This window comes from Brienomyrus brachyistius, chromosome 3 (assembly GCF_023856365.1).
Source record: "Brienomyrus brachyistius isolate T26 chromosome 3, BBRACH_0.4, whole genome shotgun sequence".
Taxonomy (NCBI): Eukaryota; Metazoa; Chordata; class Actinopteri; order Osteoglossiformes; family Mormyridae; genus Brienomyrus; species Brienomyrus brachyistius.
Genome location: NC_064535.1, coordinates 31,945,256 through 32,017,344, shown reverse-complemented (window position 1 = coordinate 32,017,344; position 72,089 = coordinate 31,945,256). Strand labels below are relative to the sequence as shown.

General features: G+C 43.3%; 1 protein-coding gene across 2 annotated transcripts; it reads right to left on the bottom strand.

Annotated features, from left to right (window-relative positions):
- Nucleotides 1–21,603: 21,603 nt before the first annotated feature.
- Nucleotides 21,604–68,385, bottom strand: atxn10 (ataxin 10). 2 transcript variants are annotated; one of them, XM_049007105.1, is made up of 11 exons: nucleotides 68,246–68,385; nucleotides 67,655–67,846; nucleotides 64,124–64,209; nucleotides 54,609–54,708; nucleotides 50,997–51,164; nucleotides 47,999–48,079; nucleotides 46,187–46,346; nucleotides 44,952–45,060; nucleotides 44,399–44,568; nucleotides 37,750–37,813; nucleotides 21,604–21,881 (listed from the first exon to the last, which is right to left on the bottom strand). In XM_049007105.1, the coding sequence occupies exons 1-11, from the start codon at nucleotides 68,374–68,376 to the stop codon at nucleotides 21,697–21,699; spliced, it is 1,446 nt and encodes a 481-aa protein (XP_048863062.1). In that variant the 5' UTR covers nucleotides 68,377–68,385; the 3' UTR covers nucleotides 21,604–21,696. The 2 variants fall into 2 exon arrangements, with proteins under 2 accessions (XP_048863062.1, XP_048863063.1); XM_049007106.1 differs by having other exon boundaries at nucleotides 54,609–54,705.
- Between the last annotated feature and the right edge of the window lie 3,704 nt (nucleotides 68,386–72,089).

Here is a 72,089-nt window from a genome sequence, read left to right as displayed (position 1 = left end):
CAGAGCATTCCGCTATGTTCTGGAACAGGGTGGACACCTTTCCCAGCGAAGTGAGAGCAAAATGTTTGTTTGCTGAATGCCTGTAAGTGTGAGACTGTCGCGTGTGGATACGTGTGTTTGTCCATCTATCTTTTGTCTGCAACCACACGTCCTATTTAGGGTCATGGGGACCTGGAGTCTTTCCAAGAGGCTATGGGCACAAGGCAGGAAACAACCGAAGATGGGGCACCAACTCACACACCATTCACTCATACATGCACATCTATTGGCAATTTCATAACCTTGTTCAAATCCTTCAATTTATATCCAGCAGTCATTTAATAGGTCCTAAAAAAGACCCCCCCATCTCAAAGCATCCCCTAGAATCCTGCATCACAAAGAGTGTCCAAACAGACCTGGATCCTGCAGACTTATATAATCACCAGGATGCTTATGACTGAAATTAATAACCTGAAATTAACCTAATAAACTAAATGAAAGTAAACCAGATTGATATATGTTGTATGTATGATTTTTATTTACAATTCTAAAGTCACGATTAGTTTTGTCTACAGTCTACCCATGAGGTGTGGCAGTTCCTATCTGTTCAGTGTGCAAATGATAAAAATGATAAAATACCTCAGAGCAGCTATAAAATTATGATATATCATTATAATATCATAACTGGAAATTATGCTGTAATAGGACAGAATTTTAACCATCTCCATGGTTAATGTATTAAATACACATTACTTACACAGCTCTCACTATAAATCATGGTAATAAATAAACTAGTAATATAACTATTTATTACCATGCTATGTAAAATGATTATGTAAACACATGATTCAGCCATTTATTACCTAAAATGACCTAAAATAATGATGTTCAACATAATGCTCATGAGATCCAGCAAGACAGTTAAATGTAGGCTGATGAATGATCATGAAACTGATATTAAACAGATATTAAAGATATTCAGTTGGGGAAAATGTAGAGGATCACTTTCAGCATACTAACACTAAACTCATAATACTATCATCACTCATTAGTCAAAATGCATTAAACCTGTCTTACATAATGTAACTATATCCTCTCTGCTGTTTCAATTACTGTTGGAAGTTACAGTTACACTAGAAGCTATCCATAGACAGAGGCTGATGTTGCCCTCAATGTATTTGGTAACAGGGACAGGGGTTTTACTTAGTCTGTCTTGACAATCTGCTAAAGGTTTTCCCAGAATTCCCATTACAGTCCATACTGCCCTGTGTTACAAAATGTAATGTCTAACACCTTACAATCACAAAAACAATATGCTTTTAAAATCATATCTTGAATTTCTGGGTGTGATGTCAGGCCACCTAACCATGTGGGTGGAGACTTTGGTTTGCGGCATCAGTCATGGAGAACGTTTGATTAACATAGTGAAGCTGAACCTGATTAGGTGATGCCTACAGTATGGCTGAAGTGTATGGAGCCAGTTATCAATATCTGAGTGGCACCCACTGCAGCAGGTAAGCAGCTTATGGGTGAGTTGCAGTGGAAAAATTACAGCAAACCTCTACGAAGGGCAGACTTTTCAACAGAAAAGGGAGCAATCATCACTCCAGTAAACTCAGGGAACCACTACATGTGTCCTTTTCACATCTGGTGTCAGATCCTGTGACTGGAGGCAGAGTGGTGGTGGCACACAGAAGATGACCTTCAAGAATTCCCCCTGGAGTTTTATAGCCAGCTGTTTCCTGAGCTTCCATGTATCTTTTTTCCTCAAATAAATAAACAATGTGAGTCGGAGTGCATGTGGGCCGGAGATATGACCGAGCTACACATGTCCGCTCTTGGGTTTCCTCACAGCACAGGAAAGCCATAACCACAGGAGCCTGAGAGCCCCCAGTAAATGCCCCAGGACTTCAGAAGGACTGGCCACCTGCCTTTCTGCATACTTTCTTTCATCCTTCATTTCTTCCTTTCTTCCTTTGTTGCTTTATTTCATTTCATTCTTTTATCCTTCCTTCTTTTTTCTTAATTTCTTCATTCCCTCTTTCCTTCCATCCTTCCTTCCTGCTTAACTGCTGTGTACTACATCTTGTCACCAGGAGAAGAGATTTGCCCCAGTGCCCTAATGGCTTTGGCACTGCTTTTGGTGATGCAATCTACCCACCATATCGCCCCAGTGTAACTCTCATCTACTCTGGTCTCCCCATAGCTTCTGGTATGCTAGTCAGTTTTGTACAATTTCAAGCAGAACTGAATATGTACAGCAGACAGGAAGTCGTTCAGTTCTGTTTCTTTGACTTCTGATCATAAGTGTACAGCTTTCTGACACTCCATAAACAGGGCGCAGGAATCGCCCAGCATTTGATCACTACAAGAGAATGACCAAAACATCCACAGTATTTCCACCAGTTGGGTACTGGAGAACCCAGGCCACCAGAAGAAAGACTTTGATGGAGTGGCCGTGATCCAGCCTGAGCTTTGGATCTTCTATTCCTGAGGAACAGCTGCACTACCCATGGGGTTACATAAACATCTCATCTCAATAGTCATATCTGCAAAGGCCTATTATTTAGAGAAGCAACTAGTGTTGTGGTTGAGGTCATGGGCTCTTAACCTGACGGTTGCTAGTTTCACTCCCAGGCGGGACTCAGCTATAGAATTCTTAATGTGACTTGCTCCACTAAAATACCCAGCTGTATAAATGGGAAAAATTGCAAGTTTCTTTGGAATAAAAGCACCATCTAAGCAACTTAATGTATATTGGAATCCATCCATCTTCCAACCGCTTATCCAGCATGGGGCCATGGGGAGCCTGGAGCCTGTCCCAGGCAGCGCAGGGCACATGGCAGAGGACACCCTGAGCTGGAAGCCAAGCTACCACATGCACAAACATTCACACGCTATAAGTGACTTAAAGATACAGACTGGGCCAACCACCTCAGACAGAAACCCCAACAACATGGGGAGAACATACAAACACATGAAAAGGTATTAAAAACTCCACACATAAAAAGCACGGATGAGAATCAATCCCAAAACTCTAGAGGTATGCACTGACAATGCTAGCCACTGAGCCACCATGTCAGCATCACTCCCTTATATTCTGTTATACTTTCAGAAACAAAATATTTTGGATGCCCATTGAAAGGCCTTTTAACCACAATCCAGGGTTCTTAACTCTTATTCACCTGTGCTAACTGCTATGTGTGATTTTAATCTTTGCATAACCATTGAATTTAATATGTATTGTACTTTTCAAGACAGCCAAAGCTCTTTACATTGGGGGAACCACTTCATCAGCATCTCTGATGTGCACCCACCTGGCTGATGCAACAGCAGCTATTCTGCGCTAGTTAGGGTTGGGCGATATCGTATCCATATTATACTGTGCATGTGCAATAATCACCAGATGACCCAGCTTTCCTATTTGGTCTCACATTCAAGGACTGGCTTAGCATCAGGTGGATAACCTGAACAGAAGGTGGTATGGCTGCTGATATTGATATTGATATACAGCTTGGCAGACATCATCAGGTAGGAAAAGTCCAATCAATTCTATCCTTGGTCTGTGTCTCCTGTGAGCAATATGGTTGGAGTCCAGAAACTCTGCCCCCTTCTGATGAATCCCCAGGCATCCATTCAATTATGATTGTTTCTCAGACAAATTCAGCCAAAGCTACATATAATGATATTACTTAAATGCCATTCACATCCCTTTCTTAAATAGCGACCATTCTGAGACTTAGCAACAGGTTTCATGTAGATGTTCTGACCCTGTATAAACTGTTTCACCAACCAGATAGTCTAGTTCAGTGCTTCCCAACATTTTTGCTCCCTCCCAGCTCCCAGCCAATCAGGAACACCGAATACCTGGTACAGGTGTGCTGGGAGCTGAGAGGGAGCAAAAACGTGGACTGTCCGGGGTTCCCCAAGGATTGGGTTGGGAAACACTGGTCTAGTTTGCAGGGTGCTAGTCAACTCAGTAGGTGTTTGCCTTCAGCAAGCAGTGAAACAAAAAAAGAGGGAGAGGAGGAGGGAGACAGGAGAGATAGAACACTTGATCATGAAACCTTGCCTTACTGTGCAGAAGCCTACACCAACTAAGCTCTGGGCCATTATAGTTCATCACTGACTGACCAGGAATCAAGCACTGGTAAAAGGCAGCTGTATCTGTATAGTGATACATGCAGTAGGAGCAGAGATGAGAGAGATGTGCAGAAAAAGGTCGGAAGGAGCTGGAGTGAGCTGGGGGAGCATAGAGAAACCAGATCCAGTACTGTAGAGCATGGGGCCTGGGTCACATAGAAACGAATCAGGTCATGTGACCACTGCACGATCACACAGCATTATTTGTTTTGCTATTTGCCTTTTTAAAAACAAAAACCCTGGTGTGTGAGGAACTGCGCACCACGCAGGCGACAGACTATTGAACGCAGCTGTTGGCAGGAGCCCCAAGCACAGACAAAAAGCCTAGTGTTTTGTATTTTTTTGTATTTTATCTAGCCTATTTACGCATATAGATAACAAGTGAGTGTAACACGCAAGGCTTCAGAGACCTCCAGCACTGTGGGGGGAGGGGCAGCGTATAAACAGGAAAATAAGCTTTTCCCCTCTGAAGGGGGCCTTTGTGTTAGCAAAATCCTACTGGTTACTTTTCTCTTCAAATTGAGTGTAAGGAAGCAATTTCCTTTTTATGGAGAGATATAAGATAGCTTTGCCAGTTGCTGGGGGTGGGGGGGGGGTTGGTTTCAAGTCAGCCGCATAATGCCTCCGATCCCTTACAGAACCCACTTTGATGTGTTTGGCAGTTGTGGGGAGGGGCTAAGCCTTCAGCTGGCCTGGGGAGGAGCTGGGGTGTGGGGAACATGGATTTGCCCTTTGCAAACGACTGAGGGGGGGGAACTGCATGCCATATGGGATTTGCTCAGGGACATGGCCCCAGAGTCATGGGTAGATGGGTGCCCATTAGGATGGATGGTGAGAGACAGGCAGCACTGACGTACACCACCTGCACCAGGAGGTTTGGGGACCAGCGCTTGCACCTATATTTGGGATGTATGTTGTTTAAGTCATATCTGTTATGCAGCTTAATTAGTAAGTTAAATAAAATAGATTCATGTGAGTGAAAGAGACCATTACACAGAAATATATACTAAGCAATCCCACCAATCCGTGTACTGTCTGTGTGGTCCAAAGAGGCACTTCATCATCTCATAGCACAGTTGGGCAACTGCTTTCTAGTCGGCCTCTGTAGGTGGCATGACCAGGAACTGACAAGGATACCATGTCAGACCTGCAGCACAGAGCACAGAGACCATCGGTTCACCAAATCGTGCCTGAGTGATCATATCACTCCCAATCTGTACAAACTGCATTGGCTCCCAGTGTTTTATAGAATTCATTTTAAAACTTTAGTACTTACTTACAGAGCCTTACATGGACAAGCCCCTGAATCGTTATACAGCTTGTCGGGCTCATAAGTCTGGGCAACAGGGCCTTTTAGTCGTCCCACATCCTCGGCTAAAAACCCATGGGGATTGTGCTTTTCAGTCCGCGGCACCACGACTATGGACCAGCCTGCCTTACAGTCTGCGTGCTTTAAAAAAAAAAACTGAAAACATTTATTTTAAACAGGCTTTTAATCAGTGCCGAGAAGCTTGTTTTTATTTTTATTGGTAATGTCTGTGATTTATTCCATTTTGTATTGGACTGTTGTTCAGCGCTCTGTGACCTTTGTCTGAGAAAGGTGCTATGTAAATAAACTACTACTACTACCAAAACAGCTAATTGTTAAGCAAACTGTCCCACATCAAACTTGTGATCCGCTTTCAGAGGTTTTAGATCCCACTGCTATCGAAGCATATGTCTCTTCCGAATGAACACCTTAACTATATCCTCTAAAGGCTGCATCGATAATTTTAAGTCCTCTGAGATCCCAGGCCAAAAAATACTTATTACATGTTTCTGTATTTCTGGGTCATGGAGTATTAATAGATGTGAGCTGAGACTGGACTCCTTTGGTTCTTCGGAGAATCCTTGGGTACCGCTAGTTTGACTTTGCGTCGAATGAGCGGTTACAAGGGAAATGAGACACAAATGAGACACATTAGCTGCATTGTGAAAGAGCGTCAGTTACGGCACTACAGCCATGAGGCGTGTTTCCCTGAGAGTGATCCGGCTCGCAGGATCCTTCTTCCACACACCAGGCTCCTTCCTCTTCCTCCTACCTGCATGTTTGGCCCACAGGAATGAGGGTGGTGCAGAGGAGGCTGTTAATGTAGACGTGCCTTGGATCTCATACGAGGCCAGGTTTCTGATAGAGAGGCGAAGATCATACAGGCAGACAGAAGGTCGGAAGTGGATAAAGTCATCTAACTTTCCATCGGACCAAGCCGGACCTCCCTCTTAACCATGGCTGAACCCACTGTACTTTTTAGCCCTTCTGTCAAAAAGGAAACTTTTTAATTTCAGTTTTATAAATTTTGGCATAGCCTTAACTGAGATAAGCAGTTAGTAGATGACTGGACGGATAGATGTTTTGTAAGTTTGACGCAATGTCGTGTCCCTGTCTATTCCTTGTGGACCTCCATTTCACTATTTGTCCCCACCTGTTGCAGTCTCACCAACGCAATGTCCAGCCAAAGTCATGGTCAGATTGAATTGGATGATACTCTGCATGAGCCGTCCATGGGCCTCTGCTAACTGTTCCTACTAACTTCACTCGTGCAGCATTTCCACATCCACCGTACACTTTCCTACTGCCTGACATTGATCTCAGTTGCTATCACTTTCTGGTTTTTTCAATAGCTATTCAAATATTTAGTCATTTGTTAACTTAGATAAGTCATCTAAACACAAAAAAGAAGTGCTTCGGTGACCACAGGTAATATGCATGCTTGAGACATTTGAACAGTCAAGCAAACAATAAATGAATGCAGGAAGAATAACATACAAAGCCACATATTAGTTTTTAAAAATCCCTGATAAAAGCAAATGGTATTTAAACATGTATGGAAACAGCTGCCATTCTCCACAACACGTGGTTTGCAATTAATAGGTAGTTCACAGAATTACTCAAGCATTAATCATAATTATTTTCTCTTCCTATAACAGAGCAGGGAAAAGCCCAGATTTGAAGTGAACTTCAGACATCCATGTACAAAAGGATCCCCCCCCCAAACCTCAACACAGAGGCTTGGCTATGGGACAAAATCCAAATTGCTAAGTGGGTGTTGGTTGGACAAATCGAGCAACAGTGACTGTCACCATGGAAACTGACTTGTGTTTCCAGTTAGAAGCTCACATACCAGCAACTGGTGCGCTGATATCGAGGGCAATTAAAATTTTATATATGTATGCACTTAAATATTAGAAATTCCGTTAATTATAGGGGCTACGAGGGGCATAAATCTCTAAAATTGCAGGCTAGACGCAGAACCAAAACAAACCTTGTCATGCAGCAAATCAACACAAGTACAAGACACTTCTAATGGTCCAACTAAGCCACGGAAGAAGGTAAGGCCTAAGTCAGGGCTGGAGATGAAAATTTGGCCAAAGTAGCATTTCCCCCTGGCTGCAGGTTAACCATTTCTTGGGCAAACTGAAGAAGAGTAAGGATTTAGTACAAAATGTAAGTCGTCAGGCCACCTTTTCTGTGGGGTTTTTTCTGATCATCTCCTAAGCATTCTAATGGTGGTAACTTGGAGCTTAATATATTGAACGCTAATTAAAGATTATATATGGATTGCTCAGTGGGTAGCTCTGTGGTATCACACCTTTGGGATGTGGCTTTGACTTCCACTCCAGCTGAACATGGGTTCCGGTTTATAATCCAAGGGTGTCACTATATTTCTCTAAGCCCAAAGAAACTAATCGGTGTTTCTAATTGCCCTAGTGTGTGTGTCCCCCTTTGAAGGATAAGCTTCCTGTCCAAGGTTGTCAGTGGGTTATGTGCCAGACTCACTAGAATACCAAAGTGATAACAGAAAATGGATGAACGATTAATATTACTGTCATTATTTACTGAAGCATTTCAGAATAAACAGCCAGGTTTATTCTTGCCTGGAATTTGATAAATCAGCCCAATGTTTGCAGGTTGTAACTCTGGTCTCTCGGCTCGGTGCATTCAACTGGTTGAATGACTACAGGCTTTGGCTTCAGGCAGCTGTGAGTTTGCAAGCATAAATTATTCAAAGACCAACAAAGTTCAACAAGGAAACAAACGGCAATAAAACTTTAGGCACTACCAGGGTACTTTCTTGGAATTGCATTCCCATAAATCTAACATTTACTTTAGCAATGAGATGGTTTACTTGCCATTAATCCCACCTGATTTAAGAATAAAACATTCATTAAATAACCCTATACTTAAAACAATATGTAAGAAGAAAATGCTACTTGTTTTATTTCATTTCTGTGCATAATCTCCAACTGCCAGTACTTAACAGTAATAATGTTTTGTTGTGCTTTCTATTAGGTTTGTTACCAGTATTTATTATTAAACATGCTATTTGCCTTCAGAATCATTCTATCAAAAGTCTTTAAACACTCAAACAAACATTGGCCTAGGGGCAGAACATGAGGCCGAGGATCGGCTTGGGATGTGGGGACCAGGGGGTGTCAGCTTGTGGTTACTTCACCATGGCAATGCATGCTTCAAAAATCGGGAGAGTGGAATGCTTGACCAGCCCAGGTGACAGAAACAATGGCGTGTTGGACAAAGGGGACAGAGTGAAACATGTGAGCACAAACAAACACACACATTCCTATGCTCTGAGAGTAGACCGGCCGGGAGGCACCGGTCAGGGGGCTGGAATCTGGGCCTAAGGCCCCCTGTTGAGGCTCCTTTCTAAAAGTGTCAAAACTGTTCATGTATGCTCTGAAGGAAGCAACATCCTAAGCCAAGAGCCTCATCACCGTGTTTCTCTTTCCCATAATTCTCAGGTGTCACCTGTCACATCATACAAGCCCTCACTTATCTGCTTGGTTTATGGGCAAGATGGCAGAGTGGTGAATGGTCATTTAGTTTGGTCAGGTAAAGCATAAGCCTAACCGTAACCAGGGGTGTATATAGGGACTGGACCACAGGGACTGGACCACAGGGGCTCTGACTCCTGCTGAAAACTGACTGGCCCCCAGAGTGCCCCAACCCCTGTTAATCATCACTTCAAAAATGTATCACATAGCTGGGAAAGTAATTCTATTCATGCTAAATTAAGTCATTAAAGACTCACACTACTGTTATTTCATTGATTAAAAAGGCACGTGTGAGATGTTTATAAAAAAATCCAATAAGGGTAACCCCATGTTGTACTAATGTGTCATTCAAAAAGATCACAAGAACTTCTGAGATGGACAGGTGAAATATATTTCTGCAGTAGGTGCAGTAGGAACCACATGACTGATCCATGCTAGATATGTGAGGTGAAAGTAACAGGAACCCTGACAGCCCGCATTATTGTTTGATTGCTGTGAACTGGCTCCATTCTCAGACAGAGACTCAACACTCTGAGGCCTGCAGCCTTAGCTTTTTCCCCTCATACAGGGCTTTAAGAAGACCTATCAACACTTCAGGCTCTATATTCATGGATATCGCCGACAACTCACAGAAAATATGCAGACTCGTCATCGAATCATCGCTGTATTAACTCTCATTTCCTGTCTCATATCCCAAGCCACAGGAACTACCAGCTGGATCTATTCAGTGGGTGGAGCAGCATTGATGAATGGTTAGTGGCCAGCATCCATTTTGGTAATCTGAATGGAGGTAGAGTTTCTCCAGCTCCAGACGATAACCTATTAATCTGGATGATTCGATGGTTGTTCATCAATAATTGTATTCCCCCCCTTCAGAAAATACCAGTTACTCCCAAACCATTTTGCAAATCTTTTTATTTTCTATTTTCCACTTTCTCTTTTATTTTCAGACGACTTGCGCTCTGTGGTAGCAAAGGAAGTAAACGGTAGCTGTAAAACACACTTGGTCTTTTGAAAACATTAACCATAAAAGTATTGCATGGAATTCTTTTGTAATTTTTCAGGAACATTGCAGGAATGACAAATTGGAAGAGAACCAAATTTGAGACAAATCGCCTTAAAACTGAAGCAGTGCTGCATAGCGCTAGCAAAAAAAGGAGTATTTTCATACATTTAATCCTGTTAGTGAGATACAGGCACTCACCAGGTTAAGATCATCCAGTTTATGGACAACTCACACTTACGATCGGACTGCCATAAAGTCTATTATATTAAAAATTTCAATCAAATGCAATGGTATGAAATGACAGTCGTATTTATTACTTTGTGATGTTTGTGCAAATCTTGTGTAGCTTCAGCGGTGTCGGCTTGAGGTACAGTGCATTTCCATATGTAGTTATTCTTATTATTACTGTATTATCATTATTATTACTGTATATAGTGTATTATTATTTTTTCAGCTTACCTACACATTTGACTTAGATCTCATTCATAGGCATACTTAGACTTAGATTCCATTCATAACCAGGGGACTGGCTGTAACTCAAAAAGTATTTGCCACATCATATTCAACCTTTATAAACATATTGTAGGGGTAAAGATCTAATTTTGTGACAAATTACACCGAAATTGAAGCAACAGCACTTAGTGACATCAAACAGAAGGATGAGAGGTTTACGAGAGGCTTATCCTTGTGAACAGGATCAATCTATTTCTTGGTCATTTACTATGCTAAGTTAAGACTGTGGGGCGCAAGATTATTATTGAATATTCAGAAAATAAAGTTGATATTTGTTGTTGGTCTTTAGCCTCCCCGTTCATGAAACTTTATCTGCAGCAGTACAGTAGCCAGTCATCATGGATAAATTATTAAAATTTGTTAGTGTCATTGTCACGACCGCGGTCGGGCGAAGCGGCGATCGTGCGGGTAGGTGCGTCAGGCGAGCGAGCAGGAACAGGCAGGCAAGCGGGATACGAGGTAAACGGGTCTTTAATCACGGAAGGGAAACCGGGGATCAGGAAACATAGCACACCGACTGACATCAATGACGGACGCAGGACTCAGGTAAGACACGGACTGAAATACACAGGACTGATTGAAAATAATCAGACACAGCTGGGTACAAATCGGGAAAGAACATGTGGGTAATCCGGGGGCGTGGCACACACGAGGAGCCGACGAGCAGGGCATGACAGTCATATGGTGTGTACTGGAATATAATGTGTTTAGTAGTAATCTAGGGGAAAAAAATATTACTTATATAACAACCACCCCTCACCCCTGCCCACATTTCTATTTCACCCACACCTCTTTGCAGTTCTTTTGCACCCCACCAAGGAGGGTGTGTGTGTGTGTGTGGTGTGTGTAACCACCAAATCGGTGGGGAAAGATTCGTCAGATTGTCACGTAAGTGGAATGTGCAAAAAATTAATAAGTATAATTTCCGACTGACATATTGCAACAAGGAGACAGAACATTCAGGTAAAAACATTTTTATTCACTTTCACATTTTTAGGTGATCCATTCTAGAAACTGCACTTCACTTTCAGATGTCTAGATGACTGATCCAGTACTTCTAGAAATTGTAAAAGTTGGTGAGTGTGGGACGAGTAAGATCAACTGCTGTCTGGGGAATACAAGGTTGTTGTCTTTCATAGCACCAAATTTTTTGCTCCTTGACATTGAATGAAAATGACTTAACCTCTATGTGAATGTTTTCTGCTGTTTCATGAACATATTCCTTGATCAGGATATGGGGGACGCCCCGATGCAATGCACTGTAGGGTTTCTGATGTTTCCAGCATTAGCGGCCTGCGGCTCCAAAGCCTTGCTTCATTGTCCTGCCCGTACTGCTGCTGCTGCTGCTCACAAACAATTAAAGAGAATTTCCATAATGTCCCAGAATGTTCTGGAAGGTTCCAGAATGTTGTGGTTGTGTTGCGGTTCACGGGCTCCTGCCCTTGCTCCAGAGTCTTTGCTTTTCTTTTTTAATAGTGTGTGCGGCAGGGCAACCAAATATACACAGTATCTATGGGTTATCGCGATTTTAATGTCTCAAAGTTTTACAGTAAAAAGTGAGCACTGAAGCTGTTACTCTTTCTCAGAAGAATGCATTTTTCTAGGCTTGACAGGCAGATTATTTTCAAAGGAAGAAAACAGAATTTTATACCTTATTTCTCTATTTCTGTTCTTCAAACCCAACTTATCTGGACTGTATTAAAAAATAATTTTCCCTTGTGGTTCCTATAAAAATAACACAAATTGAACCCTGGACCAGCATCACTAATCCCCCTTACAAATTTCAATTATTTCATTTAAAAGACTTAAAGTATAAATTGCTCCTGATACAAACCATTGCTGATGTTAAGCTGCCTGGCCACTTGTTGGCACGACAACCTAATATAGTATACTAATGGATGGACCTGACAAGTTTTTCAATAGCGACTGTTGTTAATCAAAATTGTAAACCATAGCTCTGTACATGGTCGAGGATCCCAACAAACTGCATTTAAAGCTGTAGAAAAGTCCAAGCGAGGTTACCCCATTGTTGTGAGTGATGTTTGACTATTCTGAATCAATACTGATATTCTGAATCCTTCAAAATTTTGGTATAATGGAGAAAAGGTATAAGCTGGTAGGACATGGCTTCTCTTCAGATTGGCGGACACAGGAAGGGGTGGAATTCATCACCAGAAACAGAGAGAAGTGATGAGCACTGAGTGAAACCCCCTTAAAACCCATCAGATACCAGCCAGACGGAGTCAAGAAGGAATGTAACACAAGATTTGCACAAGGGGAGCAGGGGGGTGGATGGAATTTAGATTCAAATGCATTCCAGTTTAATTAAAATCAAAAGATGCTTCTGCTGCCTCCTTCACCCACCTTTCTGCAACCCAATGACCTACATCTCCTCACACAGAAATGCTGGAAAAACAGTCAAGTGCCCCTCTGTCACCCAGTCTCCTGCCCATGACCTGGTCAGCCACACATTATGACATTCATCCAACAGTATGGTCATCCTGACCCAGCTACTCCCCAATGGCAAGAGGGGCAGGTCCACAGGAACACAGCATTTGAGAAAAAAAAAATGTCTCAGGTGCTCCATTGATGTGGTCCACACAATTGTTGTGTTGTTCTACCACATGGATAGATTTATGTGTCTGACCTGAGTAGGGTTTATAGACCTGAGCTGTGATCATTCACCTTTGCAAGGCTGATAAACCTGATTAGGAATCCTAAACGTTGCTGACTTCATAGATCTTAAACGGGTTCCTAGACCTGGCAGGGCATAACGGACCTAAGAGATGCTGATAAGCCTATAGCCTTATGAAAGCATATAAATAAATTGACTATAAAAACAACCCCAGGTAAAGAGGTCTTAAATAATGAACGCAAATAAATAACATATAACTGTAGCCACATTTTCCAAAAGATTATAATGTCTTTTTGGTTCTTAGGTTCAAAAACACCAAACTAAGTTTGAATGTTCATGGTGCAGGATGTCTATGAATGAGAAAGTGCCTGCATAGTTCAGGGTATGCTGTCGTTGCGTGTCTTTCCTGACGATGCCTCGCGGCAGAGGATGATTTGGGTGTTGGTCCCCGACTGATAGCTGGGGCTGGCTAAGTACATCTGGGCCGAAGCAATAAATCACATCGGCGCTGTCAGCTGAACACATGGAATGTTAAGCTGCCGTCCTGCATCCCTTTCAAAGGGCTCTGATTGGCATCATGGGGTTGCTGCCCCCCCCCCATTTCCTGACAATCAGCCTTAATGAGAGGTAACGGGCCCCAGCACGGCAATAGCCCCAAGGTGACTTCTAGGCCGTGTAACAAAGGCACATGTCATTCAGGTAATCTGTTTCCTCCAGTGGTCTGGAATGCTGCTCAGCTCCTTGTGCCCCCAAGCGGGGCGCTAAATGAACTTGAGAGGGCCACCTTTCCTCCGATTTCCCTCTCATCTTATTGGGAGACAGGCAGCTCTCTTGTATTCCACCCATGGCTGTTATCACCATTATGAGGAACACATTCATTCAGCGTTTCATTAGTAGGCCACATCTTCCTTGGCGGGACGGCTAAATTTGACCCGTTTATTGTCACGGGGCATCAAATTGCTGATACAGGCATCTTAACTTCTTATTTCTCAACATTTGACTGTGGGCTGACAGACGATGTTACTGAAGATGACCGAGAGACTCTTTTTCAACACTTCAGTTTTAGAAATGGCAAGCAGGCTTGCTTCCCTTGTGTTTGGGGAGAATAATATACATTTAATCCCAATATGCTTCAGATAAATACATGGTATACTGGAAAAACAGTCCCACCCCGGCACTGGTTTTGTGGTGTCCTGTTGTACCCCAACTGGTATGTTACTTATGAAGTGATTCCATTACACCCCTCACACCAAAACCCCTCAACAGATGTGCCCCCTCGCTCACTCCCAGCCTCCCACCCACCCACCCACACATGCACACGCACATACGCACGGAAACACACTCACACCATCAGTCCATGTATTCATATTTTTATGGGGACTCTCCATTCATTTCTATGGGCATCACCCTAATCCCAACTATGACAACCCCATCCCCTACCCAACCCAAACTTAAGTAACCAAACAAAATAGAAGACTTTTGGCCATTCTAGTTTTTGATTGCATTCCCAGATTTTTATGAAACAAAGGTCATCCTTGTGGGGACCAAAAAAAAATGTCCCCACAAGGTAAAAAGTTACAGGCTTTTATCACATTATGGGGAAATCTGGTCTGCACAATGTAATAATTACAAAAACACAGACACACACACGCATGCACACACACACTCCTCTTCTCCCTTGGTGCAGATTTCCACCTGACTCTTACTTTGATGCAAATAATAATTCCTAATCCCAGCTCCACAACCCTGAAAAATGAAAAGATGACATATCAAAACAAAATAAATGAGACACATACATACATGTCCCATTCATGCATGCATATATACTCTCACATTCACTGCCTGGGCAAAAACAAATGCCATTCGAATTGTTTTGTTGGACCCCCTCTAGCTTTGATTATGGTGCACATTCATCATGGGATTGTTTCCATGTGCTTATGCAACATCTCAACATTTTTTTTCATCCTGAATTTCATTCATTTCTTGTCGAGATCTTGTATTAATGAAAGGTATGTTAAACCACATACAAGTACAAAGACACACATGCACAGACATACATGCTCAGGTACGCCCATGTGACCAGACACACCTGGGCCCCTTGGTGCGAACGAGGCAGCCCTTTCTGCCGAAAGAGGTGAAGAGCTTTACTGCTGTTTGCTGTAATTGGTGAGCTACCGTGCTTTTACAGGAGACTGCCAGGTTTCTCTCCCGAGGCTCAGTGTTTACTCTCTATGGCCTGTGATTCTCCATGGTGCCCAGATGGGGGCGCTCTCCAGCACACCCATTGATGGTTGCAGGTTGAGGTGCTAAGGGGTAGTGGCACCAGGTTTTTTTCATGTCACTCAAGGAACAGCAATAAACTCACAGGCCAGCACCTTGGTCGATTCTGTATTTGGCCTTCACATCATTCAAAAAAAGCTGTAAAAATTTTCTTTGGTTGAGTTTTTCATTATTATTATTTTTTTTAGCTCTCTTCCGCTCAACAGACATATATAACACAGATAGCAAAGGCTAAGACTTCAGCTATTCAAATCAAGGATGCAACACATGTCTTGATCAGTACCTGAGATCATGTGATTTTGTAGACCTATCGATTCCCAATCCATTCATATATTTTTTTTTTACTCCCGACAAGACAGGTTAGCCATGATATGGATATTGGGCCAGCCAATGTTCAAGAAACAGATTCAAGAAACAACAGTTAGGATCTCTGAGAAAACCTTCTGAATCATTAACTCATCATAACGCCGTAGAGAAGTCCTCCAATTGAGTGCCAGACAACACAAACCATTGTCAACATAAGCAATAACATGACATTTCTACACACTGTCATCTGTTACTGGCATTAAAGCCACAGTCAAAATTTTATTTTGACCCTATTCAAAGGCTAGATTTTAAAAAAAGCAGACTCAATGATCAAGCTTGGGCACTAAGATTGGAAAAGACATGAAGAAGGATGCAGTTTCGGTGCTTGGTCCCCTTAGCAGCAGCCCGGTCTGGATTTGGATCTCAGTACATCTGGCAAGAGGAGCTGCAGTAGGCTTGTTATTGTTTCACTGATCCGTGGCGGGCCTTTTCTTTCCATTCAGGCAGATTCACTCAACTCTCTCAAGATTTTTGTCAGAAGATACAGTTGGCATTTAGCTATGACTAAACATCCCCCTGCTGAAAAAGCTCCTGTAAATTTCCGAGCTGTTCCTGGGGTTAGAATCTTCCTTAAAATTGCAAGACCACAAATCTTCCCACTATGTTGAATCACACACAACACACATAAGGCGTACGAGCGCAGCTGGACGGCACTGGATTTAGCAGTAGCCCTCAATCACATCACAGCCTCCATGGTCTGCGGTTAGGGTGGTGCGTTCAGTGGGAGTTTTGTTTGTGCCCTCGGAGTCAAAGAAACAAACTTTACCACCTGAGGACAGGAGAAACTGCCTTCTGGAATTCAGCAGGCCGAGAAAATAAACTAAGGAAGAACCATGGTGACTCTTCTGTAGAATAACAACAGTGGAGCGTTTTAACTTATATTTGGGTTCACTTTTGTTTAGCAAAACAGTTCATATGCTCTCCTCACATAAGATTCCCATTGGCAGCTCAGTCAAATGGACTATTTAAAATAGTCAGTGTGTGCGTGTGTTTGTGCCCTGTGATGAACTGGCATTCTGTCTAGGGTGCCCCTTGTCTGTGCTGCCTCGGATAGGATCCAAGGTCCCAATAATCCTTTATTAGGTAAGAAGTTATGGAAGACCGGTGCATAAAAGCAGGATTAATATTAACACTTATTTTCTTAATAGCACCAAAGCATTATAATTTGGTGGTCAATTTATGAAAAATTTATCTCAGATTTTGAAAATGATTGTTAAGTTCATACCGTACTTTCTTTTTGACATCTCCTTAAAAGATTTCTTATAGCTGAAGCTGTACCATGATTATTACTGAAGAGGAAATTGAGGGGCACCTGGAGAGTTGTGACAAGTCACACTTAGGGCATCTGTAGAGCTGTAATAGGTTATATTTAATGAGTGTTCATGGCTGGTTGTGTCCATGCAAGATGTCACTGCTGTAAACGTCCACAGGCGTTTAGTGTGCTGAGGATCACAGACACCCCACCTGTCCTTCTCCCAGGACCGAGCAGTGGACGGTACCCAGTATCCATGCCTTAATGGCTGCTGGACAAGAGCAGCATCTCCAGCTTCTGAGCCTGTCTCCTCCAAGGAGGTGATCCCTCCCATAGTTCTTTGGCAGTTTCAGTGAGGTGCTGGTATATTGCGAGGAGTGGATTTCTTCCATTTGTTTTGGAAATAATTCTGGGTTTAATCTCCTTAACCATACAAAACCAATTCCGGTTGGTATCCCTGGAAATACAGCCTTGTGAATTTGCTAGGATCTTAGTGAAGATGTCATTATCATTTGTGCTTACAGGGTGGTGTGTGGTTTAAGATAATGATAAGAAGGTCACTAGTTCAAATCCTAGGATTAGCAGAGTGATTTCACCATTTGAAGGACAGCCCTTAACCCGTAGCTGCTTGAGGGACTGTCAGCTGCTTCTCAATTATAAATACACATTAATCACCTTCAATATAGACTATATACTGTATATTCAGGTTCTGAGTAACATCAGGTGGGGAAAATTCTGGAGGCCATTCAATGTCTGGCTGCTTCCGAAAGCTGCTGTGTGGCGGCGGCAGATGACGTCTTCCCAGTAACAAGGCGCAGAAGGATCCCTGACCTAGGTCTGGAGACGGATTAGGTCAGGCCACAGCCAGGATGCGAGCTGGGGCTGGATACATCAAGAAAATGCCCAGGCCACCACACCCCCCCCCCCCCCCCAAACCCGCCCCCCAGGTCCTCGGCACAGTAGAAGCACAGGGGTGGGGTTTCCTACCACGATGTGGGCAGAACCAGACCAACCAGCCACAGGAAGGGCCTCTCACTTACAGCCCAGGGTGGAAACGATTAGCAGGGCGACGCAGGGCTGGCTAGCAAGCTCGCAGCGCCCAGCGCAGAGGGAGGACCGGATCCGCACTTCCCTTTTTAAAACCTCCGCTCCGCAGAGTAACGATTTTTCCTGATACGGGCCAACAGGAGAGGCGTGGGACACGGGCTTCTTTTCTGGGCCGCTGTGTGTCACGGGCAGGAGTGACAGAGAAAAGGGAAAAGTTGGATCACCGGCATACAGCAGAGGGAGTATAAATACCCCACCGGGGGAGGAGGGAAACCTGCTGTCACTGAAAGACCGGGTCTAATAGTTTGCAATTTCAGTCACTGGCTGAACACAAAATGAAAAATGTCTGTGAGATGGATTTGACGTCATCAGCTCGACCTTGAGCATGGCCAGCGGGAGACGATCCACGTTTACACTTCTGGCCTCTACACACTTCATTCATAACAAGGCCACATCCAGTGGCCAGCTCTTGTATCACCGTACCGTAACTGATTCAATTTTAAGAAGGCCGTGCATTTTATTAACAAATAAAAACGATCAGAGCTTCCCCTGTAAACAGTGTCCAGTGTTAATGTACTCAGACTATAACGGCATTCAGAATGTTCTTATGTACAGACTGAGGGACCTGATTGAGGCTGATCTGTCCAGGAGCCTGAAGATTAATTAATATTTAGCAGTTTTTATTTGAAGTTCAGATTAGTTTTAGTTTTCAGTGTGGTTTTGTACTATTTTCTGTTTCTATTCAGTTTGTTGAGCTATTTTGTATGTCTGATCCTACAAGAATACACAGTGCATATTACATAATAATGTCCTCAAAATGGGCAAAACGCTCCAGGTGTTATTAATAGTAATTAAAGATGAACAAATCATTACTTTATTGTCTTGGTCTTATATTTAGAGAATCTTGCCCAAATATACAGTGCATGTTATGTAATAATGTCCACAAAATGGCCAAAACATTTCTCAGATGTTATTAATGGTAATTAAAGGTGAACAAATCCTTAATTTAATGACGGTTAAAGTTACAATTCAGTGTTTTTCAAGAGCAACATTCTACTATCTGGCAGCACCTTGGTCTTTAAGTTGCTGGATACAAGTCCTTTTTCTGTAAGTAGTATTTAAAAACTGTAACATAATGTATTTGACATTTGTTTCTTACTTTATATTAGTTTTCTGAAGCAATATTTATCATTTTCGTTTAGTTATAGTTTGTAAACTGGGGTCATGTTTCCCAACACATTCGTCTCCTCTCCTTCCTGCTGCACTCCTCACTTTAAAGTTTATATATTGTGGATAAAAACCGCTTTTGAACAAAATTCTGGTAATGACCTCATACATTAACATTGTGAAATGGCGCACACAACTGTCAGCTCCAGACATAACCCATGCAAAGCAGACGCTGGAAGCCCCCCCACCCTTCCCTCCACCTCAGACCGCCATCATTCCCATTCCTCTTTAAGATCATGTGCCGGATCTTCCCCTTCCCTGGTGCCGGATCTTCCCCTGCAGCTCCGAGGTCACCAGAGGTTTTCTTTCCCTAAAGGTGTTTCCACAAGGCATCTGATCTGCTGGGCCATGACTGTTTCAGTCACTCTCTGCCAAAGCAGGGAAATGCATCATTAAACCAGTGCATATTTTAAATCTATTTCAATCTCACAACACAAACCATTAAACTTCTCAGACTTCATGTGGAAAAAGCAGGCATGAGGGATTAGTGTAGTGCTCTCGGCGAGCAGTGACGCGCCTGCAGGTCCCATCCAGATTGCCGCTGGCTCGGACCTGGATGAGAGTGAAGATCCCCTTCTAGTTCCTATTTGTGGAGAGAGACGCTGTGGTGGTGGGGGGCTTTGGTGTTCATGATGTGGACAATAAGCCACAATGATCGAAGCTCTGGAGGACCAGGGTCTGATGGGGGGAGGGTTCTTTAACGATGGACCAAGTTTGGGATTATCCCCCTGCACCACCCCCCAACCCCAAACCTTTTCGTAATGGAAGTCTCTTCAGAGGAAGGCAGAAGTGCCGTTGTGTTATGGTGGGGATTAAGCCTCCCAGTAGAAGTACAGACTGTGAGACAATACAGCCCATCAGCGTGCTTTTGGCTTGAAAGCCCCCCACCCCCTCCGGGCCCCTGCGCCCTAAGCGCACACCATTACCCCCTTTCTGGTCTCCACAGAACCCATTGACCGTGCCGCCATGAATTACACCAGTACTGGGTTTACATGGATAGGGCAGATTTAACCCTTCAGCATTGGAGACTCTCATGTACATGTCCTCTGATCCGGAGTCCGTGAGAGAGGAGTATTAAAACATGGAAAGTCTGAGGTGGAAAAAAAAGGATGACCACTAAATGGCTATTTGAGTTTTATCACGTTTATAATGTCCCATGCTCAAACACTGGAATTTCAATAAAAAAAATTTTACCAGAAGCAAAATTACATAAAAATGAGAATATTTGATATTTATCATAAGTATTAAATTGTGTAACATATACCCAAGATATAGTCTGAGGGTATTTTTTTTGACTAATAAAGACAAAAAAAAATTATTCCACACAGTAGACACAGTCCCAATATTATACACAAAAATGAGATGTAATACAGAAAATCGTGAGATATTTAGATTTCATTTCACAGTACTGGTGGATTCTTGCGTTAAGAATTGGGAGTGGGGGGTTAGAAATCTAAAAAAGAAATCTATAATCAAATAGCTGTAGCAAAATTCCACTTCATTTGTACCATGAGGAAAAACACGACTCACAAGGGGCCAAAGACAATTGAGGCCCTGCCAAACTGTTCCAGCGGTGGAGAATTAATAGGAGGATTAAGAGGCGCATGCTTTAGGAACAAAGGGCGAAAAACAAAACGTTGTTTTATTGGGGGAAACGCGAGCTGGTGAGGAATGAAAAGATGGCATGTGACTCAAAACAAGGACCATCTGGACAGCGAGAAAACAGCGTTTCCCATGAAGACAAGCCGGTGGGACGTTGTTTTACCGATGGAATAAGGAGCTCGACCCCGGCATGTTGGAGACCATGGGCACTGCTTGATGTAGTGCACGCACACGTACAAAGTTGGTGTCTGCATGCTTCTGAAACCGATTTAAGCCCCATCCCTCAGGGGCACCGTTTTTGAATGTGGGTGTAGGTTTGAAGCATTCCAGCAGCAGTTCGAAATCGGGATCAATGTGTCCGCATTATGGCAAGGCTGTCACACCGTGTCCCTCACGGATTTTATTCCAGTCTTCAAAGCTTTCCAAAGAAAAGGCGATGAGACAGTTATTTCCCCTTAATGCAAAGCAACACCGAGCACTCAAAAATGAAGATGCAAATTAATGGAGGATGTAAGAGGGGAAGCAGGTAGATAGTGACACTAAAGCAAAGGAGACCCACCAGCTGCAAGGAAATAGTGATGACAACGTTCCTCAAAATGGACTTAACTGTCAAAGGGACTTCACTAAATGGCAGACAGCTAAACCATAAGGGACAAATATAAAAAAAAATACCATTGCTATTCATTTTGAAATGTCTTTGTGGGTGAATAAACAGCCCATGGGTGGTGTGTTTCTTTGTTTTTATTTAGTCTCTGAAGCAGGATTATTTACAGTAGTTGTAGCCATGGGTCTGGAGAGAAGCCCCCCCACTGTCCATCATGGCTCCTTGCGGATGGGCTTCAGCAACAGCCTGCCATCTCGTTCCTCCAGCCGGAAGCCCATGTCCCGCAGGGCTGAGTCATTGGCCACACCCCGCCGCTCCAGGGCCTGAACCACCGCCTGGTTCTCCCGGTTGTTCTCCAGAAGAACACGGATGGCGAAGACAGCCCACTGGCTGATGACTGTGGATTTCTGAGGTCAAGGAAATGCAGGTGATGCGCAGGTCATGTAACACTGGGTTTCTGTTTACATTTATGTGAACATCAGTGCAACTTTGAAGCAGGTGAGGCTCAGCCCTCCAGAAAACCTGTGAAATCGGGCCTCATCTTCTCCTTCACTATCTCTCTGACGGAAACAATAAGCTGATAACAATAACAATAACAATAAAACATTTCAAATATGCACCCTGACACAAATCTTTCTGCTTTTTCCACCAGATGCCGGTGTAAGCTGTGAAAAGGCTAAGCTTGCATCCACCTGCCCCTTGGCACCCAGCCCACGCTCCATGCCCCCCCCAACCCTACCAGTGTTCCTGCACCGGCATTGTGAGCAGACTGCTCTGCTGACCAGTTCGCAATGAAGGGGAGAACAGAGGGGAGCCTACGGCTGAGCCGTCACAGGGAAATCGAGATGTTGGTTTAGCTGGTGACTAACCAATGACACAGAGTTTAAACAAAGCAGTAGGGGTGAGTCACGCAGCCCGTGGGCCTACACTGCCCAGTGGGCAGGCTAGGCCTTCTCCGCCGGCTTCTGACCATGCGTCCCTTTGATGTTCTCAGCATCTCTGACGTGGTGGTGGGGAGGGGGGGGGGGCACAGACAACCCATAGCAGTGGGACCAGATCTGCCCTGACCACATTTCTCCCTGACGTTCTGCGACTCAAAATGAGGACAGAGTGGATGAGGATGTCATCTGTGACACACCAGGCGACCTGACCATGTGCCTCCATGAGGCGTTCTGACCTTCTCTTCTCCATGATGGTTTGGCCAGACTTGGAAGGCCGCAGACCTTCACAATGGGACAGAAGTGCACGGAGGGTGGTATTCTGAGGGCCCTCGGAAGGTTCCAGAGTGGGTAGGATGTCTGGTGGCATCCCTTGGACTAAAGGCCATGTGACTCCGATGGCCTTTCAGCCCAAGGGAGGAAACCCCAGGTTATGAGGACCCAGAGTCAGGTTCAGGGAGGGAAAAAACTACGGGTCTCTCAAAGGGAAAGCACCTCACAGATTAGGAAAACAAAGATCTCAAAGCCATATTACAAGGTATAAGCAGGGAACCATACTGAAAAAAAAATACACCAGTTCAACCCTCTCTGCTATAGAACTGCCTGGAAAACATCCTAATCCTTATTGTAGCTGGATGTAAATCTGTTACTTCTACTAGAGCCAAGGAGAAAACAAATGGTTCTTTCAGACCTAAATACCTCTGAACACAAGCCACGAAAAATCCTGTCAACAACACATCTCATGTTGTTTTCTTCTATCTTCAAATTATGGGCTGCGCAGAATGTTTTGTCACACGGTCAATTTTATTTGCAAAAATGGGCTGAGTCCGGGAAAGAGGGAAAGAGAGGGAAAAGATAAACAAACCTCTCTCTTTTCGGAGCCTATCGGAGATCGCTGCACGAGGGAGAGGAGTAAACTTTTGCGACGGTCTGGGGAGGACAGGTCCGTCCAACACAATGACTCTCACAGACTAAGTTGAGCAAATTGCTGATGACTCCCCTGCATTCCAGGATCACTCCTCTCCACTCAAAAGCACTGTATTAACTTGGACTGGAAGCTCCCAGTGAGGTCCGGATTAGGAAGGAAAACAAAGTGGAAGTGGGAATCTTTGCAGGAGGATCTGCCTTGTGATACTGAAGGACCAAGCAGGTGGACCATATAAGCCACATATAAACCAAGCAGTGGGTCACACAAGAAGGCTGCATGGGTACCAGCTGTCTGCAGGTCAATACAAAAGTACAGGTGACCTGGAAGCAAGGATGTCACATGTGGCTCATACCTGGTGCTTCTAGATCAATAAAGAGTGTCAGTAAGAGTATGCCATGGACCAAAACCAAGAATGAGCCTTTTCCACCCACTGTACATCGGAAGGAGTGGATCCCCAGGTGGAAAGTGGAAAGAAGCTGCAAGGATAATTGGCAACATTCCACAGAAACCATTAAAGATGGCTCAGTGTCCGCTGGCTTACTGCTCCCCACTTGTTCCCACTCGGAGCTGGGCAGCCTCCTTCTCCCAGAAACTCTGGGGGTGTCAGCTAAGCGGTCAGGGGTACCACACCATCCAGCTGGCTCCGGGCTGTACAGGCTGCCTCTATACCAGCAGACAGACCAATGACAGAACAGTACCTTTATCAGACAAATCTGAATAAAAACTGTATATAAACCATTAGTACTCCACCATGATGGACAACAGCCACCAGTACCCTTAACTCTGTTCTGGGTTGAGTTTCAGGTCACGGTGAAGCTTATGAATATTACATGAGCTATCTTGTTAACACACCCCATCCGGCCTAGCCTTTCCTAGCCTGGCAAAACTGAAGTAATTCAGAGGATTAAAACGAGTGCAAGCTAATATTCCCATTACCCTCTCATTGCACTGACCGCAGAGGTGAAATTAAACATGATTTAAACCACCTAATCCCAGCAACTCTATAAGCACCATTATTGTGCGCTAAGCTTCCCTTCTCGGATGAGCTTCTGATGTTCCCATAGCGACCTCAATAAAAACAGGGGGCCTATTTGTTGCAAATCTGCATAAAGGATGAGCCTGAAGTAACCACCACACAGACTTGATGGGAGAAAATCTGTGTAAATGCTGGCAACCGTTGGCTTGGACAGCTTTTTTTGCGCCAGCCCGAATCCCCAAGAGGGCTGACCCCTCGTGCGGGGAGTGTGAATGCCATTGGGCCCTTTCCTTTTGTTAAGAAACAGAGCAGAGTGCCCAGGAGAGGAGACCCAAAGGGGGTGGGAGGGGCTGTGGGGCGGTGGGGGGGGTCTGAAAGCTTTAAACGATGGCCTCACTTCAGGGAGCACCTTGGAAACCAGGCCTTCAGCCAAGAAATGGCAGATAATCTTTTAAGACTGGGAGGAGAAGCCATAGAGACAGAGTGGGATCTGTTCTGAAACGCTCCCAAATCCCCGGCGACATCGTGAAACTCGGAGCCGGTTTCTTAAAACCTGAGACGTTCCCTGGGCCGGGAGCCTGCAGCTCGACGGGCAGGGCGTTTAGCAGGCTGAAGCTTACAGAAGGGAGGTGTGAGTCAAAACAGAACTGCGAATGAGTCTCAGAGTATAACTCACATGGGGAATCTCATTAAAATAACACCGGAGCTGACTGAAAGGGGGTAAAGCCGGTTATCCATAATCATGCAGTCAGCTGTCACATCCGTGCTCAAACACACCCCTCAGCAGCAACAGAGAAACCAACTACGACATTCAGATTAGGGTAAAAAAAAATGTACAGATATGTCTGCCTTTCGCCTTCAGTTAAAAAGCAATGATATCTTAATTGTGTTGTTTTTATCAGCTCACTATGCACTCTACTTATTTAATATTAACAATACTCCTCTTCTACCGAAAAAATACTGTATATGTTTGTGTTTGAGCCTTGACATCCATCTGTCAGCAACAGATCTCTTCACACAAAGCAGTCCCTTTCCCGGTAAATGCAGGCTGCCTTTAATCAGCTCACTGTATGACCAGGAATCCAGTCCCAAAAAGCCCACAGGGCTCCCAGTCTCACCCCTTGTCCCCCCCTCCCTGATCCAAACGAAAACACCACATACCGATATTGCAGAACCCCTCAACATGCAGCCAAGCCATGACCCGGACGACAGAGAATGGACATGTGTGACGTGGAGCCCTGCCGCAACCTCCTATTAGCGTCCCCTCAAGTCAAAAGGCAAATCACCATCAATAAGCTTTACCTAACAGAAACAAAATCACACACAGAGTTTGAACTTATTTAAGAAGAAAAAAAAAAAGTTTATACGTCACAGTCATATTCTGAAACTCCAGTACAGGAACATTACACATTCAATGACACACACTGCATTAACTCCCACCCGAGTGTGAGTGCCGCATGAGCTAATAAAATGTTAATAAATAGCACTTAGTACATGATTCCTGCTTCAGCAGAGTCTAGGAAGTGAGTAGGCAAAGATATTGTGGTAGAAACAGCTACAGCGAGGCCCAAGCCAACATGTCCAGACCACAAGACCCTGAGAAAAAAAAATCTCGTTTTACTAACATTCCTTGATGTGGAGAGAAATCCACTTTTCATTTAAAGTGCCACTTAGGATTCAAGTCATAGTCTGTACTGTTTCTCAAAGATTAGGCCCAAAACACACAAGGCTGCATCGACATGGGTTTGCTCTGCGCTGAGGTGAACTCCTGCTGGAATCGATCCCATGGGGCTGGGATTGCTAGGGGCTTATCACTGATAAGCGGGTTGTGCAACACCTGGAATTACTGTGTTTATGTCCCCCCCCAGGATCAACTTGGCCCTGTGAAGAGTATTTTGGATATATAGGCCAGCATCTCAAGGGGACTGACTATGAACAGAGGAAAAATCCAGGGTGTCTGTTGGTTGTCCAGCAGTAAAAACTGGGCGCCTGCATAATTGCAGATTGAAGAATGAAGAATTTTCAGAGAATGAAGCTCATGGGGAGCCTGTAGGAAAACACAACAGACATGAGACTAATTCCCAAAAATACGCATACACGGATGGGAATGACCACATAGAAAAACACTCATGGTCAAAGTAATTTCCCAGAATGCACCAGCATAATCTCACACTCAGCTGGTTGTTTGATGAAATGATGCCTTGATCTATTGGAAGGCTGAAAACAAGGTTGAAAAACCATATAGCCAAACAGATACAAACACAGGTGAGGAGGAGGGTGGAGTCTATTCTCTGGGCCAGGAAGACACTGGCTGTTACAAATCTTTCAATCCATGGCTGCCTCTTTTGGGTGTGGCATCAAATTGCAACCACACATGGGAGGTAACACAACACTGTTTATACCACCACTGCTCTAGCTGTACTGGAAGTGACATTAAATATCACTGTTATCTGAACAAGCCTGTCCTGAAGCAGCTTCATGTAAATATTATCTATTTTCTACTCCAAACACCTTCAGGCAGATGTTTGGCAACATTTCGATGAGTTTTTTTCATAACAGGATGCTTAGCACATAAAACTCTTGAGATGCTTTTTCTTGGCTGGGTGCACAAAGTCTTTCCAGAGCCCTTAAAACATTCATCATTAAGTTTGTGATTTAACAGCCAATGCTATGAGCATCAGTTTAAGCAGGTGTCCCCTCCCCCTCCCTATATGCCATCGCAGACACACCCACAGGAAGTTGACCCTGGTGCTCCTAACTTGTTGTGATAAGGAGTGAAGCCCCTACAACTGAACTGCTGCTGCTATGTTTCCAGATCATTCCAGTTATTTCACAGACCTCTGCGGTCCTGCTCATCTCATTGACCCTCCCCTCCCCAAAGGGCTGTACCTCTCTCACCAAGGAAACAGCTGTATGTGTATGGATGACCCCTGCAACAGGTTCTCTGCCCTCAGTGGTACACAAGCCATCATAAATCAAAGCAAAGCCACCTCACTACCCCTTTTCCACTGATACTCTATCACTTAGATACACATCATTCAGAATGATGTTATTCTTGCACCCACCTCTGCCTCCCTACTCTTTCTTGGAATTTGAAAAACTTCCTCTTTTGGAAGACACATCTTACAAACAGAATTAAAACCTAAATACCTAAAGCTGAGTTAGTGTAAGTACTTTTTATGACTTATTACAGCATTAACTCTTAAGAATATGATCTAAGGATGCAACAGGACACACAACTAACACAAAACTGTTAATTATCCAATTAAGAAACATTCTTAGCAAGGAATGACCCTGAGAAAAGGAGCCCCATTGTTCCGGACTGCTATCCATGGCCCACAAAACTCAGCCACTTGCACAAGTTGGAGGCTTTGGCTGGCACAGAAACTCAAAGCAGAGGCCGGTAAACCCCGCTCATCCACCTGTGATGCCAGCCCAGGCCAATCAGGCCAGAGCCAGTGCACTTGTTCCCACACACAGCCAATCCTGAGACGGGGTTCACTGGTGAGCGAAGGCTGTCCAAGGGGCAGCTGTGATGAGGACACTATCACAGGTGTGCCGTCCATGGGGACCTCTCATCCATGCCATTAGCGCTAATGTCGCGGATCCTGGTTAAACATTACATAAGTCTAATAAATGAGTTCATTCAGACCATAATCCCCTGTGTAGCAGGGATGACAAATGAAAAGGACATGAGCCAGGGGAACGGTAACCGAAGGCTGCGGGGGCTGTGGGTGTGGAAGGCAGCTTTGATTAAGGAAACTCAGGCTATTGATCTCCTGGATTAACTGTAGGACATTACAACGGAGTCTTGTGTTTGGCTGGCTAGGCTGAAGGCTCACATATCCAAGGTGGAAGCTTGCCAGAGGGCCTGAGGGCAAAGGAGAAGGCAGCGAGCCCCAGGGCCACACAGAGAACAACTGGGGAGGGGGGGGGTGATGGTGGAATCAATGATGTCATCTCCCTAGCTCTTCATGGGTTCATTGTGGCGTTTTGCAATTGGACACAAAATGTACTATCCACTAGCAAGCAGTTAAAGCAGACTCCTGTACCATGACTGCTGGAATTTTCTACATTACATGGGACTCAGAAAGCCAGTATTCCCTGCATGGATGAAGTTCTCATAATCATTTAGCGCTCCTGGTCTGCTTCCAAGGAGAATATGAACAGATTGAAATAACACACCTAATATTATGATTACCGTCATTCTCTGCCCAGACCACAAAGCAACAGCCACAGGAAGTTCTGGATTAACTTGATCTCCGGGAATAACAGAGGTATAAAACTATGGCGGACTACCTCTCCTGAGAAGTTTTAGGACAATAATGGGTTATACACATAACTGATCGGGGGGATACTTGGCCACAAATGATAAAGAAATCATTAAAGCCATTCTGGTTCCTTCAGAAACAGGATTATAACACTCCACATGTAACAGCACCACAAAATGCTGACCACTGACTGGAATCACTTCTGCCAAGAGTCAGTCCATAAACGTTTGTCTATGTAAATCTTATCAGCATAGGTCCAGTTCCATCTGTCCATCAATTTCAGACCATCGAGCTGATCCCCTTTATCCTTTAAGTGCATCAACACCTGCCTCTCCCCCACGGTTACCCTGGTAACTTAACCAACTACAGAACCTCCATCAGCATAACTGTGCTCTAACTTTGCTCCTTTGCCACATGAGCAAATCCACAGCAGAAATTGGGAGATGCGTGTTGTCAGCATGTGATGACGGCGCGACACGTAATCAGCTGCAAGATCAGCCTTGAAGGCCAGCAGAGACCCAGCAGGGACACTTGTGAGAAGAGCCTGAGGTCTTAGCACCAACCATAGTCCAATGAGCACAAAGAGCGATCTGTGCACGCTCATTATTTGAGGGAAGGCGTATCAGCACAGAATGGAGAGCCCTCATACATGCTAATGCCTCCCGCCTGCTTTGTCGCTCCCAATGAGAAAGAATTTGGAGCATCTGTAGCCAGGTTGTCAGAAAATGTATGACAACAAACTCCCTGATAGAGCCACTGGGGGCAAGCTGCCTGGCCCCTGCCACAATGATCTGTCATACTCAAAGCAAGACTCTCATGGATACCAACATGGGCAGACAGAGACAGAGTGTGAGCATGTGAGCTAGGTGAAAAAGCTAAACGCAGACGATGTGAGCTTGGTCTCAAATCAACATGCAATGCACCACTTGGAGATAAGCATGATGATGATGATCTACAGACAGCCATGAAACCAAAAAGCACCCAATGACGCAAAAACCCGCATGCTGGAATCTTCACCATCAGTTATTTCAAAAGCTAATGAGACAATCTTACCTTCTTCTGACACTACTGGCCATTTAAAATATTTTTCAAAAGTCTACACAAGTTGACCTCCAGCAAAAGAGTGACCAAATTCAAATATTAATAATTGTGTTGAATGACCAGAAAAGCCTGGTGAGACTGAGGTCTGAAGGCTTGTGTAGGTCGGAGCCAAATACTCCACACTGACATCTAGTGTAAAGTCATACAACTGAAGCAGATCTCCTGTAGAGATGATCAGATTGAGGTGAGTGAGCGGGTCTCCATTCTCATGGCCTTGATGGTGTGTCAGTACTAGCCCTCTTTCCTGCAAGCTATATATGTACACACACACACACACACACACACACACACACACACACACACACACACACACACACACACACACACACACACATGTAACAAAATCTCTCTGAAGATTTTGAAATTAAAACAAATGTATCCACTGGACTGTTGACCTATTAATCATCTGCTTTTGTCTGACATTATCCAGAGGATCTTTTTGAGAAATAGGTAGCGTTTAGTCCCAATAAATCAAAGCAACAAGATTACAACTACAAGAATGTTTTCTTGAGTTTTATGCCAACTTGCTGTCTTTGAACTTGTCAGTAGGGGGAGGGGCGGGAAGGGGACGGGTGTAGTGCAGATTCACAAAGGATGGTGACTATTTCCTGGGTAGTGCTGTCAAGGTACATATATTCATTGTGTGATTCATCATGTGCCATTCTGATAAATTATTTTCTAATCAAACACACAATGAAACCAATAAGTACATTTGACAACATGGACGGAATCTAAATTCACAAGTACATGTTCAAGGCGGAAGCCATTATAATAAATGAGGCTGTGAGTTGGTTACCGATAGAGCTTGTTATAGCCAGTCTTTATCAGCAGTTTGTAATAAATTAGACCAAGACAGGAGAGAAAGTAGCTGATGAGACTAAGACTGTCTGTTGACTCTTTTATAGTGAACTCAGATATGTTGCTGAAAACACATCCAATATGTTAACTCATTTGAAACAATATCATCCAAGTGTCTGTGCCACTGGAACAAGGCAGAAGCAGCCTCTGTAAGTTAGTCTCCCTGTGACTCCTTCAGGCACTTCTGCTAGGAAATTCAGACTGAGCTAACAATAAATAATAATTAAATAATAATAAAATAATAATACAATAATAATAATAGGGGTGTTTATCACTATACTTATGTGACCATACAGGGTAGTAGAGAATACAGAATCTTTATTTGATATATTTATTTTTACAATGTGCAAATAAATATTCTTTAGGTTTTATTTAGACGAGCTGACAATAATTTCAAATTTCACCAAACAGTGAATCGAAAACCAAGGTTTGTACTGCACCATTACAGCCCTATTCCCAGGCCTTTTTTAACAATATCAAAATCAATTTGCAGGACATAAGGAATCGTGCTGCAGGCTGGATGTGGCCACATGTGGTTTAGAGGATCCTAAATCCACGATACCGCACTGTGCGGAAAGTGTTAACTGCGCGGAGCCCATCAGTGTTTTTACGAGGTGTTTACCCAGTTAAAAGCTCGACTTACCCCCATGCACCAGGTGCTGGTGGGAATGAACACACCTCTTTTTGCCCACTAATGGCATCGTGCATGAAAAGGAACGGCACCCATTCCAACTGACAGTGCTCGCCCCGGGTGCTTCAGAACACGGGCCAGACTCTACGCACAGCGTGCTTCAGATGTGGTACCCCACACCTCGCGGATACCGTCTCATCACCTGGTCTTGCCTGGGCGTATCTCGGTATGCCAGTAACCTACCCCTGGGGGGCAAAAATAAATCCCCAATGCAGTAATGGGGTTATTTGTGTGGAAAGATGACTGATGATAGTGCTTCGATAGATCACACGCATATCTGTACACATCCACGCACACACATCAATTCACACAAACACTTCCCACAGGCACTTTCACACCACAGGAACTTTTTCTGCAACCATAACCTTTTCATGGAACGTTTATTGCGTTCATACTGCAGAAACTCAGCCTGACTCATTTCTAGGAGGCAGTTCCAGAACCATCTTTTAATACCTAACCCAGACTAGGTACTGCTTGTTCAAACACAAACTACTGGGGAGGCGCGTATGTCCAAAGCTTGCTGATTGGTTGACCACAAGAACCAGCACTAAGTTGGAAGTTACGCGGAAGTGCAGAAAAAAACATATAGCAGAGCAAAAATTGAGCAGATGGAATATTTTTGTACCCCAATCATAATTAATGCATCAATTAATACATTTTTTGCTTGCATCACCATATTTCTGCATTGGAAAATTTGATCGCTAACCAATGTACTTTTCACAAATATCGCCAGTGCTGGCAATGAAACTTGTCAGCACTTATTAGTGGGATAAAGTTAAATCGTATTCTGTGGAAAACGAAAGATGAATCTGCAGACCAAATTTGAATAAGAATCATGACCATGTCATGGGTCATACGAGTAAAGTATAAATAAAAAGCTGTGTCCTGTTTGGTACGCGATCGACCCCCCCCAATATCAAACAAATAACAAAATGACTTATTTATCCTCAATTGTTCTGGCAGGGCGATGGAGTTTCGTTTAATATTATGTGTGAAGTTTAACCTACAACCTTCTTTTGATTTCTATGCTTATTTCGCATAAAGATCCCAGTTCCTGTTGTGTGGCGTGAATGCGACACATGAAAGTAGCCAGGAGCTACAAAAGTTCCAGGTTCAGACGGCCCAGGGACTTGTAAAAAAGGTTTCCAGAACTTCGGTGTGAAAACGCCTACACAAAACATTGCCTGCCAAAACGGTAAGAAATAACAGGTGAAGTTAATCTGGCCAATGAGGCTGTGGTCATGTCATGGACATCTTTGATTCCCCTGCTCCTGTTAGTCTTCTACTCACATCTCTATACATATTTAAGACCTGAGATGGAATTGAACTTGATTTTTTTCTGAACTTCATTCACAAGCACAAAAAGCAGAAAAGCCTTGAGATACAGTGTTTGTTTTACAGAGCAATTTACCTGAGTTTGTGTGGGACTGTTTATGTCCAGAATAAAACCCATATGTGTATTCTCTGTCAGTTCAGTCAGGAGGAACCCCAACCACAGAGGTGTTTATGAGCCAAGCAAACACTGAGGTCACTGCGTATTTTGGTACTTTCACTTTTCCCACTGGCTTCTAGAGGAGTACCAGTACCAAAGGTGTCACCAGGGACACTTCTTTGCTACTCCAGTTCTTTTGTCCATTGTTCATGCAAATAGCCTGACTCTAAAACCACAAATACAGCTTTGAAAACAGTTATGAACTTAGAAAACAATGATAAAACAAAAAATTACATATATAATTGCGATGTAGTTGGAAGAATAGATCAGAATGGTATGACAAGAAATTTTAAAAGTATTTTGTTTAATATACTAGGACAGCATGCATATAACAGCAAAGAATACAGCATGCTGTCCGAGCGATATGATCAATTTTAAGGCAGTTGGATTAATTTTTGAATAATAATGTTAATTATATTAAACTTTCACTAATAATAATGCCCAACGTATATTATAGGCATAACCTTTGCACAAAATTTTAACTAAATGACTCCCACCCCACACATTATTCGGATTCTGATTCATACACTCAACTTGAATTAACATGAAACAATTAAGTCTGATTTCTGTTTTTTCTTTGCTTACTCTAATAGTTATAAAATCAATTGCATAAATATCCATTATCTGTATAATGCAATTTCAGTAATAAAAAACACATTTTGTATGTGTTCCAATGTTCTGGTCAAATCTGGTACCTCTGTCATAAAACTGTAAAATCTACAAAAAAGTTCTAATAAAAAGAATGTGACCTGCTTCTAGTGATGTCACTTCCTCTGGCAGTAAACTTTTGGAAGACAGCGAGGTCATGTCATGCTTCTTCACACATTATTTTGTACAAAATGTTGAGGGTACACCAACAGTAGATTAATCATTTGTGAAATATGTTATTGTGACACAGTGAATATCTCATTCAATAATAATATGATTAAAATCCATAAAATGCCATTTTTAGATATGCCACATGTTATCTGATTTGAGGTTAGTAAATGGAGTTAAAGCACAAAATGGAAAATGCCAACGCTGTTAATGGTTTACACAGTTTAACAATAACAGAGTTAATAATGAGTAGCAAAGTCAAATGTTTTCCAATTACATTAAAGCATTTTGCATCATTTTACATTTATTATTGATCTTGGTTCATTTTAATGTAATCTGTGGTATACCATTTGAGGTTAAGGAAAATGAATCATTTTTGTTTTTGACAGATAAACCTGTCAGCAGCTGAAAGGCAAGGGAAATACAGGGCACAGCAAGATGCTGGTCGTGTAACAAGGGTAGAAGGGTAGACAAACAGAGTGGCTGATTTGGGTGATAGGTGGCAAAAAAAAAAAAAACAAGTACAAGCGCAGGTATTAGAGAGGGGCACAGCGGAGATGCAGAACCAAGCAGAAACTTGGGGAGATGACACCACCATAAAGTACTGAAACAGATCCTGAGTCACAGATATCCAGGTCAGATTAGTGCATAGGTCCATGAGGCTATGAGTCACGCCAAGGGTGTGAGGGAGCTGGTGGGGTGAAGCATTGGGCCATGCTTCCTAAATGGGCTGCATAATGTCCATAGATGTGACTAATGGGTAGGACTCTGGTTAATGTACTTGGTCTGGGCAAGATGGATTCAATTTCTGGCTGCCCCTGAATTGGCTACAATATAATGTCCAGAGAAAAATGTTTTGAAAGCCATTTTACTTTCCAGATCAGAAATGCATGAGATGCATGCAAGTATTATTCAAGTTCAAGAATGATACAGTATAATAATGCAGATGCATTTGCTAAGATTAAATAATTGTTTTTCTTTTCAAATAAATTGGGCAAAACTATGGGTGGACAACTCTGTTATTCATATCAATTCCGTTACCATCAATGTCAACTCTAAGGTTTTGCTAAAAAATTATCATTAGATATGTTTTTCTGTTAGTGCATTGTTTATCAGAATAAATATTTTAAATCTTAGTTTTAAGATCAGAAATGGTGAAAATGTTAAATTTATGTTGTGTTTTATGACAACAAAATAAGTTTAACTGAAAAAAAACCATTCATATTTTTTGTTTTCTAACTATAAATTGAAAGTGTACCCACAATTCCAGAATGGGCCATCTAGTGATGTGATTTTGTTGTAGAAAAATATTGGGATACTTATGAAGTAAAAAGGAGTTCAGAAATTTCTCACAAACCCATCTTCAAGTGATTTAAATGGCAAGGATGTAAATGATCACAATTGACTTAGAGAAAGCATGCACACCCATACAAAAGCAGCGAAGGTAAATTATATTGGATAATCTATAAAAGGAATAATTAAAATTGCAAAGCTTTCGGAGTTATTTTTCCCATGACAGAGTAAAAATATTTTAGCAAAACTTTAACCGTCTGTCCTATAATGTTAGTTCAGAATTGAAAGTAAGAAAAAGCCTGATTTTAATACAGCTTAATAGCGATGTAAGAATTCCATGTGCAAAACGTGTGATGTTGGTATTAATATTACACATTGTACAGCCCCATTAGATATTACAGTAATTTTCTGAATCCGGTACAAAATTCCCCGCCTCACGTTGTGATGTTATTCCAGTTTACCAGTTTTTACGCCAATGGAAAACCCAGCAGCTTGAAGTACCCTACTTTTGGTACTTTCTTGAAGTACCAAAAATACAGTACCTGGTGGTGGAAAAGTGCCTGCTGTAATTGCATGCAACTGGTTGTTTTACTGTTGACTGTAATGTGTCCCTTGCAGTTAATTATATTCACTACCTCATCATTTCATTGTACTGCAATAGTTTTCTCACAAGAGGTATTACATACTGGAATGTATGTACTTTGTATAGCTGATTTCTCAGTATGATGCTTAGCCATTCAGTATGCTTTCTCTTCCTCCCTTGAGCTAACAGATCAAGGAGTGGATGGAAATGTTTTATGGAAGCGTCTAGAGAATATATCCACATCCTGGCATCATTCAACATACAGTCCTGTCTGCATTGTCCGTCTCCCAGTTCCACCAGCTGGGTCTTCTGCCTCTGATCTCTCAATCCCAGAAATGTCATCTGTGGTCAAGTTACTTTGATGTTGTTTACAACTATTTTTTATTGGTATATGCATATTTTCCAGCTGTACTACTCAAACGTCATTGAATTGATGGGCTAAAGGAAAAGTCAGGAATAGTTTTTTTGCTAATACAGGCATTTTATGTTCCTGAATCTCTCTAATTGCAGTTATAAAAATGTCCGAATGCTCTGCCTTCACCTCAAAGAGATCTACTTCTTATGGGGTTCAGGAGTATAACTGACCAGAGTGGCACTGTTCCTTTGGTCATCTGGTTTGACAGTCAGCCTGGAACATGCTTAAAATCTGTTCATCAGGATCACCATTACTGTTAAATCTCCTGCTGGATGATGGGTCTCTCTATAAACAGGGTTTCCCTTCTTACATGATTCATTCTATCCTTGGTTCTCCAAAACGCAACAGGCATGGATCAAGCCAGAGTTATGTCACTCGAATACAACTCACATGCTAGCTGTAAAACAGCAGTCTACCCAATGATACTGATAGTGGAGGGGGAAACTGAAAGGACTCACATTCAGATCAACCAACCCACTAATGTCTATAGTTTTTTACCGAGATGGAAAAAAATATAGCGTTAGGGCTGAGGGATGAGTCCACATTTCCAGTGGAGTGAAGTTAATTATCTATGCAAACAAACAAAAATGAGGGATGGATGGAAGATTCCTTTCAGATGTCCTGTCTGCTGTCAAACTTACGGAAGTTTGGCCTGTTCTTGTATTTTAATCTGACTTCTACAAATAACACTGGAATACATATACGTTAACTAAGCTGATCAGCACCCACATGACAATGATTCCCTTGCATGATCCTCACACACACACACACACACACACACGTAGACAATGGCCAACGCACTCAACCACAGCCTAACAGACACATACACACACACACACACACACACACACACACACACACACACACAAAAATGCTTTTGCTCGTCAGAAAATAAACCTCATGCATGCAACCTCAAGAAACCATGTGGTATTAAGAAGGAATGGGGAGAAGAGGTTTACAAAAGGTTAGCTTCTTCCTTGCATCAATTCCATGACACGCTGATACTATAAGACCTGCAAGGGCCTTGATGACTTGAACATAATGAAGAAACACCCAGTAGGATATTAAATACGGTTTTATGACAGGTTATCTCATCTTAATCTCCATCTCAAAGAGTGTCACCATGGGGTCTTCCAGTTACACTTCCAATGTATGGAATTACAGTCATGCAGATGTTAATTACAATATAGAAGCCCTCTGCATTTTACAGCTACGATGCTGTGAGACCTATGGACATCATCAAATGACAGGACTATGGCAACGTTGTATTGACACCATGCTGTAATGTGCGTGACTGAAGCAAGCTACCTCTGGAAGCTGCCAGGTAGCGAGGAAGAACACATTCTCCAAGAACCAACATGTTAACTTTAACGCATCCCGTCGGAACTTAGTACTGAGGTCCATGGGGCATATCTGCTGGCAACAAGAATCATTCCGTTTGAGGATGCATTCATGTGACAATGATAGATAAGCCTAATGGGGCATCGTGTGATTAGGGGATCGCTCACGGATCGTGTTATGTTTGTGCCTAAAGCTATGCGGAACGTGCAGGGTGATGTCGGTTCGTGCTGAAACTTACATGCCAAAGATTGTCTGAGGAACTCCAAGAGCAAAAGGGATACCAGTGCATTAGACCCCACAGGTAAATCAGAATGATGAGAAGTATGAGCAAGTGAGCAGAGGCAGATGGAGGACATTATCAGGTGATCTCAGGGTGGTTAGGTTTTCCAGGATAAGCAAATGTATATAGGAGTTCTTAAGCTTTTTCTGCAACCAAAACTTACCTTGGAATGAAATGTAGGCTCATAGCTGATGTATGGATCCACTCACTTAACCACCATACCTATAGCAACCCAGCATCCTTAATAACTATGTGAGACTACATCCCCAGGGCTAAGGATACAGGGGTTGTTGCTATCAATGCAGCAGTTGTCCAGGATAAGAGGAATTCCATCCAGTTCTCTGACCTAAGGGAAATGGAAAGGTCAAGGTCAGTACTTCTTGTAACAGCTGCCTAATCCAACCACACAAAAACATACCTGAAGGCTAGATGTGCTTAGAGGCTAATGTGGACCTTCCTGTCCAGATTATTACAGATGAAACTCACATATCAAGGATCTGTCTTGCAATTGTTCCCTGAACCCTTTGGCTTCAGCTACATACTGCTTTATTGGCATAAACTCCATACCTTTCAGCTCTAAAAACAGCAGTCCTTAAGACAGATTAGATGCCATTATCATCACAGCTTTGATCTAAATTTCTAATACTGTGGTCTAAAAAGGTTGAAAAATACAATGCTCACATGATCAACGCAGGCATTCAATTAGCAGAGTTCTGTCAAGGCAGGGAATAAAGATCTACATGCGAAATGGAGTACCCCAGGGAGGGAATTAGGGCCCTGATCAGCAGATGTGATTAATTCTGGGGGGTAGAGGGCCATCCCCCCGGTCCCACACTGTTCGGGGTCATCAACCCAGGCTCCAGACCCAGGCCTCATTAGCTAAGCTTTGGTGCTGTGCCTCACTGCGATTAGATGGTCTTGGGGCACCATGTCAACCAGCTTTGTAGGTCTCTGGTAGTCACTCAACCATTTATATGCTACATATAAGCACGAGTGCTAGCCCAAGTCTCAGGCATACTCCTGAGGTCTCCATGCATAGAGTAGCTCCTACCTTCACGTGGAAATCTGTATAGTAGAGTGTTTTTTTTTTCTATAAGTATGAGCCAAGTCACATGGCCAGTACAATAGAAGCCTGACTGGGTGATTGGGAAGGATGAAGGTTCAGGTCCAAGCTGCACAATTAAGATATTAACTTTTGTGTAGGAAGTCCTGTAAGCCCCCATCAGCACATTAGCACTGTAGTTAGTAATTCAGCATGTCCAGTGCTGAATAGTCAGGGACCTCTTCACAACTGGCCAGTGGGTGAGTGAATGAGGGAAAACTGAAGTCATTCTGAAAGTCTACATCTATGGAGGAGACTGATGGTATCTGTTGCACAACACTAATGCGTGCTCAGATGCCATCAACGCAGCCTGCCATACCGCAGTCCTGCTTGGCACAGATTGGCCAGCAACATGAAAACGTAGTGAAACTGGGTACCAGAAGCATGGGAGAAGAAACATGGTCCAGTGTCTGAACTAGGACTTTGAAATGGAGGAGACCTTCCGATTCAATATTAAATCAATAAGTTTGCCAATTCAATATGCATCTCAGTTTTTAATAGTTTTTGCTGAAGAACATTTTAAGTCTACATTTAAAAACACCGACAAGTACTACAAAGGTGCATGTATTTGTCATGTACCTTTCGGTTATAGTACTTTTGATTCAAATGCACAATGAAATCAATGAATATGTTTCTTGACATTAGCAAATCCTAAATCCACAAATTGATGTTCAACAAAACAAACATTACGGTAATGGTACCTGAGAGCTGGTTACAGTTAGTACCGAAAAACTCAAAGACTCTCCCACATCTAATAAATTAGTAGTTTGAAAACAAATTCTTTTCTCAATAAATTACACCAACACCAGGAGGAGAGAAAATACTTGATTAGACAAAGACTGTTTGTTGCTTATGTTATACCAAACTCAAAAACTCGAATATGTTTTTGCAAACACATCCAACATGCTCACTCTGATGAGATGACATCATCCAAGTGTGTGAACACAGGGGCAAAGCAGAAACACCCTTGGCCCCCGAGTCTCCCTGTAGCATTTAAAGAGCTTTCACAATGAAACTCCGATCAGGTTAAAAGAAAAAACTACGGCTGTAGCGTTGTTTATCTCTACAGATATGCAACTATAGTTGGTATGAACATGGGATTTAGTTATTACTGTTGCGATGCACTCCAGGGACACTGGCATTGACATATTTAATTTGGTTTCATTCATCTCCTCTGTAAACAATTTAAAAATAATGTTCAATCAAGGGCATAGGAGAGAGTTTCATATTAATAATTTAAGTACAACGGTACTTAAATTATTAATATGAAACTCTCTCCTATGCCCTTGATTGAACATTATTTTTAAATTATATATTTTACAAATATATTTTAATTGTGCAAATGAGTGTCTTAGGTTTTGTTATTCAGGAACATTTACAGACAAAAATGTTCTACAACTCTTTACAGCCTAATTGTCTTCATAGTTATAATAAACAACTTCAAAACAAAATGTGCTTCCCTACTGTACCGAAAAAATGCAACCGTGAATTTAGTAAACTGTTACACTGCTAGTAAAGACTGTATCTTACATTGAAGAGCCTTTACTGAGCTGTTGTTTAACATTGTTGAGGGTTGTTGCCTTAAACATGTAGCTGAGGGTTTGTGGTTGTCCACCTTGAGGTGTTGGAAAAGATGCAGGCAAATGTAAGCGATATTACAACAGTGTTTCACTGCAACAAATCTTGCAGATAGCCATATTCAGGTCTAGATGTCTGCTGACTTTATGAAATCCAACATCTGCTCAGATGTGTTTAAAATATGATGGTGCTGGAAATAAACAAAATGTGTGCACAGTAACAAAGGTGACCAACATAATTTCAGTAAACTATGTCTAATTTAGATCTAAAAATTGATCTTTAACTCTTGTGGCGATCTAAAAATCAACACCTCAAAGAATTGCGATTTGTAACTGAACTGGTTTTTCCCACCAACCCCCAGTCTGTACCTTACACGGCCAGCACATGGGTACATGGGGGAAAAACAGCCAGACACTGGTTACACTTGATCGGAGACATTTCTGTCCCTGTGTTACCCGTAACACATGCCCCTGGTACCAGTGGCTCATGAGCGAGGAGCAGTTCCAATGCCAGCCAAACCTAATCATGCCAGGGAGGGTAATTCACACCGTAACAGCTTGCCAAATGATAGCTGGAGGGGGGACTTTAATTAGGGCTCGGTACCAACTAGTCTGGTATCTGAATTGGCTGCTGATGAAGAGAGGCTGACAATGCGTGTCTGCTTGCTTGTCAGTGTGAGAGCGTACTCCTGTCTAAGTACGAGATTGTGTATGGTGTGTGTTCAGCTGCATTTCTCTCTTTGTGGGTGTGTGTGTATGCGAAGGTGTGTGAGTGAGAGTGTGAGGGTGTTTGTAAGTGTGTGGGTTGGGGAGGGGGCTGTAGGGGATGCTATAAATGTTGTTAATTAATCCTCTGAAAGTAGAGCACTGAGCAGAAAGAAAGGGTTCATCCAAAACAAACCATCTCCCCAGGCAGGGAAATCACACAGAAATGACAGGGGGTGTGTGTGTGGGGGGGGAGTTGTACCCACTGAATATCAAGAAGATTACTCGTTTAGCAGACACAGGTTGATGAGCAACCCCCTTTCCGACCTCGCAAGCCTGACCTCTGACTTCTGACCACCCCTCCTCCCCCCCCCAGCTCTTTGTGTGCTGTGTGTGGGGTTTTTCAGACATGTTAATGGGGAGGTTGCACAATATGAAGGCTGGGAACCTCGAGGTCCCTGGGGATGCTAGGGGTGGGCTGTCAGAGAGAAGTAAGAGTTTAATTGGACATGCAACACCTCCAAGAATCCATTATCAAGCCATTCATAAAAAGAACAAAGGGGGGGGGTCAAGGCAAAATCAGGGAATGGAGGGATAGGAGATGTTTTTAACAAAAAAGCAGCGGACCAAGGGCCTGTACTACGATGTGGGGTTACTGGCTTATTGGGGTAATTTGTCAGATTTAAGGTAGTCCGGACAAAATGTAAGTGAACGAATATGTAGTCTACTTAAACTGTGGTACCTTAAATCTAACAAGTTACCATGATAAGCCCGCTTCGTAGTACAGGCCACAGGAATGGCAACCTATATCAAATCCGCAGGCAAATCCCAGGATTAGCGGGGCCCATTGTTCCCCCGCTGGCAAGGCACTGGAGGGGGGAACTTGGGGGCTTGTGGACGGAACCCCGGACTGCGGCGATGACAGCCTGCCCGGCTTCGAGCAGAGTCGCTGACGGAGCACGGCCCGGAGGAGAGGCCAGGGAATTTCACTGGCGAAACTCAAATTCTGTCCCCTGACCGCTTTCAGAGAAAAACAGGAGCAGCTTGAATGTGTGACCCCTCCATGGATAATATATACTTTGGACAGCATACACATCCCTCAAAATTTTATTAAAAGAGTTTTTCTAATATTTATGGAATATTTATGCCCAACCAGTTTCTCCCTTTATGAAAAGTACTTTTAATGAAAAATACAACCCAAGTGAATCCAAAAAGTGACAGAAGAGACCACCTACCAACCGACAGTTTCAAACCTGACTCCTGGAATATACTCATCAGTCACAACCATCGAGCTAAATGTGCCGGAAAAATTAGCCATAGGCTCAGATAACACAGATTAGGCAGCTTGCGGCCACTTTACCTGAGAAAAGGTCTTAGTCATGGACACTCATCAATCTTCAACTTTATGGACGTTAAAGACATTTCACATAAACGATATTAGAACACTCCTATATGGGTACAATCCTCTGTACACCATCTGTATGTTATTTCAGCACAGCTCTCTACAGTATGCTAGTACACTCGTCTACAGTATGAGTACAGTACAGTTTCCAATAGTATAGTAAGTGGGGTAGAGCTCCCTACAGTTCTGAGTAAAGTACAGCATTCTACAGTATGATAAGTACAGCGTAGTCCATACAGTATTAAAATCAGGGTACAGACCCCAACAATATTAAGAGTAGGGTAAACCCCACTAGAGTAATAAGACCATGATACAATGCCCTAAAGTATTATGGGTACACTACACTGCCATATAGTATTAAGAGCAGCAGGGAACAGGCCCCAAAACCAAGGTATTATGAAAATATTATAATTACCTGTGGTATTAAGGCCAAGGTACAACCCTCAACGGTCTTATGAGTACACTACACTCCCCTATGGTATTAAGAACAAGGTACAGCCCCTACAGTATTATTAGTATACTACACACCCCTATGGTTTTAACTGCAAGGTACAGGTCCCTAAAATATTATGACTACACTCCTCTACGGTATTAAGAGCAAGAGTATAGCCCCCTATTTTCAGGAACCAGAGCCTTTTTCCAGAACCAGGAACTTCTGTCATGTTCACACCATAGCAGCTGTACCCAACTGTAAGTAAGTAGAGCTTTATTGTCATCCCAACAATACACAATAAGTGTACAGTGTGACAAAATATCATTCTCCATGACCATATGTGCAACATAAAACATAACTCACAAGACAGATCACAATGAGGGTGAGAGGGGTAATAATTTACACTACACCTATATACATATATTTATATCAATGAACATAGAACAGAGAAGACAATACACTAGGACTGAGTAGAAAGAGCTTATACTATGTCATTACTTATACTAGGTGCGGCATCATATTTATCGCTTTCTATAGCACAGTTTTTCATTTTTCATTCATTTTTCATTCCATCTACCAGAAAAGGATTTTATTGTTGCTACCTTTGTTACGTTTCAAACTGCCTTTCCAAAGTGATGGGTGTGGGGCGCAGTGACATTCCGGAGTGATGGGCCACTGACAGTATGCAAACACCTACAGGTGTGGGGACACCTATCTCATCAATATTCATTGTGTAGACCAATGACTTTGAGAAAAAGAGTGTCACTCCAAAGTTCTAACACTTTAGTGATCAAACCACATAAAATTTCAGAATGTCTCATTCATCTATGTGTAGCCAACCCCAGTGTTTATAAGCTTCAGAGCTCAAAAGTCTTGGCTAGAAATGTTCATAATGTGATTTTTTTACGGTTTCTCAGCAAGTCTGAAATAGATTTTTGAAAAGTATACGTTTAAAGTTGATTTTAACAAAAAATAGAATAACAACATTCTAAGTGGTCTCAGATTATTGGTTCTGAGTTTGTGCTGAATAAAAGCACATGTAACACTTTAAATAAATGATTTTTAGATAGGTGAAATATTTTAAAATGTCAAGGCATGTCAGACTACCCCGACAGTGGCTGAGAGGCCTCAGACTCCAGGGGGTTAAGCGTGATGACAGCACATAGATAATACATTAAGTATGAAGACAGTAATCAAATGAGCCAGTGTAGTTATTGGTAGGCAGTTCGAGAACCTCATTTAGTACCTTTCATTCAAACAGGAACTACTACGGAGACTTTTAGCTTGCTGATTGGTTGAGCACTCGCTAACTTGGAAGTTACGCAGAAGTACGGAAAAAAGAGATATAATTAGCGGGGCAAAACCTGAGCAGATGGAATTATTTTCGTAGTTTCGTTATATTTAACGAAAACATTTTTTTGCTTGTGGCTCCATATTTCCACTTCGAAAAAGCTGTTTCAATAACTAATCACTAATTGCAATCACTCCCCCACAAGGTTTAACCTACAAGCTTATTTCGTCTCCCATGCTTATTTAGCATAAAGGTCACAATTCTGTTGTGTGGTGTGAAAGAGACACACGAGAGTGGCCAGCAGCTTCAAAAGCCCCCAGGCAACACGGCCCAGGGACTTGTAATAAGGGATCTGGTTCTGGAACTTTGTCGTCAAAGCACCTATTATGAGACACATCACCCTTTCCCCTTGTCATTGTACCTTATTTTGGTTTTCCACATTGACATGGCAGAGGTTCCCGACGAGCCGCACCAGGTGCGCCTTAAAGCTGACAGCGGGGTGTGAAGCCGAGCTGGCCGCAGAGAAGTCTTGCATGGTGCTGAACACACTGTGACCAGCCTTGCCCAGGAAGTGCACCTCCTTCAGGAGCTCTGAGAAGGTGATAGTTATAACCTATCAGACATTCTGGTTAGCAGTAGTGCAGGCAGGCAGAGAAGACAGAGATTTATGAGGCATGCAGCACAAATGCCTATGCAATGCTGTCGCCTCAGGTGCTTCTTTCTGGGATGGGGGTGAGAGATATGGGGGATGGGGCAGGGGTTGTGCGTGGAACCAGGGCTCCAGCTATCTGACAGATCTCCTGTTCGCACCAGTGATAAGTCAATAAGGTCACGGAAAGTCCCACAGCTGAACCGCTTCAGAGGCAGTTCAAATTCCGCTGCTCCCTGACTGGGAAAGTAATAAGAATAATTGAAGGCCTGTGATGACAGACTGATTTCATTCGGGTTCATGCACTTGTCGGGCAGGCCTTTACCCACGGTGCTGCTGAGGAGCGTTGGGTGATCCTGCAGGAACATAAACGGCTTCCGATCTGAGGTCATCTCGCACAGCACGTCTAGTAGCCTCGTGATAGTCAGGGCATCCTGCAATGACAGAACAGGGTCATGGGCTCCGCCGGGGAACAGAAGGCTGAAGTAGTCTTAGGACAAAGGATCACTCATCTTAAAAACACCAAAACACCCTTCAGTTCCTCTAGAACTCTAGCATTTCACCTGTCATTTTACTTCTCCACTTCGCTCTTCCACACAAACTGATTCTGAGACCCCAATGTTATTCTCCTTACCTGCACTTTACTGTAAACATGATGCTGATTTTATGATACAAAGTATGTAATTTGTCTCAAGGCTGTAAATCATTGGTACTCCAATTTCCATGATATCCTAAACGATTGGAGATTTAAGTCAGGCAACAAGACTCAGACCTTCGGAAGACAACCAGTGCCAGCACAAGGCTGGTGTGTCACCCTGTCAAACAAGCGGCAGATTCTATCTAAAGCCTCTTATCTGCCAGACTGCCACGGATCCTGGCACAGTGACGGCAAAACATGCCAAGGTCATAATGACAACCCACAGGCTCCTTCCCCAAATCATCTAATCAGTTATTGTACTCTTCATATCGCTAAATCAGAAGCATATATAAGCGGGAATTACACACATGCATGTCAGGAACAGGACTTGGGAGTGATGTTACAAACAACACAGTACCCAGGCCTAATCTCCCCCGACGGGTTGAGAACTGGCAGGTAATGAGAGCCGGGCATTCTGAATGTCTCTCTAAGGAGAAATGGCAGACTTGGACTTAGTAAAGGCCTGGCCCGTGGTGGATCTTGATTGCGGGGGAGAGCCAAACAACTGATTTGGCTAATACACGAATATAGCACCATCAGTGCCCCCCAAGCCTCAGGATCATGGGGCAATTCGTTGCTATTTTGTTGCTCAGATGACTTAAAACTAAGATTTTATCCATTTATACAGCTGGATGCTTTACTGGGTCAAATCGACACACGTATAGCAGCTGGGCCCTTTCTGAGACCTAAGACAACTTGAGACCAAGACAGGTTCCCTAGTCCGCTTAATGCTATTTTCTGCCCAAGGTATATCACTCCAGTATAGTGGAGGGGCTCTAGGAACTCAGACTGTGTGACAGATATTTGCCTGCTGGAGCATCCCCCTAACCCCACAGACTCCCTCCTGCCCATTTGGGCCTCACCGTGTCTGCAGGGAAGGGCCCAGAGGCCAGCTCCAGTACAGCCTTACAGTGATCCACGAAGTAGGTAGCCAGAAACTCTGCGAGCCTGGGCAGGATAACAGGCTCCTGAGGCTCCTCCGGTGCCCCCAGCTGGGCTGCGATGAGCTCCAGCAGGGTAACCCTGCAGCAAGATTGATTGGGAAAGACAGGCCTGTCAGATAGACATCCATAATAAACTAGCACCATACATCTTAATATTAGGAGCAACCTAGACTTGGTCCGGGTTGGGGTGCTAAACTCGAATTAGCAGACTCTTGCAGAGACCAACTTGTAAGGTTTCACAACCAATGGGGGTGGGGGCTGAGGATCCCAAATGACTTTCCCTGGGTTTCCCGAGTCCTGGCAGAGCAGCTCACTGTCAGTCGGCTTCTGTTCAACCTGAGCTCTAAATTAACCAGTGTTGACTGAACTATTGATTGAGCAAAACTAGGAGCTGAAAGAAACTTTAAACTGAATGTGTTTCAGCCCTATTTTAGCTTTATCACACATAACAATTAAGTAACTAAAAGGCTTATAATTAAAGTTCAATATAGGTCAAACAGTTTTGAACTTTTTTTGATTGTCTAATGAAAGATCTCATGAATGGATCATAGGAGATGCTACATCTTTTGTATGATATTTAATTATAAAAACATTCAGTTTACAGCCCGGTAATGTGGCATTAAATGGACTGCCCAAATGAAAAAAATGGTCCCATCCCCATCCTGGAGTTCCACCTGACTCACAGAGGCGAATATTCAATGCCATATTATGCTTTTAAGTTGCAACAACTCACTTTAACTGTAGCTCTCCTTTCCCAAGTATTAAAATAAGAACTTTCATCTCATTGGCAAGCATCTCACCCAATCTCACTTCTGATTACCTTTTCATAACAATATGTGTTCATCAGAAACTAAACATAGACTACACGTGAAAAAGAAAGATTCATTGAGGGTTTTTTTCTGTGCCTTTAATACACAAATACATTTTAAAAGGCGATTTAAAAACATACACAGCACGTGCCAACACAAAAACAAAAACTTGCAGAATGAATGAATTTCATAACTGTGACATCATGGACAAATAACGGTAAATTTGCTCTGTCTGTAGGGTTAGTTGACAAATATGGAAACAAGTTGTTTCGCGGTGGAATTTCCCTATTAAACCACCAGCTTCAGTAAAATATACAGGTATATAAACTGATAAACATACAGTACTGTGCAAAAGTTTTAGGAAATGATGGTTAAATAATCTTCATGTTGGTGAACTATGATATTATGTCAGTCAAAGTGTAGCAGCTTAGCTATTTCATCTCTCCTGAAGTCACCCCATTATTTGTAGTAATTGTCCAATGCACCCATGTGTTCTTTGACTGGACCACTAGCACACCGTATTTGACTAATGAATAACTCATACAGGGTTTTACCTAATTAAGTTAATGAGCTGGTACTAAAATTGAGCAGATACAAAGAATAGCTGAGATGCCCCTGAGGAGAGGTTTGGGATGTTCTAGCTATCCAACAAGACTTCAGTGACCTTTTGGAGAACAGAAGTTCTTGTTACTTTTTATTGTGTTCCTGTTCATTTGAGATTGTGTTTTTATTCAGAGTAAATATACATTTACTATCCAGATAAACAGCTTTTGCACAGTACTGCATCTTTCACGATTTATTTTAAAAGTAAATCATTTCAGGGTTATGTTGTACATTCTAGACATGCCCGTCTGTCTCAAGTAACCACAGTTTTCAATCTGTTATGCGAGGGGTGAAACCCGCATAGTATTTGCAAGATTACCTCTCAGGGCAGCTCAGCTCGGCAAACATCTTCTCAGTGAGCTCAGGAGACTTCAGGAAGTGCTGTGTAACTATTAACACTCTGAAAGGAAGCAGGAGAGACACAGCAGAAGAGAAGGTTAGCTGGGTACTGAGACACAATTCACACTCTCACATTTTCATCCATGTTCCAGGATGGTCATGGTATTCCTTTTACAGACAAAAAACAACCATGATACAAAGCACCAATTCTAACTGTAAGTCTTTGGATTACAAGAGGAAACTTGTCCAAACATGGGGAGAGGAAACTCCATACACTCAGAGGCAGGGTTCTAACCCCTAGAGTTGTGACGCTATAGCGGTAACGCTACCATAACACTTTTAAAAAGAGTTACTTTTACCTCGTTTCCACCAACGTGGAGCTGGTGTTGGGTTGGTTCTGGCTTGGTGTCCTTTAAGAACCAGCCTGCATTTCCACCAGTTTCAAAATTGAACAGAACAGAAATACTGTGCAGGCAGAAGTGAAAGTAAAGCAAAGAGTAATCTGTATTTTGCTTTTTAGATTTATTTAGCCATACAGTCCAAGTATGACTCGTTGTGCCCTTTCTCCATTGCCTGTATCCACTTTTGTCTCCTTAAAGACTCCCTGTTTATGTGTTTATGTGTGACTTTATTCTTTATTCTCTCTCATTGTTTTATTGCTGTCCTTTTAAAGTATGCTAAAAACTAAACTTTGCAGTCCACCTCAAGATCTCTTCTCCACTCGAACACCACAATATTGTATTTATTCAACTTGTGACATATTTACACTTTATTGTTAAACATATTTATACTTTATTAAATCTGTTTTTCACAGAATAAAAAAACGATGTAACATTGCATCATTTATTTGAATTATATTAAGTGTTTTCGTGCAAGTTAATATTTAATGTTAAATATTTTATTTTCAGCAAATACCATACATCTTAAGCTATTTCATTTTCTAGAAAATTTTCTATTTTGTCTCCATAAAGGATCTCCCATTCTGTGTGTCAGTTTATTCTTGCTTACGGTATTACCACTGTCCTTTAAGGATCACGCAGAAATGCTAAAAACTGAGCTTTGCAGTCTGCCTCATGATCTCTTTGGCAGCCAAACGCCACAATATTTTATTTTTTCGACCTGAACCATATTTATACTTCATTATTAAATCTGCCCAAAACACAGATCTTTAGTTTTTCACAGAATAAAAAAACCTTATTGTAACCTTATTCTGCTAATACGCTGGCATGTTGTTTCACTGCCAGCACCAACGTTGTTAGACTAAATTATGTCGATTATGGATTATGGAATTTTCTGGCATTTGGTTTAGACGCAATAGCCTGTCTCTCACTGATGTTACAGTGCCAAATTCTGAACCCAGCCTTTCTGTGATGCCTTGCTGGAGCCATTTTTTTCTGGCCTAGGGCCATTTCTTTGCAGTGGAAATGCGTGGAACCAGTACCAGATCGGGAAAAAGACCAGCACCAGCCTCAGCACCGTGTTGGTAGAAATGACACTTTTGATTGGTCTCTGATCAGTGTCAGTTTTCACAATAGAAAAGAAAACCTTACAGACCCCTTACCTTAAACCTGTTTCTACGAAAAAAAATAGGGTTTTACAAACATGCACCTTACCAGTCATCTGTCCAAGTCCTTCTCCACTGTTATCTTTTCCACGAACAACAACATAACACTCAGAATCAATCTTTTATCACATTCATGCACATTTCACATTGCTTGAACTCTCTGATTAATCTGAAGCCTGAATTTGGGGACTGGAGGGAATTTATATTATATTTCAGCAAAACACAAATACAACCAAAGTCTTCCCATTTTGTAAGGGAGAAAAAATAAATGCTGGACATGTAACAGTAGGTGGCGTAGTGGTTAACTAATGGGTTGTGGCTTCATTCATAGTACGTGCTTTGGTATATTACCTTTAAATTACTTGAACTGTTCCAGTGAAATTCATATCTGTATAAATAGGTCACTTTGGGTAGAAATCACACAATGAAGAAACCATCATCCTCCTCTTCATTATCATCATCATTTTCAATAAGAATGAATAATAGTAAGAACAACTAAATATTTTAGGAACGACCTTGCACTGATGACCGATCTGACAATTTTTAAAATAGCAAGAGACCAAACTCAGAGTAATGTCCAGCTGTTGGAGAGAAGATCCATAAAAATAGCCCCAAAAGGTTCTACTGTCGGCCAATCTGTGCTACCCCAAACACTCGGACTTCCTCACCCTGCCATCAGGAGCTGAGTGAAAGTGCTTGAGAGCTCGGTGTAGCCAAAAAACACGGGGATGGCCGAAAAAAAAGCAAAAAAAAAAAAAACTGTAGCATCCCTGAAGGATCTGGGCTTGTGGCCTGCCCTCATTGTTTGTTATGTTCTACCGTAAATTCACCCAGACACAAGAGTGGCTGGACACTGTGGGGCTGAAAGGCCACCATTCCTCTTTTGTCTCGTCGAAAGCTGAGGCGAATGTTTATTCACCCCCAGTAAGCAAGCTGTGCCGCTGACCATGGACCCGAGGCAGCGGTTCCAGTTTAGCGATTGCAAATCAAAATGTGGCAACCCGCCGTCGGAATGCGGAGCAGCGGTCGCTCCGCTGGCCAGAGAGCTTGTGGCCATCTCTGGTCCTGGGATAGACTGTTTAGGCTTACAATCAGCTGTATGTGGGAGCAGAGACCGACACCCAGTCCGGGTCATACACTCACACCTTGACCTCCCTGAGACCTACACCCACCCTAAACATAGCACAAACACCCATATCCTGAGCTCACCAAGACCTACGCCCAAGTTGAACTCATGCACCCACATCCTGAGCCCACTGAAACCTAAGTCAAATCCAGCTCATATACCCACAACCTGAGCTACACTGAGTCCAGCTCGCCTAGAGCAATGCCGAGTCCAGCTTAGACACCCTCACCCTGAGCTCACTGAAACAGTCAACTCATTCACCAATACCCCAAGCTCATTGACACTTACGCCCAGTCGAGATCCGGCTGCTTCTGGCAAAGAGCGATGACCTTCCTGGCCACATCCTGATGCTCCTGATGTGAGACCATGTCTTCCACTTTGTTGGGGTCCAGACAAGTGTAGAGCACCATGGCACTGTAGGCCGCGGTCTTCTCGTCACCGTGGTCCAGGAGCTCCCTGCCAAGCACACATGGGTTATGATTGCAATGGGTAACCCGGGTGAACATAAAGGGGCTGTTTCTACCGACTGATCAAAGCCCATCTTAGGGGTCGAGAATTATGGTGACGCAGTGAAAAAAGTGACTGGACTTTCAGGTGATACTGTTAAAGGTTTCTGTGCTATCTTGAACAAGTGTTCAATAATTTCAAAGCATTACAAAGCAAGACAGCAATACAATGGAATAGGCAAGTGAGTCATTACAAATGCAGGTTGTGTGCTGTTCCTATATGAACCCACATGAAGAAGACACACCAGCGCAAAGATTCCAGCTCCTGAAAAGGGCCTTTGGTAGCAGCATGGGTACCCGAGTGCATGTCTGGGGGTGGGACGGCAGCACACAGTTCTCAGCGCGCTCAGCAATGTCAGTCAGGCCCTGCCAGGACTGCCTTCCAAGCATTATTGGAATTCCAGCATAAGGCTGGGTAAGGCCAGGCGGGCAAAGGGTGGGGGGTGAGCGAGGGTGGACTGCAATTGGACCCCGAAGCCATGAGGTAACTGATACACCGCAATCCCTCCCCCAACCCCACTGCCACAACTCGGACCAGCTGAATGAAAAGGGGACAATCCTACTGTGGAAACAGAGACTGCTTCAGGCCCAGTCGGGTCCTAACATCCACCCTGATTAACCCAAACAAGGTCAGGTACGTATTAGTCCCCACCTTACAGCAAAACTTATGAGAAAGTGCTTATCAGGGAGCTCTGCGGCAAATATTCATAATGACCTCACAGCGCAGCTGTCCTCTGGTTGTATTTCCCAGACTTGGCCAATTGATCAGAGTTATTAGAGGGGGTACGTCCAGTCCTTTCAACAGTCGGTATTAAGGGTGGGGATAATTCCAGTCCTTTATACAGTCTGCATTAAAAGTGGGGTAAAAGTAGTACATTATACAGTCTGCATTAAGAGTGGGGTAAAAGCAGTACATTATACAGTCTGCATTAAGAGTGGGGTAAAAGCAGTACATTATACAGTCTGCATTAAGAGTGGGGTAAAAGCAGTACATTATACAGTCTGCATTAAGAGTGGGGTAAAAGCAGTACATTATACAGTGTGTACTAAGAGTAGGGGGTAAATCCAGTCTACACGCAATCTGTAATAAATGACTGCACTTCTGGACTGACACCTATCTTCGAACCTGTTTAAGCTAAAATCCATCCATCCATCCCTCCATCCATCCCTCCATCCATCCCTCCATCCATCCATCAAATGGGCGTGTACCAGGACTATCTACCATAGCAGACGTTTGGGACTGTAGAAGCAGCTCAGTGTGCAGGAAACAGGTATAATCTACCAGAGTCACAGAACAGCAAAACAACTGGAGGAAACATTCCTCATTTACGAGTGCTGAAATGTTAAAGCAGCACCTTCATTCTTCAGAAACTATTCACCTATCTGATTCTGCTTCAGTCTGGCAACCTGTATTCAATGTGATAAGCTTGCCTCAAGGTTTGGTTAAGAGCCTCTAGCACAGCATGATTTACAGCCTAAGAGAATCTGCTTTTCAAGCTGAGTGTTAAAATAGAGCCATGAACTCGCCACGGTTTATCAGGGAGGCCTGGGGAAAGAGTTTGAAGACCAGTCAAGTACACAAGTATTTTAAACACGATGATTTATAACATGATCAACATCATCATAACCGCAACAAATGCACTCGCCATGAATGCAAACCCAGAAATGCCTCAGCATCTGAGTAACTGGCATGGGTGTCACAGATCTTCCTTTGTTGAGGATGTCTCCATTGTCTAACAATCTTCTTGCATCATGATGTATACTGGCCCCCACCAGCTTGAGGTGTGGAAAAAATGCCCCTGTCCCATGAGGTCATTCTGTCTGGAACTGCTTCTCCTCGAAGATGATGATGATGATCATCAGATGTTCTTCACAAATTAGTCATATTTTCTCGTATTGCTGGTGCCACACCACAGTGCAGGAGCTTTCCCGCAAGCATATAAATCTCAGTGTCTGTGTCACTGCGAAGCTACTTTTCAGTGTGGAACAAGGAGAAACTGCAGTTGTTCCACTTGGTACAGAGCAGGGGAGCTAGAGGGCTGCTTAGGTACAAAGTCATCCACCAGCTTTCAACAATAAAAAATACGCAGACAGTGGTATATGACAACAAAAATTAGTAAAGAGCTCCCAAAACCAACAGGAAATGCTGCTGGACCATCAAAATACAAAGGCTCTACTGATTATGACACTCTGACCCTGAGGAGAAGGTTGTTGGTTCGAATCCTTTGCCTGGCAGAGTGATGTTAACGCTAGGCTCTTAAGCAAGGCCCTTAACTCCAATTCCTCTAGGAACTAACCCTCCTCTCTGATCATCAGAAAGTAGCTCTGTACAAAAGCTAAATAAATGACGAGTATAGCAGAGCCAATGATGCTAACTAGACTGGCTGCACTGGAGAGATACCACACAACCATTTGTTCCAGTTACGGTGTCCAACACAGCAGTGGCTATGCCGGCACAGCTACCACGCCGCTCATCCAGGAGCACTGGTGGCATTTCCAATTTTCCTGACAGGAGCCTGCTTAGTGTCGCAGCCTCCTCGCTCCTACTCGTGTAACTTTATAGGGGTTTAACGGGCTCCCAGGAATCCTGGTGGAACTGATAGCCTATGAGAAACACAGGAATCTCATCGTTGCCAGACGTGGAAATTCAGTTCAGGGGGACATTCAATTAACGAGATGTGGGAGTGGGGATGTGCTGGGAACAGACAGACCAAAGGTCAGCACCTGACATCACATACAGGCCACCTGCAGACAGATCTCATGCAAAAACTGTAACTCCATTACAGACTTCTGCCTTACAGTAAATGGGCATTACCTGAAAGTTACTCCAAGCTTACCTAAAAACATTTTGGCCTGTTCAATTTCTTTAAGCAAGAACATTTAAGAGGGTATAAAATTACTACGTAAACTATGGGGCTCTCTCTGTTTCCCAATTTATGGAGGAGGGCAGAAGTAAATTTTAATTACAGCAAGCCTGATTTGATATGTCTACTGAGCACAGATAAAGCATGTTTCCCAAGTAGACTAATTAGCAAAGCCTGTCTATGCCATTTCATTTTTTTTTGTAGGGAATAGTGTTTACTCAATGTATTCTATGTAGTCTATAACATTCTTTAAGAGGGTGTTTAAAATGGTCCACAGTCCTTAAGAAGTGCTTTATCTGCCATAACTGCATTCATAAAGACTGGGGGATCTTCATGAAGAACTCCCAGCCATCACTCTCTACCAGGGAAAAATTTACAGGGGAGAAAACAGGGCAGGCATCCATCCAAATGACACTGTGCCACAACCAAAAGTCTCTTTAAAACTGCACTCTCTCAAAACCAGTGGGGAGTAAACTGTAACAAACCAGGACCAGACTGGGCCCAGCAGTGGTCACAAATGGGACACTTACAAGAACAGATGGGGAAAGCTGTCCATCCAAATGTCGTCTTTGCAGGTCTGGTTCCCCACCGCGAGGTTTCCGAGGAACTGTACTCCACAGCGCAGCGCTGCTGGGGAGAGGATACAACAGCAGAAAACACACAGTAAGCACATGTAACATTCTGTCAGTCATGGAGATGACATGCAGACTCTCAATGAGTCCAGACAGATGCTTTTGCTGGTGACATTTTTTTCATTTGTTAAGTATCTGGGGGGGGGGGCATGGTGGTGCAGTGGTTAGCACTGTTACCTCACACCTCTGGGACCCGGTTTCGAATCTCCGCCTGGGTCACATGTGTGCGGAGTTTGCATGTTCTCCCCATGTCGTCGTGGGGTTTCCTCTGGGTACTCCGGTTTCCCCCCACAGTCCAAAAACATGCTGAGGTTAACTGGAGTTGCTAAATTGCCTGTAGGTGTGCATGTGTGAGTGACTGGTGTGTGAGTGTGCCCTGTGATGGGCTGGCCCCCCATCCTGGGTTGTTCCCTGTCTTGTGCCCATTGCTTCCGGGATAGGCTCCAGACCCCCCGCGACCCAGTAGGATAAGCGGTTGGTAAACTGGATGGATGGATGAAGTATCCAGGGTGATCATACCTTCCATTGTGGAAAAAGTCATTGCTCAACCTAGTCGAACTAGACTTGAGTTTTCACTTGGCCTTCAACATCCAAGGTAAGAGAAGATATCTAGGGAAAAATGTTGATGATGCCTATCAGTCTGTTGAGGGTTAGAAAGTCATTGCAAAGGCTCTGGGACGGTGTTGAACCGCAGTCAGTCCTTTATAGTACCAAAGTATAACCCTCTGAAGTCGACAGCATCACTAGCGACGCCACGTATCTTTCTTGTGTATTTCAGTTCATAACTCGCTGAAATCCTATTATAGAAACATGAAAAAGAAACTGGCGAAATCTGTTATCTGTCTTCTCTTCAAAACATCCATTGTCAGAAGTATTAAGTAAGTATTTTTAAAATTAGGTCACATCGGCAAAAAAGTAAACGGTGTCACCTTTCTTCGTTTTACCTGCATCGGGGGCGTGTAGCACCGCCCTCACCCGAAGATCGCAATTCACATTATAAATAGCTGCATTTCCGCGTATTCACATCGCATCCGCATGGTAATTTGATGAACAACGCAACGGTGTAACGCGATCCAGATACATCCCTATCAGCACCATAAAGGGGGGGGTGGTGGTGGCCAGGTGTCAATGGCTCATGCTTACACAGGTTGCTACATATTCAATGAAAGGAGCCCAGAAATAGTGACTGAGTTCGGTTTTTCTTATTTATTTATCTAACTGAATGTTGCAACTACACCATTTAGTCATCTTCATGTAGCCAAGACTTTGGTGATCAGATATCTGGGATCAAAACAAACTGCCACCATTGCTTACTATGTACTTTTATAATGTTTCTGCAAGTGTTCCAAACTGCATTTTGCAATGTCTACACTTTGATGTCAAATTACAAACTTTAACAAATATATAACAAATAATTTATTTGCCATGAATTAAGTTTACGATATTGAATGAAATGTGTGACCATGCCCCAGTCAGTGAAAATGTGTTCCCTACCCCTAGACCCCAGAGGGTTAAGAGAGTACTGAATCTTCTGAGGACTGGCCTGCCTCCCAAACTCTCTCCAAAACGCAAGGCGTAAAATCATCCAGGAAGTCACAAAGAACCCTAAAACACCATCCAGGAATCCACAAGACCTCTCTCACTGCCACTGAGGTCAGCACTCCTCACTCCACCAGAAAGATGCCAGAAGAAAACAGGATTCATGGCAGGAGCAGTAAAGGGAAACCAAAACTCACTTAGAATGGGAACGCTTAGCTCCAGCAGGCCAACCACCACCTGTGTGATCCCCACAAGCTCTGGAATGATGTTCTACAGGCAGATGAGTAAAAAGTGAAACACTAGACCTGATGTGGGCTCCATAATGTCTGGTAATAACCAGATACCACATTCCACAGTAAGAACCTCATCCCAGTGATCCACAAAATCATAGTTTGAGGATGCTTCCCTGAAAAAGCACCTGAGACGACTCATTAAGAAGACCACAAATTCCATTTCATCCCCAAGAATGACAGGATAGCATCAGGCCACTGGTCCATGAAATGAAGACCAACTAGAGCAGGGCTGTGCATCTAAATCAGGACTGCTCATTCTTGCTCCTGGGGAGCTACCACCCTGTAAAGTTTAGCTGCAGCCCTAATTTAACACACCTGATACAGATAATCACTGGCCTGAACTATGAAGCAGGGTTACTGGCTTATCAGGGTATCGGATTTAAGGTACCACAGTTTTAAACTTCATATTCGTTCACTTACATTTTTGCCCAGACTATCCTAAATCCAACAAGTTACCCCGATAAGCCAGTAACCCTGCTTCGTAGTACAGGCCACAGGTCCTTCAGTAGCATCTCAATATTAGAGCCAGCTGTGGTAACATAGCTTGCTCTAATACTGAGACGCTACTGAAAGAGGCATCCCAAAAGGAGCCACTCAAGCTTATAAACCCCAAAATGTCTGCAGTGCATAAATACTCCGTGGAAGAATGGGCCAAGAATCTGGCATAGCACCCCCTTCAGGGTGCACTGGGAAAGTAACAACTGCAGTCGAGGGGACAAATTATTTGGGTACGAGGTACACAGCCATCAAGGTAACGTTTTAATAATAGCGGTAAGAAACCTAAAGCGATGCACCAGACAGATGGTGAACCCATCAGGACTGACTGACGACTGCAGCTTTTTGGGGACCGATAAGCACAGGATCACAGTCAGAAAAAGCCAACAGCCAAAGGCACAAGCAATCTCACAAGCCTGAGGTTAGGAACTCAGGGGCATTTCATGGCAGGCTCTCACAGGAAATGGTCTGTTTTGCGCTGAGGAAGCTGTAGGTTGGAGCTACGGCCATCCCCAGGACATGACCGCAAGAAATTATGAAAAATGACTGTGCATTATGACATTCTTGCTCATGTCACACACAACCACGGCAAATGAATCAGGACATGCCGACCAGGATAGCTGGAGTGTTACAAGGGCAGCTGTCCACAAGAGGTCAATACAGGGGCACAATGAAGTATGGCTCTGTGTATGCAGAAAGGAGACGCCATAGCTCAGGAGGCAAAAACATACACAGGCGTCCTGTGTTTCAGGGGGTGGGGACAATATCAGACTATTAATGTACATATCTTTTATAATAATAATAATAATAATAATAATAACAATAATTATAATTACTGTATTTTAGTGATGGCATGATCCCTCTGCCTATTGAGTTAAACAAACACTAAACAATTATATAATTATATGAATTAATATATGCTAGTTAATTTTCAGTGACAGTTATAAGTGCCTTTAATTGCCCCTCAGGGACAAATACAGTTATTCTGAATTGAATTTGGACAACTACTTTTTTGTTAAATTGAGGCAGTCAGGGGGCGGCATGGTGGTGCAGTGGTTAGCACTGTTGCCTCACACCTCTGGGACCCGGGTTCGAGTCCCCGCCTGGGTTACATGTGTGTGGAGTTTGCATGTTCTCCCCATGTCGTCGTGGAGTTTCCTTGGGGTACTCCGGTTTCCCCCATGCTAAATTGCCCATAGGTGTGCATGTGTGAGTGACTGGTGCGTGAGTGTGCCACTGCGATGGGCTGCCCTCCCCCCATCCTGGGTTGTTCCCTGCCTCGTGCCCATTGCTTCCGGGATAGGCTCCAGACCCCCCGCGACCCGGTAGGATAAGCGGTTTGAAAAATGGATGGATGGATGGATGAGGCAGTCAGTTTCACTCAACAACATGACAGCCTAACTGCACTGCGTGCAGCCTAACTGTGTATGTAACAGACTTAGCAGGTTTGTTTTGGGAAGGGCGTCTCTCCCAGTAACCCCCTCCCAGTAACCTGTTAATATATCAAGTAAAAACAACACAGGATAAATACTAAATTTTCATTCTCACAGTAAAGTAACGGGTGTTGGACTGATATTAATACAATGAATAAAGGGGAAAAGTCCCCCCTTTACCCATTTCAAACACAGTAATCTGTTACAGTTTCGCTTTCATACTAGAGCCGTATCAACAAGTTACCACTAATGTTACTAGATAAAAAAACCAGGTATACTTTACCGTTTTGCTGCCATTCCCACATGGCACCGTAATGGTAAAACAATGATATATAAACAGGTTTGTGTGTGTGTGCGTGTGTGTGAACAAGGTATAAGACAGTAAGGAGAGAGATGCATCGTGGCTAATTATCTCATCTGTTCTTTTTCTCTTGGAAAATACCAAAGCTCATTTTGGTAGAGCTTTATAAGAGCATCTACTGAATGACAACATAATATAGCCTATTAGTGCCGTTAGCCAGCTGAATTCTGTCATGCATGCATGTGGGGATGGGAATCAGACCTTCCCAAGCCAGTCACCAAGGCACTGGATTAGATGATTGATTGGCTGGATAAATGTTTTTTGCCGTGGCGGCAAAGACTTTGGCGTCCTGGGCTGCCACGGAGAAACGTTACCAGAGGAAACATTGGGCAAGCCAGCACCTGCAGGGAAACTGCTAGACCGCTGGCTTTAGCGAGAAGTGACACCCTCGTCTGTAAGGTATGAATAAATAGACTGGTCACAGCTGGAGCCTGTCATTGCTCTTTGATGGCCAAGGAGTATCCAATAAAAGGTCTCCTTTCCAAGAGTGGATGTAAAACTGATTTCATAAACAGAGAGCATGTGAAGGCTTCTCATCCAACAGGGGCTTATGGCAAGCATATGGTATATTGTATGGATAAAAATATTGACCTCTTAATCATTGAATTCAGGTGTTTCATTCAGACCCATTGCCACAGGTGTATAAAAATCAAGCACCTAGGCATGAAGGTTTACAAACATTTGTGAATGGGTCATTTTGAAGAGCTCAGTGAATTCAAGCGTGGTACTGTCACAGGATACCACCTTTGCAATAAGTCAGTTCATAAAATTTCTTCCCTGCAATATATTCTACGGTCAACGGTATGTGCTATTATTGCAAAGTGGAAGCATTTAGGAATAGAAACTCAGCCATCAGAGTTGCCTAGTGCTGAGGTGCAGAGTGTGTAAAAGTTGCCAATGCTCTGTTGACTCAGTAACTACAGAGTTCCAAACTTCCTCTTTAACAAAAACTGTGCACTGGGAGCTTCATGGAGTGGGCATCCATTGCTGAGCAGCTTCATACATGCCTCATATCACCAAGTGCAATGCCAAGTGTCGAATGGAGTGGTGTAAAGTACACCACCGCTGGAGACTGGAGCAGTGGAAACATGTTCTGTGGAGTGACGAATCACGATTTGGCGGATGCCAGGAGAACATTAGCTGCCTAACTTCATTATGTCAACTGTAAATTTGGTAGAGGAGGGTTAATGGAACGGGGCTGTTGGGCTTGGGTCCTTAGATCCAGTGAAGGGAATTCTTAATGCTTCAACATACCAATACATTTTGGACAATTCTATGCTTCCAACTTTGTGGGAACAGTTTGGGGAAGTCCCCATTGCACAAAGTAATGTCCATAAAGGCATGTTTGGGTAAGTTTAGTGTGGAAGAACTTGAGTAGCCTGCACAGAGCCCTGAACTCAACCTGACTGAACACCTTTAAACTAGAATTGTGATTGTGAGCCAGGCCTTCATGCCCAACAGCAGTGCCTGAAGTCACAAATGCACTTCTGGGTGAATGTCTTTGGGAAGTTTTGCCCACACACCAAAATCTTGCGGAAATCCTTCTCAGAAGAGTGGCAGCTATTATATCTCCAAAGGGGGACCGACTCCATATTGATGCTTATGTATTTAGAATGGGATGTCATATATGTAACAGTTCCTGTTTGTGTAATGGCCAGATGTCCCAATACTTATGTCCATAAAGTGTACCTTAAAGCAGTGATCACCAATTGGTGGATTCTGGTCTGTATTTGAACTAAACTACAATGGAATCCAGGTTGTGTGATCAATTCTCCCTCTGCTTGGCAAATTTTACCACCGGGAACATTAATCATGGCCCCTATAGAAAAATCCCCACTCAGAATGAAAAGTGGGAGTGTTGTTAATGCAATATAAACAGTGACAGTGCAATGGCATTGCACCTATTTAAAGGGCCCCCACAGACGGAACATTCTGGAACGGGGCAGCACTGCAGCAGGCCAAAATATGTGGTAAAAATGGAAAATTACAATTGGGTGTAATGGTCAGTGGTTTTGACAAGTACTACTTATCATTACGGTTACAGCCTGCATGTGCATGTACACACACGCAAGCACGTGCGCACGCGCGCACACGCACGGTACTCCCCCAGCTATGCCAAAATATGCAACTCCATTTTTGTATGTGTGCGCATTTTTTTTCTCAATGACCTTTCCAGCACAGTTTGAATCTTTAAATTTGAGGCATTGAGGCTACATCAGGAACAAAAGCAAAATTATGGGTCTGGCTGGTCTCTCGGAGCGGCGCTTGACCCCGGCGTGTGGTTTCCCCCGGCCCAAGGGCCCAGGGGAGAGGTGGGGAGAGGTATTTGCGTGGATGGGCCTGCATCTGAAGCGAAGCCAACCACAGCTAATTTGAACGTGGCAATTGGGGTGGGGGCCACGACTCAACCAAGAGGACCATTGACCATAAGCCATGGCGTCCTACAGTTCCGGTTCTTCTCCCGCCACAGATAAGCGCCGGGCTCGTCTCCTAAATCTTGGCCGAAATCTGGAGCACTGAGCTTTCCCATTGCTTCAGGCATACCGCTCCTAGTTTGGCATCCTATGGACAGAGGGGAGCTCCAACACATGATGTTCGTTGCACCCCTTGTCTGTGCCCCACAATGAAAGACTCTTTGGTGGTAGGGCTGAGGAGAGAAAGGCATTATGGGAAAAGCCGAGCGCTCCCTTAATACTGGAAGAAATGGCCCGGGTGCTTTGAAATGGAGGGATGAGGTTGAAGGCCACATGAAGGAGTGCAAGCCGCTCCGGCATCCTGAACTGCGGGCAGTGCCGAAGCACGTCATTTCCAATATCAAACCGTAGCAACAACAATGGCAAGAAAAAACAGGCCTGAGAATGGGGCTCCTCTTGAGGATAACACTTGCGGCTTTGACTCAAACCGTGTGGTCTTCCTATCTATTTATAGTCTGTGGGTGACCACCGTACAATTAAGCATATTATACATTACCACGGAAACAAAACGCAGAGCTCTTGTGAATGGGAAAGCCTTCCGCTTGTTCACCTCTCACACGCTCTACCCATCATGCCCTGGGGGATCGCCCTGAGTGTACGATATGAATATCATCACAATGATTCCAAAAGACAGTCTTGTTTACCGACGTCATGCAGACCTTATTTCCTTTCATGGAAATTACAAAGCAGAGATTCAGACAAAGCAGACTGTGCCCAATAATCCGTGGTGGCCCCATCCCAGTGAGGCCCGGCCTGGGTCCCCCTAAGGCTGCAGCACTGTCTGGAAAACACCCCTATACCATAACATAGCATGGGGTGCTCTGCAGCTTGCACCCCCTTCCACAGTGGGTGCCACTCTACTGTCTCTGGGACAGTATTCCCTTTCATTCTGCTGCAGAAGAAGAAGCTGAATAAAAGGTTGAAAGTACAGCCCCATTTTCAAAAAAGCTGGGATGATGTGTAAAATGTACATGAAAACAGAATGCAATGATCTGCAAATTATAAAAAGCCAATATATAAATATTTTTTATATTTAATAAAAAATAGATCATAGACAATATATCAGATATTGAAACTAAGACTTTTTGTTTTATGAGAAATATATGCTAAATTTGAATTTGATGCCAGCAACACATTTCACAGAAGTTGGGACAGGAGCAACAATAACTGTAAAAGTTGTATAATGCTAAAACAAAACAGCTGGTTGAAAATCTCACAACTAATTTATGAGAGGTTAATTGGTAATAGGTCAGTAGAATTATTTGGCTTAAAAAGAGCCTTTCAGATAGGCAGAGTCTCTGTGCAGTTAAGATGGGGAGAGGCTCACCACTCTGCAAAAGACTACGTGGGCAGATAAATTGTTGCATTAAGAAAGCTATTCTGCAACGTAATATTGCAAAGAATTTGGGGATTTCATCATCTACGATCCATTAAAAAATTCAGAGAATCCGGAGAAATCTCTGTAGGCAAGAGATAAGGCCGAAAACCAATACTGGATAGCTGTGATATTTGGGTCCTCAGCTGGCTCTACCATACACAGAAGAAACCATATCTGAACTTGATCCAGAAATGCCGCCGACTTCTCAGGGCCTGAGCTCATTTAAGACGGAGGCAAATGGAAAATTGTCCTCTGGTCTGAGGAATAAAAATATCAAATTATTTTTGGACACTGCGTCTTCTGGATTAAAGAGGAGAAGGACCATCCAGCTTGTTATCACCAGACAGTTTAAAAGCCAGCATCCATGATTGTATGGGGGTGCATTAGTTCCCATGGCTTGGGTAGCTTGCACATCTGTGAAGGCACCAATAATGCTAAACAATATATACAGGTTTTGGAGCAATACATTCTGCCAGCCTGACAATGTTTTTTTCCAGTGAAGGCCTTGAATATTTCAGCAAGACAATGCCATAACGCATTAAGCACACATTACAATAGCATGGCTCTGTAGTAGAAAGGTCTGGGTGCTAGACTGGCCTGCCTACAATCCAGACCTGTCACTCACAGAAAACTTTTGGTCCATCTTGAAACGAAAAATATGACAAAGGAGACCCCGAAATGTTGAGCAGCTAAAATCCTATATCAGCAAGAATGGGACAACATTTCACTTTGAAAACTCTAGTTCCCAAACTTTTACAGAATGTTGTTAAAATGAGAGGCGATGCAACACAATGGTAAACATGCTTCTTTACCAGCTTTTTTTAAATGTGCCGGCAGCATCAAATTCAAATTGAGCATATATTTGTCATAAAACAAAATTTGATATGTTGCCTTTTGTTCTATTTGCGGGTTCGTGCTGATATGGGTGTTTATGATTTGTAAATCATTACATTCTGTTTCTATCTACATTTACACAGTGCCCCAACTTGGCAGAGGGGATCCGAAAGTATTTCAAACCCGGAGTCCAGAGTGTCACTCTGAGCTGCTCCATAAAGCCACAGACCGGGACCGGACATTAAGAGAGGTTGTCTGATAATCAGAGTGGACTACAACAGCTCCCGTGGCTCTCATTCTGAGCTCCACCAGTTCCAACCCTAAAAACACGAGCCAATGGCTAAAAGACTGCATGTCCAAGTGCCCCAGGAGTAAGGTTCTTGCTGGTATGGCCATAAGCCAAAACAAAAAGCCACACACACCTTACTCTACTATACCATCGACTGTCATGCTCATGATATATATACAGGAACTCTTCTTATTTCAAGAATCAGCAGGTTTCACACAGTCCATAATCTAATAGCCATTACCCTTTTACCCCAAGCAGGATGGAGGAGAGCAACTAAAATCAAAGCACGAGCAACTCGAGGAAACAGATGGGCTCACCCTCAAACTGGCGGTCTGCGTTCTCCAGCTGAAGCTTGAGGAGCATGGTAAGATGACTGAGTGACACTTTAATGAATCCCAGATCTCTGGTGAAGAAAAACAAGCATATTTAATTAAGATCAGACTAATCTGTGATTCCAATATCTGGGTAATGCATTTTCTGACAATTTTTTTATAGGGAGGGAAAGGAAAATTAGTTTAAAATGCATATCTTCAGGCCCTAAATCTGTTCTGGCAGCTGGTCTGGAGGGATGGGTGCTTGATCCAGGGGTACAGAGCCATGCTTTCGACTGTTTTCACCCTGCTGGATGAGAAAGGCCGTCTTGAGCAGTAGCTCATGGTCTGGGGGTTATATAAAGACTGCCTGTCCATACAGTGGCCGGAGATTCTAATGGTCCTGAGGTGAGGAGATACACATGTGGTCCGTGTGTGACCACGACTGAGTTTCTGCATGACTGTGTGTGGGTGTATGTATGTGAGTGTGTCGCAGCGGGTTGAGGGTGGCAACATCTGGTGAAATACACAGTGGAGCTTTTAAGGAACAAATACATATGAACATCATTAAATCAAAATAAAAAAGAAAACATAGACACATAGAACAAAAAAATCATTTCTTCACACGCACATAAACTAAAAACACATTGCTGTCAATTTGCTTGTCAACATTTTCTTGAATGTTTAAGTTTCTTGAATACTGTAAAAAAGGACAATGACCTACTGCATTATCAAAGGTTAACAGGTTGATTAATTCTTCGAATGCTTAACCAACCTGAAAGTTACATCACTGGGCATGAGTTTGTTCTGAGTTTAGGATTTTACTTGAATGAGATTATTAAAGAAAGAGTTTGCTTGACAAAGACGGGTACAGAAGGTCATGATATGCTGATCATCATGCAGTAGGTCAACTGGTGGTCAATAGTGCCCCCCTTCCCAATCTAAGTCTTCCACCGATTAACATACCAACCTGAAACGACAGAAAACTTGTGGTATTTTGTGAATAAAAACAAAGCTAAAGCACCATTAGGTCCAATACGTCAAAGCCTGGCATTTCGAGGCACAGTTGGAGAGCAGTTCACCATGTGATGACACAAAAATGCTGTTGATGTCTGCATTACCCGCAGTTTCAGAATCAATATCGTAGCTGTAATATTCAGTGTCTGGAGAGCAGGGAGAATGAGGGAGATCATTCACTACATATTTAATACATATTCAGAAATTAAGACCAACAGAACTGGAGGCATTACTCTTATCACTAGTCATGCCTGTTGTCACATGTCCTTCATAATGCTAGATGACACGGGAAACGTGTACTTTTAACTCTGGCTTCCGGAGAGCAGGCGCTGACAGTCAAATGCTGCGCCAAACTGCATTTTTCCCCCCATCAGACATCAGACGGGGCAACAAAAGCAGTGAGGGGCTCAGGCACCCCCGCCTCAAGCGGCCACAGAGACACAGACGGCCTGCACTCAATTGTGGTGAGGAGAACATGAGCGAGAGCCATTCCATTTTTCATTTCATCTCCAAGACAAAGAAGCGGTGGAAAAAAAAGCAGTCGTCTACGCCGGCTTCATTTTCCATGGGAAACGGCCACAAAATGAAAAAGTATTGTGAGTCACTGCCGAGGAATTTGAGAAATACCCCAGAAAGTCAGGAGTTTTATTTGAAAAGCCCCTGTTAGAAACAAACAGATGCAGAAAAGGAGGCCAGCTTCTGACAGAGGTGGCGAGAACATGCCTGACTCTGGCTCCAAGACCAGGCATCAGAGATAGGGCAAAACTCAAGGTTTGGAGGGGGGGTGTCGAAGCCCACTTCAAAAAAAAAACAAGTCACTGTGCTGGTATTATTGAGAAAAGATCCCCTTGTTTACAGGAAAGATCAATATTTGGTGAGGATGGTCATTCTCATGACTTTGGTGTCCAAGTGATCAAATCCTAACTGAAGATATAGAAGAGTTCTCAGTCTAAACCACAACCACCACCTGCCCGAGACCCTCAAACTGTCGTCAATAAGGGCTAGGCGACATAAAATGCCTATATATGTAATGCATACTGCATACCAATTTCAAACTAACACAGACATCGACTCCCCACTGTGGGACAAAGCAATTCCTCCTAAGTGATCTGGATGCCCTGAGCTACTCTGACTGCCTCCATGTTTTTTTTTCGTGCTGGCAAAGGCATTGTCTGAACTCTTCAGACAATCGGTATAACCAAGCTATGACACCAAAGCACACATTTCAGGTTGTGAGATATCAAAACTGATCCAAGATCAGCAAACCGTCAGCTGTAAGGAAGATGACAGTTCAAGTTTCAGCCCAGTCCCTCGTGATAAACCAGCCAGTTCCCTAGCCAAACTGAAAGTCAACAGGAACAAGAACAAGTTAAGATACTTTTGAGAAGAAAAATGCAAAATCTTGTTTTTTCACAAATAATCAGAAGTGGTTGCAGTTTTAGACATTTGATTGTTGCATGCAACTTAATTTTTTAATGCTATAGCTGGCACGGAATCCTGAATGGAAGGCAGTGGAAGGGGCAGGAAAGACTGCACCTGGCTTTGAAGTCTGTCATCCAAAGTTTACCATTTCCCCGTTTCCGAGTACTGTCCCAATGTGTGCCTGGAACACCAAACACGGCCACACATAAACATGGGGCATACCCGATTTCATACATGTGGCCTAGATATGCAGTAAATTTAAATTTAATTTTAAATTTACACATCTTGGAATTCAATGTGACAGACTCCCTCTGCTCAAAATTGCGATTTAAAAATAAATCAAATGGGTCATATTTCTTTGTTTTTCAGCCCCCCGCCCCCCCATGTCTGAAAAAGGGAACAACAAAAAAGATCTTTGCAACTAAAGCAGAACTGAATGAGACATATTAAACTGCAGATTCAAAAAGAAACAAAAAACCTCACAGACCCCAGTGATAGGTACTGATGACAGAATAAAAATGGATGATAAATCTTGATTCTTAATTTAAATATATAATTTTACACCTCATTTAATCACAACAAATTAAGTAACTTAACTAAAATTACATTCTCAGGCATGAGCAAGCAAATAGAGGTTTTCGTGCATTTTCCCCCAATACAGCACTAGCTAACTGTTCTTAATTTATGTGATAAAGAAATTCACTCTTTTTTTTTTAGTGAGTTTGGGTCTGACATATTCAAGTCTATGTATCTCAGTATGGCAGCTTTTACATGAATGGTTACTCAAAAGTTTAACATAATAATTGCTAGAAATTTATTTATTACTTTGGGTCATTATAGCATATATATTTGTTTAGTCAGTCTGTCAGTCAGATAGACAGACACGTTTGTCCAAAGCGACGTACGAGTGACGCACATAAAAAGACTGAAGAGGCTAGGTTCAGTTTATAACCCCCTACTCACAGAAAAAATAAAATGCATTTATTTCATTTCGTTTTATTTTTTTCCCAAAAAATACGGAAGGCCACATAAACGCAATGCTTTTAATCACAAATTGAGTGATACGGAAAGACCGGAATTCCGAAGCTCTTATCCTACCTCATTAAGGTCTGGTTGCGAGAGCACTGCACGCAGGCGTTTCGCTGACTTCGGAAACACTCTGCTGTAAGATGCAAGCACAAACATCCTAGGTCCGACGCCAGCTCCTGTTGGCTTAGAACACGTATCTCCTCAAATAGCTTTGATAAGACCTCCATCATCGTCCGGAGAACATCTTTTTCCACGCAGCATCTGAAACAGATCCAACTCGCTTGCTTAGGTTGCATGAGAATAAAAATATATTGTTAAAAAAAAACAACGAAATTCCTAATTTCGATATTATTACGGTTCTGTTACTACAAAAATACGACAATAAAAGGTGTCCTGTAGGAAGAATAACTCCGTGTAAAAATAAAAGAGAAATAAATAAGCCTGACTGTCAAGTGAATCCACAGGCTCGTTTCCTGTGGCAAGTAGGATGCTATTTTAATGTCAAGGAAGAGGTAAAAGACGACTGTCATTACACCAACAAGCGAAATCCGTTGCATGATGTGTTAGTACACTAAATGCTCAAATTCCCATTAGATAATTTGCACACTATATTTCATGTTCACAAACTACTGTTATTTGTAAAAAGAAACAATTTATTACCTAAACTCCGGCTCCCGAAAAGCCTTCGTTAAACTCTGTAAAATGTACAAGTGTCTGTTATCAAAATCTTCATTATTAACTTCATTAAGTTTGACAGAGAAATCCATCACGTTTTCAGCGGGCGCCGCCATCTTTGTTGTCAGTTCGAGTTCCCGTATGTTTTCTGTAATGCCATTGGCTGACAGCAAAGAGGCGGTAACTTAGTATATAATTCTGTTCACTCATTCGCGGTGCAATATTTTCAGAGCGTGAATTTCCGATTGTGTAAATGTAATTTGTATATTTGAAAAAGTTTGACTGATATTAGAAGCCGGTTGAGCTTGTTTTCAAACATCTTAAAAACCATACAACTGATGCATATCCCTATCACCAGCTGAAACATAGGTCCTTCAAATAGAAACTTCGTGGGATTTTGTGGTTAGTAACTTCCAAATCATAACGCTGTGTACCGTCAATGTGATGAAATTTAAACCGCTGTAATTTTAAGACTTTCACTGTTCACTAATTTCGCTTTATAAAGTGACCATCATATCAAAACACACGCACACTGCTGGGAAAAAATACTGGGCAAACACGGTTTTCGCGTGTTCTCTGGAGTGATGAGTTAGGTTGTGAGCTGCGTACCGATGCTTCCGTACGCTGTCTTCGTAAGTCAAGTGAGAAATTCTACCCAGAACGCCTGTCCACCATTGTGAAACATGGTGGAGGTGGAATAATAGTAAGGCGGTGTTCGCTGCATCTGCTATTGGTGAGCTGGTGCGATGTGAAAAGTCCATTAACGCAAAGGAGGACCACAATATATTACGGAAATGGTTGCTTCCAAGCTTTAACGAGATGTGTAGTGAAAATGACTGACAAGTGACCATTATCAAAATAATGCCCCAGCACACACAGCAAAAACAACAAATTCATCGTTTGAATGCCATTCACTGATAGTGATGTTTTGGCTTAGTCAGTCACCAGATCTTAACCCCATAGAGAATATATGGACACATACCAAGGCCAAACTTGTTGGCAGAAAATTTAGGAGCCATGACTAGCTGTGGGAAGCATTCAAACAGGAATGGAACAGTATTGATGTAGCACACTGCAATTAGCTGTCAGATAGCTTGAACAAAAGGCTGAGTTTTATTAAGAAAAACAAGGGAAAAGATAAAATTACCCACCGCGTGTATCTTACAGTCCAGCATTCGACCTCCTGGTGTTTCAGTGTTAGGTTGGGTCAGTCCTTTTAGGAGCTAAATTAAAGAACAATCAAGCAAGTCTACTCATCTTTTGTTGCTGCTGCACTACCCACATCCATCAGACACTACAATATATACATACTACCCTGTTTCCGAAATAGCTGGAATGCTATATAAAATGTTCATTAAAACAATACAGTAATTTACAAATCAACACGAACCCACATGTAATTGCAAATACAACAAAGACAACACATCAACTGTTGAAACTTTTTTTTTTTTTTATCTATCACAAATATATAATTAGATGCCAGCAACATTTCAAAAAAGTTGGGATAGGGGCATACCCCATGTGCTGCATCACCACTTCTTCTAACAACACTCTGTAAATGTTTGGGAATTAAGGATATCAGTTGCTGGAATTTTGAAGATGAAATGTTATCCCATTCTTGCCTTATATAGGATTTAAACTGCTCAACAGTTTTGGGTCTCCATTGTCATATTTTCATTTAATGATGCGGGAAAGGTTTTCAAAGGGTGACGGATCTGGACTGTAAACAGGCCAGTCTAGCACCGGGACTCTTCTACTACAGAACTATGCTGTTGTATTACATGCAGAATGTGTTTTGGCATTGTTTTGCTGAAATATCCAAGGCCTTCCCTGAAAACGACGTTGTCTGTATGGCATTATATGTTCCAAAACCTGTATATATTGTTCAGCATTAATGGTGCCTTCCCAGATGTGCAAGATACCCAAGCCATGGGCACTAATGCATCCCCATACTGGCTTTTGAACTGCCTGCTGATAACAAGCTAGATGGTCCCTCTCGTCTTTAGCCAGGAGGACGAAACATCCATAATTTCCAAAAAGAATTTTAAATTTAATTTATCATTAGTTTTCCATTTTTCCTCACCCATCCGTCCATCTATCTCCTACCGCTTTTCCGGGTCGGGTTGTGGCGGCAGCAGTCTAAGCAGGGAAACCCAGACTTCCCTCTCCCTGGCCTCTTCGTCCAGCTCCTCTGGGGGAATCCCGAGGCGTTCCCAGGCCTGCCGAGAGAGTCTCTCCAGCGTGTTCTGGGTCTTCCCTGGGGCCCCCTCCCAGTGGGACATGCCCAAAACACCTCACCAGGGAGGTGTCCAGGAGGCATCCTGACCAGATGCCCAAGCCACCTCATCTGGCTCTTCTCGATGCTCTACTCCGAGTCCCTCCCGAATGAGCGAGCTCCTCACCCTATCTCTAAGGGAGAGCCCAGGCACCCTGCGGAGTAAACCCATTTTGGCCACTTGTATTTGTGACCTTGTTCTTGTTCTCACTACCCAGACTCATGACCATAAATGAGGGTAGGAATGTAGATCAATTGGTAAATCGAGAACTTTGCCTTTTGGCTCAGCTCCTTCTTCACCATGACAGACCGATGCAGTGCCCACATCATGAACTGGCCGAGGACCATGGTCTTGGATGTGGAGGTGCTGATTTTCATCCCAGCCGCTTCACACTCGGCTGTGAACTGCTCCAGTGAGAGCCGAAGGTCACGGTACAATGAAGCAAACAGAACTACATCATCTGAAAAAAACAGAGACCTATTCCTGAGGTCACCAAACTGGACACCCTCAATGCCTGTCCAATAAAGTTATGAACAGAATCGATGATACAGGGCAACCCTGGGGTCAGTTCTCAATGCAGAGCAAGCTCTGACACCGGTCGTACAGGGACCGAACAGCCCTTATAAGGAAGCCCGGCACGCCCATACTCCCGGAGCACTCCCCACAGGACTCCCCGAAGGACACGGTCGAATGCCTTCTCCAAGTCCACAAAACACATGTAGACTGGTTGGGCAAACTCCCACACATCCTCCAGGACCCTGATGAGAGTATAGAACTAGTTCATTGTTCCACAGCCAGGGCAAAAACCACACTGCTCCTCCTGAATCCAAGGTTTGACAATCCGGCAGACCCTCCTCTCCAGGACCCCTTAATAGGCCTGACCAGGGAGGCTGAGGAGTGTGATCACCCTATAGTTGGTACACACCCTCCGGTCCACATTCTTGAATTGAGGGACCACCACCCTGGTCTGCCAGTCCAGAGGCACTGCCCCCGATGTCCATGCAATGCTGCAGATGCGTGTCAACCAGGACAACCCTGCAACATTCAGAGCCTTGAGGAACTCTGGGCAGATCTCATCCATTTTGCCTCAGTACTTAAATGAGCTTGGATCAAAAGAAGTCAAAGGCATTTCTGGATCATTGTTAGATATGGTTTCTTCTTTGCATAGTAGAGTTCCTGAATTTGTGGATACAGCACCACCACCTTCCCGCAAATACCCTGTCTGCTTGTTCCCGGAAGCCCACTTGCTGCCCGATGCCTGTGCTCTGCTCGCCCGCAGAGGTCTGTACTGCCTGCAGCTCTCCTGCGGCCATTTCCTCATCGGCTTCTGCCTGCTCGCCCACTGGCCTCCAGCCGCAGCTCAACTTTCTGGCTGCCGCTTGCTCTGAGACGGTGAACCTAGATATGACCTGTAGTGGGACCCCTCTGGTCTGGCACTGAGTCACCCTGTTCTTAGATGGCCTTCAGTATCAAAGGGGCCGGCCTTGTCTTGGTCTCCCGGAGATGGGGGCACACTATTCATAGCTGCCGTGCATGTCTTCCCCATTTTTTCC

Bases quoted from the DNA above. Each gene is read 5' to 3' on its own strand.
- atxn10 (XM_049007105.1), bottom strand. From the start codon at position 68,376: ATGGCGGCGCCCGCTGAAAACGTGATGGATTTCTCTGTCAAACTTAAT. The intron at 51,165-54,608 runs GTAAGTGTCCCA...TGTGCTTGGCAG, and splicing joins AGCTTTCCCCATCTGTTCTT to GGAGCTCCTGGACCACGGTG. The intron at 48,080-50,996 runs GTAAGTGTCAAT...GCTTCCTTTCAG, and splicing joins CAGCCGGATCTCGACTGGGC to AGTGTTAATAGTTACACAGC.